At 46.5% G+C, this 70,928-nt stretch overlaps 4 protein-coding genes across 5 annotated transcripts; 3 read left to right on the top strand and 1 right to left on the bottom strand.

Moving 5' to 3' along the window:
- Positions 1–1,945: 1,945 nt before the first annotated feature.
- Positions 1,946–5,713, top strand: rcan1b (regulator of calcineurin 1b). The gene is made up of 5 exons (XM_080519958.1): positions 1,946–2,189; positions 2,715–2,847; positions 4,514–4,687; positions 4,765–4,924; positions 5,477–5,713. Exons 2-5 carry the CDS (start codon positions 2,725–2,727, stop codon positions 5,659–5,661), a joined length of 642 nt encoding a protein of 213 aa, XP_080376084.1. The 5' UTR covers positions 1,946–2,189; positions 2,715–2,724; the 3' UTR covers positions 5,662–5,713.
- A 1,649-nt stretch (positions 5,714–7,362) lies between these two features.
- On the top strand, positions 7,363–27,774 carry sonb (SON DNA and RNA binding protein b). Its single transcript, XM_080519951.1, has 20 exons — positions 7,363–7,471; positions 7,611–7,829; positions 8,779–8,813; positions 9,461–9,636; positions 13,549–13,643; positions 13,724–13,848; positions 13,943–14,801; positions 19,134–19,318; positions 19,545–19,697; positions 19,820–19,992; positions 21,104–21,238; positions 23,407–23,493; positions 23,568–23,723; positions 23,803–23,913; positions 23,997–24,113; positions 24,205–24,352; positions 26,616–26,684; positions 26,956–27,071; positions 27,185–27,286; positions 27,467–27,774. The coding sequence occupies exons 1-20, from the start codon at positions 7,389–7,391 to the stop codon at positions 27,542–27,544; spliced, it is 3,222 nt and encodes a 1,073-aa protein (XP_080376077.1). The 5' UTR covers positions 7,363–7,388; the 3' UTR covers positions 27,545–27,774.
- A 25,295-nt stretch (positions 27,775–53,069) lies between these two features.
- LOC308147549 (protein NLRC3-like) lies at positions 53,070–55,648 on the bottom strand (the record flags this gene model as incomplete). The annotated part of the gene is given in 5 exon segments (XM_080519761.1): positions 53,070–54,054; positions 54,056–54,567; positions 54,570–54,706; positions 55,050–55,257; positions 55,568–55,648. Coding segments are annotated over 5 exon segments (1,845 nt in total). The 5' UTR covers positions 55,571–55,648.
- A 2,192-nt stretch (positions 55,649–57,840) lies between these two features.
- On the top strand, positions 57,841–64,376 carry LOC308147602 (uncharacterized protein). 2 transcript variants are annotated; one of them, XM_080519852.1, is made up of 7 exons: positions 57,841–57,982; positions 58,119–58,235; positions 59,422–59,520; positions 59,601–60,395; positions 60,739–60,887; positions 61,071–61,180; positions 63,644–64,376. In XM_080519852.1, exons 2-7 carry the CDS (start codon positions 58,130–58,132, stop codon positions 63,780–63,782), a joined length of 1,398 nt encoding a protein of 465 aa, XP_080375978.1. In that variant the 5' UTR covers positions 57,841–57,982; positions 58,119–58,129; the 3' UTR covers positions 63,783–64,376. The 2 variants fall into 2 exon arrangements, with proteins under 2 accessions (XP_080375978.1, XP_080375977.1); XM_080519851.1 differs by having other exon boundaries at positions 57,850–57,982; positions 58,116–58,235.
- The last annotated feature ends 6,552 nt before the right edge of the window (positions 64,377–70,928 follow it).

The following is a 70,928-nucleotide window of genomic DNA, read 5'->3' on the forward strand; positions in this document are numbered from 1 at the left end:
CACAGTTTAGAGATTACTGAAGAATTCTCTAAGAATGTCAAGTATTAAAATACATCCACCTGCCTAAAAGTGATCGATTTCAATGTATTAGTAGAAACGTGTCAGACAGAACTTCCTCACTGCTCTACTTTTAGTTTAGATTTTCCATCCTGTTCTTTTGAGGACAGGTTTCCTCCATGTGAGTGTGTTTTGTGTTGGAATATTTACTCATCACCGTGACAACATGAGAAGTTCTGCTTTCCATAAATTCATGTTTAGCTGTGATCTTATCAGAAGCAGGTTTGACATTCAGAGTAAGTTATTTATCCCGGGAAGAGGGTGAACGAGTGCCATTGGAAGGAAAACCCCTGGGTTTATCCTTGAAGTTCTATTGATAAGAAAACCCAGCTTCGAAGTACAGACATGGAGGAGATGAAACAACTTGTCACAAGGCTATGAGCGTGTAGCACCTCCTGGTGGATGGTAGAGGATCTGCAAATACACCTGCCAGTGATGGACAGATAATTATGGCTCAGGGATTGAGGTGAAGAAAATATTGAACAGCTGTATTTGTGAACTGAATCATTAGCATAACCAACACTTATTACATTTTCAGTGTATAAAATCATTTCAATCATATATACATGTCTGCTGTTACTAACAGACCAAATGAGGTGAAAACGTGTTGTACATTCACTGAGTGGTTACTTTAAAAGTCTATAGACCAAGAGCAAAGAACATGGTCCTCGTCTAAGGTGGTAGAGCCACTGTCAGCATTTAGGAGGCATGTGCAGCCGTGCAGAGTCTACTTATATACTTGGAGATGTCAATCATCATCATTATCTTTATTCTAGACATAGGAGTCCGTAAAAGAATAAAATAAATCACAAATACATACAAATAGATAAAACAGAGGATAAAATATGATATAAACATCATAAATTGAACAATCACAGACAAGTAAAACCAGGGAGGAGCTCGGAGTACAGCCGCTGCTCCTCCACATCCAGAGGAGCCAGCTGAGGTGCTCAGGCACCTGTTTTGGACCCCCCCCCCAGACACCTCCCCAGGGAGGTGTTCCGGGCATGTCTCTCCACTAGCAGGCCTCGGGGCAGACCCAGGACACACTGGAGGGACTACGTCTCTCTATGGGAACACCTTGGGGTGCCACTGGAAGAGCTGGAAGAATTGTCTGGGGTGAGGAAGTCTGGGCAAACTTGCTCAGACTGCTGCCTCCACAACTCAGCCCCAGATAAATGGCGGACAATGGATGGATGGATGGTTCCTCGTGAGTATGTATGAATCTACATATATTTATAGGTCTATATTCATATGTCTGTCTCTCCTTACTTGTGAGTCTTTCTATGTACACACACATATACAGTATAAGAAGACACATTGTCTACTTATGTCTGTCTACGTGTACATTATGTGTCTACTGATATGTTTGTGTCTGCTCATATATGTCTGTCTAATTATTTACATCTATTTGTACTGATATATCCAACTTATGTATGTCTATGTCTGCTTATATATGCAGGTCAATGTGTCTACTCATAAACACATTTGTGTATTTGTCTTTTGACTTGTTTATGTCTGTCTGCTTATATTAAAAAAAATAATAATAAATAAATAAATATATATATATATATATATATATATATATATATATATATATATATATATATATATATACATACATATATATATATATATACGTGTGTGTACTCATTTAATGTTTGTCTTCTTATGGGTCTATGAGTCTATTAAATATGTCCATATGTCGATTTATATAGTATAAATGTATCTCCTTATATATGTCTATGTGTCTACTTTTGTCAAATTATGTATCGTATGTACAGGATGCTGACATTGAACTACTGACATATATCTATGGGCTTTGTTCAACCCACCGGAAGTACGTCCGCTCCCGCATCGAACGTCACTTCCGTCCTCCTCTGCGCCATGCTAACGCGATTAGCCGAGTAGAAGCTTGAGAGTTCATTAAAGACCCGTTTTCCACTCGAGTAAAGACACTTTTCCGCAGTTTGTGTGGAGGAGGTTCTCTGGAATCCGTCTGTCGGTGTGACGGAGGACACTCTGGAACTGGAGGCGGTCTGCTGCGGTTTTAGCTCCATGTTAGCGGTTTAGTGGAGCTAATAGGCTTTAAAGCTCCTGTTCATCTTCGGCTGAGAGAAGAACTTCATCTGGTGAGTTCTACTGAACTGGGGTCTGAATCCGCCTGTCTGTCCTGTCTGGGTCTGGGTCTAGAATGTCTCCACTTTGTGGTCTGGTTCTAGAAAGTGTCCACCTCTGACTCTGGTTCTAGAAAGTGTCCACCTCTGACTCTGGTTCTAGAAAGTGTCCACCTCTGACTCTGGTTCTAGAAAGTGTCCACCTCTGACTCTGGTTCTAGAAAGTGTCCACCTCTGACTCTGGTTCTAGAAAGTGTCCACCTCTGACTCTGGTTCTAGAAAGTGTCCACCTCTGACTCTGGTTCTAGAAAGGGTCCACCTCTGACTCTGGTTCTAGAAAGGGTCCACCTCTGACTCTGGTTCTAGAAAGTGTCCACCTCTGACTCTGGTTCTAGAAAGGGTCCACCTCTGACTCTGGTTCTGCAGGTTTCTTCCTACTTGGTCCTATTGACTTGTCCCCCCCCCCCTCCCTGTAAAACGCCTTGAAATGACGGTGTTGTATTTGATGCAACAGAAATAAGACCAGGTTGTGTCCACCAGACTGGGGGCCATGCAGCAGGCGGAGAACAAGGTGGAGGAAGAAGCCACGGTGGACGTCCAGTTCACCGACCTGCCCAACGCTCTGATCGCCTGTAAGGTTCCGGAGGACCTGTTCAGCGAAGGCAGCACCAAGGTGTGTTCACGCTCATTCTACATGTGGAACGTCTCCTGCCCCAGCCAGCACTGGCATTCACAAACAGCATTTTCAAAAAGTTCAGTTTCCATAGCAACGGAGCATTTTTATAAAGTTGATACCCTCCCCGTTCCCATGGAGACTGAGCTTTTTCAATCGGTGGCGTTTCCAGACACCCGTGATGCTCCGAACGGTCCATGTTGTGACTGTTGTCGCGGTCAGACCCGTCTTTTGATCGTGAGCTCACGGCGACGCCACGTACCGCATCATGGCTTTTATTCTCCTCCGATGAGGATGTGAGGTACACAATGTGTATAGGAAAATTAAATCTTGGTAAAATACAGGTGTTGTGGCAGGGCTGATGGTACCAGGTGGTTTTGGATGTGTCTGGTGGTGTTTGGTTGTGTTGCATGTTGTTGTGTGGTGTTTCATAGCAACAAGACAAGTTCTGTCTGTTTGACCTCCACCATGGAAAGTGTGTGTGTGTGTGTGTGTGTCCAGTGAGGCAATGGAAAAAAGATGAAAGAACTGAAGCGAAGGAAACTATGTGAGGCGATTGTGTACACATGGCTGCAGATGATTAGCACACACACACACACACACACACACACACACACACACACACACACACACACACACACACTCTGTGACATGAAGATATTCCCTGATAATCTGCACCGTGTTTATTAATTCCCAAATGTTTTCAAAGATGTGTCACACGTTCTTCTTCCATTCTAATAATAAACTCATCAAGCAAATCTTCAGCCTGTACATTGCGGACCAGCAACTCCTCTTCCTCCTTCCTCCCCCTCCTCTTCCTCCTTCCTCCCCCTCCTCTTCCTCTTCATCCTCCCCCTCCTCTTCCTCTTCTTCCTACTCCTCTTCTTCCTCTTCCTCCTCTCTGCTGTTTGAGGTGATTTTCCATGAGAAGCTGCAGAAAGCTGCTGATGTCAGAATGTCTGCCGTTCTGTCTGCGCTCTGATTGGTTGGAGGAGGCCCCGCCTCCCGCAGCCGATTGGCTGCCGATCTGTGAATGGAGGGGGGGGGGGGGGGTGAAGGGAGGGGAGGGCTGATGCGTCAGACGTGGAGTCTCATTCAAGCAGCTGAGAGAGAGGAAGAGAGAGGGCGAGCGAGGAAGAGAGAGACGGCTGAAGGACGTTTTCCGCTCTGGAACATTCCTGCAGTCTGACGAGCTCCTGGTTCTGGAATGTGGGATTCTGGTCCGGCTCGGAGCTGAAGAGCCCCGCTAGGAGAACTGGTCTGACCTTCCTCCGGTGCTCCTTCAGCCGTCACCCTGGGGAAGGCCAAGGTTCTCCGCCCCCTCCGGTGGAGGAGGAGGCTCCAGCTCCCCTGGTCCTCCTGGTCCTCCTGGTCCCCCGTCAGGTGGGACCACCTGTGCCTGGTCACCTCTCTGACCGGCCAGGACCTGTTCCGTCGTCCCGAGGAGCAGGTGAGAGCTTTGAGCTTGCTGCTCCTCCACATGTGAGTTTCAGGGTCGGGTTGGGGTCAGGGGTCAGGGGTCAGGGGTCGTCTTTTGGTCCCGGGGTGGGTGCTGCTGTCCAGCAGTCCTGACAGATCCTGGACTGTGAAGATGTGCAGGTTCCGTCGCAGACGTTCCGGTGGGTGTGGAGTGTCGTGACCCAGATGTTCCTCCTGTGTGTTCCAGTCCAGCTTCGAGGCTCTGTTCCGTCCCTTCGACCCAGAGGTCCACTTCCAGTACTTCCGGTCGTTCCGTCGGGTCCGGATCAGCTTCAGCGACGCTCTGGCCGCCGCCGAGGCCCGACTGCAGCTGCACAAGACCGATTTCAACGGCAAGGAGATCCGCCTCTACTTCGCCCAGGTGAGCTGGAACCTCGGCCGACCGGAGGAACTCTGAGGGGGTCGAGGGAACCTAACCACTAAATTCTCCCCCTGCAGTCGGTACATATAGGCAGCCCTCGCCTGGAGCCCCCCAAACCGGAGAAGCAGTTCCTGATCTCCCCCCCGGCCTCCCCCCCTGTGGGCTGGGAGCAGTCGCAGGACGCCACCCCGGTCATCAACTACGACTTGCTGTGTGCCATCTCCAAGCTGGGACCAGGTACTGCTGGCGTTCTGCCAGCCACTGACCGTGCGACATGCTTAGCATTAGCTGCAGGTGGCACATTTAGCTGCATGCTACATGTTTCGCTGTATGCTACATGTTTAGCCACATACTTCTCGTTAGCTTTAGCTTCATGCAACATGTTTAGCCGTATGCTACCTATTTAGCCCACAGACTTCATGTTAGCATTCATTGCATGCTACATGTATAGTTTTAGCTACATGCTACATCTTTACCTGTATGTAAAGTTTTTCACTGCATGCGACATATTAAGTGTCAGCGGCTACATATTTAGCGTAAGAAGCTTCATGGTTTAGTGTTAATGGCTACATGTTAACATTAGCTTTATGCTACATGTTTTGTGTTGGCTGCATGCTATATATTAGTGGCTACATGTTTAGCTTTGGCAGCTACATGTTTAGCATTGGTGGCTAACTGTGTAGCCTTGGCGACTACATGCTTAGCGTTAGCAGCGACATCCTTAGCAACCGTATGTCACATGCTACATGGTGGCATGAGCTGAACCTGACTGTCCAATGTGTCTCTCAGGGGACAAGTATGAGCTCCACACGGCCACGCCCACCACGCCCAGCGTGGTGGTCCACGTGTGCGAGGACGAGCGCGGTGACAGCTCTGCCCCCGACGACAGTGGTGACGATGACAAGCCCCGCCCCCAGCGGCCTCGCATCGTGCAGACCCGCCGGCCAGACTTCGTTCCCCGAGAGGAGCCGTGAGCCTGATCCTGGACCCAGTGGAGGATGAAGAACCTCTACAACTTGGACCACAGTGGGGAGGGGGCCTTGAGATTCCCCTGGGGGGAAGGGGGGGGGGGGGGGTGGGGGCTCCAGCCTCACATGTTGCATTCACTTCCTGTGGGAACACAAGGCTCCATCAGAAGCTGCTTTGGGGACCCGCTTGGTCTGTGGTCTCACAGTGGATCTCCACCGTCGTCGTCGTCTTCCCACACGACTTGAATGCAGCGTCGTCTCATCTCGTTCCAAGGAACGCTCCGTCATTCTCCTGCCCGACGGTTCCTGTGTGTGAGTGAGCTCCGCGCTGCAGCCTCCACGTCTCCTCATCTCTGCTGGAAGACGCCCAAAAGACAACCGAGACTCAGAATACCCAAAACATCAGAAAGATCCACAAGATCTAAAGACCCAGAAGGTCAACATAAAAAACAAAAAACACCACACTTAAGAGATCCTCAAAATTCACCAGATCTTAACCCCCCCCCCAAAAAAACCCAAACTAAAAACAACTGAAGATTCACAAGATGCAGCGGCTGGAGGTCTGAACACGTCACTATATGATGTGTGTGTGTGGGTGTGTGTTGAAACGTGTCCCCGTTGGGTGTCTGCTTCTCTGTTCTGCTCACTTTGTGTTCCAGCCAATAAAAAGAGTTCACGAGTCGACGAGATGTTTGTGGAAATGTAAATGTTGGTGTGTAAAGAGTTTCTGAACCCTGTGAAGCCTCTTCACACTGCTACTGTAACCACAGGAGTTTCACAGGGGTCACAGCGAGGGTCCAGGGGTCACCGCCTTTGGGTCTCGATTACACGAGTTTTTCAAGTGAAAACATTTTCCTAGCATTTTGGAGCTCCGTCAAAATGTACTCCTTTGTTTTCAAAATGTTGCCAGGTCAACATGAACCCTTTCTGAAACAAAAAGGAAAAATAGGTGTTTTCACTTGAAATGCTGCTGTAATAGCAGAACCTAGATCCACGTCTGAAGTCCTTCATTCTGTTGTATTAACACAATGTCCCTCAGTCATTAAAGACGTTACAGTTACTCAAACCCTGGCTTGGATCTGGCCGTTGGACCCCATGTTTTACCTCCTGGATTAGACGACTGGTGTTTGTCAGTTTAGCTAGTTTTTTTACTTCATGCTCATTTAATAAAAAGTTAATACTAACATGATTGTATGATGAAATAAATATTTGATCATCTGACAAAATGTGTTTGGATATTTAATGACTTGTATACATGTCTACTGGTACCAACAAACCAAACCAGGTGAAAATATGCTGTGAGCTCTGAGTTGTTGCTATTTTTATTGTGTAAAAATCTCATTCGTATGTAGAAGTGAACGTACTGGATGAGAACGCGGTCCTCATCCAAGATGGCGGTGCCGCTATCATCTTAGTCTGCATGTGCACTCAATCCTCATCAAACCTGGTTGCTGCGCTGATACATCGGCTTAACACGCAACGGCCTTGAATAAAGAATATCTGTTTATTTATCTACTGATCTACATCGATGTGTTAATCTACTTGGTAATGTAATGTTTGTCTACTTCAACGTGAACCACCTTGTATTGAGCCATCTTCAGCTGCATTGATCTACACATCATACTCCTCACTGATTGGCTGAGTCTGCACTGGCCGTGAATCGTGGTGATTGGTGTACGTCGTGACGTAATGACGCCAGCACCCGGAACTCCGATGACACGCGCAGGAAAAACATGGCGGCCGACATAGAGCATATCTTCCAGGACTTTATTCTGAACAAAATCAGGGAGATTGAGGACCAGAAGGAGGATAGAGGGTGCGTTAGAGTCTGTTTTGTTCAAATCTTCTAGTCGTGTTATTGATGTGTGGGTGTGTGGTGGAGGAGTCTGAGGCTCAGTGGCTGCAGGCTGAAGCTAACGTGGCTAACGCGCTCTGTGGACTGTTTCTTCTGACAGTGTGTGTGCAGGAGCTGCAGTGGACGGAGCGGGACAGGATCCGGCTCAGGGACCGGGTCTAGGTCCGGATGTAGGACCGGTACCGGGTCCAGGACCGGATCCAGTTCAGGAGCACGCGCATAAGAAGCACAAGAAGCCGAAGAAACATAAGAGCAAGAAGAAGAAGAACCGAGAGAGAGACAGTGGCTCGGAGTCTGGGACGGACGCAGAGAGAGACAGGTGAAAGAGACATCCTCGCGATGCTTCATCGTCACCGTGTGCCTCCACCCTCCTCTTTCTCCTCTGCTTCATCTCCTTTCCTCCTCCTCTCCTCCATCCTCTCCCCCCTCCTCCTCCTCTTCTCCTCCCACCTCTCACCCCTCATCCTCCTCTTTCTCCGCTTCATCTCCTTTCCTCCTCCTCTCCTCCATCCTCTCCCCCTCCTCCTCCTCCTCTCCCCCCTCATCCTCCTCTTTCTCCGCTTCATCTCCTTTCCTCCTCCTCTCCTCCATCCTCTCCCTCCTCATCCTCCTCCTCTTCTCCTCCCTCCTCTCACCCCTCATCCTCCTCCTCTTCTCCTCCCCCTCATCCTCCTCTTTCTCCGCTTCATCTCCTTTCCTCCTCCTCTCCTCCATCCTCTCCCCCTCCTCCTCCTCTTCTCCTCCCTCCTCTCACCCCTCATCCTCCTCCTCTTCTCCTCCCCCCTCATCCTCCTCTTTCTCCTCTACTTCATCTCCTTTCCTCCTCCTCCTCCCTCCTCTCCCCCCTCCTCCTCCTCTTCTCCTCCCTCCTCTCACCCCTCATCCTCCTCCTCTTCTCTCCCCTCATCCTCCTCTTTCTCCGCTTCATCTCCTTTCCACCTCTCCCCCCTCATCCTCCTCTTTCTCCTCTGCTTCCTCTTTCTCTGCTCCATCTCCTTTCCTCCTCCTCTTCTCCTTCCTCCTCTCCCTCCTTCTCTGCTTCATCTCCTTTCCTCCTCCTCTTCTCCTTCCTCCTCTCCCCCCTATCATCCTCCTCTTCTCCTTCCTCCTCCCCCCCATCACCCTCCTCTTCTCCTTCCTCCTCTCCCCCCTCATCCTCCTCTTCCTCCTGGCGATGAGCACAGATGAAGGTCAGGAGGAAGATGATGTCGATGTGTGAGTCTCGAAGCTTCCTGTTTCTTTACTGTCTTTCTGTTTCTGTGTCCTAGAAGAGGAACATCTCCACAGACCTCCAAGGATCCAGGTGAGTGTGTAACAGATTGTCACAAACTGCTGTATTTCACTAAAATAACTTGTTAGTGTTGTTTCCTGCTCATGTGTGCTGTTCTCGTGCCTGTCCCTTTAAGTTTGTTTTTTTCATGTGTGTTATCACGGCAAGGTGCTCCGCGCATGCGCACTCCGGTCAGAGCTGTAAGCGGCACTGTCGGAGGTGTGTGGGAGTTTGAGCGCGCTCCTCTTTGTTAAAGTTTATAGGCTAAAATTCATGTCTTCAAAGTTGTGTTGAGTGTTGTGGGTGATTGTGTCCAGTGTGAAAGTTATGTTCCTAGAGTTTAGTCAGGTTCTGTGCATTAAAAACGTACTCATACGGCAGTGGGAGGTGAAAAGCTAACTGCTATGTTAGCTTAGCAGGCTTCCTCCATCAGTTCAGACGCGTGTTGTTTGCTTGCAGAGGAAGAGGAGAGTTGCTGCCGAGGTACACCAGCTCATGTAATGTTTTTCATTGGAACAGAATGAAAGTGATCCAGAAGACAGGCCTTGTTCTGAGATCTCTTCATTCAACAAAAAAATCACACCGCAGAGAAGGAAAACCACACCAGTTACATGTGGAAGCTCCTCATGTGACCTCTGACCTCTGAAGATACCGCCCCTAACAGCCTGGTTCTTCTCCAGGTGACGATGGAGACAGCAGAAGTCGCAGCCATCACTCCACGGGGAAGAAGAAGAAGAAGAAGAAGAAGAAGAGGAGGAGGAGGAAAGGTGAAGACTCCTCGGACTCCGACGGGAAGCAGGAGGAGAGTTCATCACTGAGAAGACAGGAGGACCTGCCAGATATCATCCCCAAACAGGTGACAGTTCTCCAATTGCAAAAAATAGACCCTCCAGAACCAAAACACGAAGAGAGCAATGCCTCACCTATAAAACCTAAAAATGTACGTGCACCCAAAAGCTGAAAATGGCATGCCTCCCAAAATATTTGGATTTTTATAAATCGCTATAAATCCTTTTTTAGATTTTATAAAAAGACTCAGTGGACTTTGGCACCCACTGCTTCGAATTCCAGAGTGAGTGGATGAAACACAGAGCCTCCACAGTGCAGCGCTCTATATACATGCTGAATCAGATAGACCAGGGGTCGGCAACCTTTAATGCTCCAAGAGCCGTTTGGTCCCGTTTCCCTCTGAACACAACACCCAGAGAGCCACACATTTTATTTTGACAGTCCCACAGGAAGACCATGCCAGGAGGACACGACACACAAAACCTTCTTCACTGCTGGTTGACGACTTACAACTAATAAACTAAACTACATGAACTAAGCAACAAAAACACAACACAACACAATTATTACCAACACTACAAACCTAACATAACCCCCAATAATTACATTTAAAACACGACAAACATAAACTCCCATAATGCATTGCAGCTCTCAGCTCCTTTATCGCTACACATTATTAAAATGGAAGATAAATGTGGGAGATGTGGATTGTTAGAACCATGAGTGTGATGGTGTGGCTTTAATGTCCTGTAGTTGTGGAATTCACTAGAATGTTCCGTCACTCTCAACAAGTCTGTAATGGACCTCCTGGAACTGTGGGCTTTTACTGTGAAAGGTACAGGAAGCTCCCAGCTTCAGGTACCAGTTGAGCTGCTGTCCAGCAATTCTACGTTCTTCATGCTATTATTGTTGTGTTATTGCTGCAACTACATTTGTAGTGGGACTGCGCTCTGGGTGGCCTTGCCTCCTTACGTCCCTCTCTGGGTGGCCTTGCCTTCTTACGTCCCTCTCTGGGTGGCTTTGCCTCCTTACGTCCCTCTCTGGGTGGCCTTGCCTCCTTACGTCCCTCTCTGGTGGCCTTGCCTCCTTACGTCCCTCTCTGGTGGCCTTGCCTCCTTACGTCCCTCTCTGGTGGCCTTGCCTCCTTACGTCCCTCTCTGGGTGGCCTTGCCTCCTTACGTCCCTCTCTGGGTGGCCTTGCCTTCTTACGTCCCTCTCTGGTGGCCTTGCCTCCTTACGTCCCTCTCTGGTGGCCTTGCCTCCTTACGTCCCTCTCTGGTGGTCTGGGTGGCCTTGCCTCCTTACGTCCCTCTCTGGTGGCCTTGCCTCCTTACGTCCCTCTCTGGTGGCCTTGCCTCCTTACGTCCCTCTCTGGGTGGCCTTGCCTTCTTACGTCCCTCTCTGGGTGGCCTTGCCTTCTTACGTCCCTCTCTGGTGGCTTTGCCTCCTTACGTCCCTCTCTGGTGGCCTTGCCTCCTTACGTCCCTCTCTGGTGGCCTTGCCTCCTTACGTCCCTCTCTGGTGGCCTTGCCTCCTTACGTCCCTCTCTGGTGGCTTTGCCTCCTTACGTCCCTCTCTGGTGGCCTTGCCTCCTTACGTCCCTCTCTGGTGGCCTTGCCTCCTTACGTCCCTCTCTGGTGGCCTTGCCTCCTTACGTCCCTCTCTGGTGGCCTTGCCTCCTTACGTCCCTCTCTGGTGGCCTTGCCTACTTACGTCCCTCTCTGGTGGCCTTGCCTCCTTACGTCCCTCTCTGGGTGGCCTTGCCTCCTTACGTCCCTCTCTGGGTGGCCTTGCCTTCTTACGTCCCTCTATGGTGGCCTTGCCTTCTTACGTCCCTCTCTGGTGGCCTTGCCTCCTTACGTCCCTCTCTGGTGGCCTTGCCTCCTTACGTCCCTCTCTGGTGGTCTGGGTGGCCTTGCCTCCTTACGTCCCTCTCTGGGTGGCCTTGCCTCCTTACGTCCCTCTCTGGTGGCTTTGCCTTCTTACGTCCCTCTCTGGGTGGCCTTGCCTCCTTACGTCCCTCTCTGGTGGCCTTGCCTCCTTACGTCCCTCTCTGGTGGCCTTGCCTCCTTACGTCCCTCTCTGGTGGCTTTGCCTCCTTACGTCCCTCTCTGGGTGGCCTTGCCTCCTTACGTCCCTCTCTGGGTGGCCTTGCCTCCTTACGTCCCTCTCTGGGTGGCCTTGCCTTCTTACGTCCCTCTCTGGTGGCCTTGCCTTCTTACGTCCCTCTCTGGGTGGCTTTGCCTCCTTACGTCCCTCTCTGGTGGCCTTGCCTCCTTACGTCCCTCTCTGGCGGCCTTGCCTCCTTACGTCCCTCTCTGGGTGGCTTTACCTCCTTACGTCCCTCTCTGGTGGCCTTGCCTCCTTACGTCCCTCTCTGGTGGCCTTGCCTCCTTACGTCCCTCTCTGGGTGGCCTTGCCTCCTTACGTCCCTCTCTGGGTGGCCTTGCCTTCTTACGTCCCTCTCTGGTGGCCTTGCCTTCTTACGTCCCTCTCTGGGTGGCTTTGCCTCCTTACGTCCCTCTCTGGTGGCCTTGCCTCCTTACGTCCCTCTCTGGTGGCCTTGCCTCCTTACGTCCCTCTCTGGTGGCCTTGCCTCCTTACGTCCCTCTCTGGTGGCCTTGCCTCCTTACGTCCCTCTCTGGTGGCCTTGCCTCCTTACGTCCCTGCAGGATGAACTGCAGTGGGACGGAGGCTCAAGGAGCCTCAGTGGAGGGACCAAGGAGCCGCGGGGTGCCGACCCCCTGAGATAGACTGATTGGTACGCACCTTGTCACAGTCGATAATCATTTAAAGAACCTTGAGAACACAAGAACACGTTTATGATCACGTGGATCAATAAGTCTGATTTGTGAAGACATTAAATGTATAAGATGCGTCTGGCTTCATTTCTCCACCATCTGCGCCACCAGTTTCCCCCGTGTCTAAAATATGTGTTTGCTCAGGCTGCTCGATTAATCGAGTTTTAATCGCCATTATGATTTTGGCTCCAGACGATCTCAGCATTCATGTAATGGAGGAAAAACGTTTTCCTTGTGAGACGCGTATTTGGCTGCAGGACCGCCATTCTCAGTCATTTCCAATGCAGCCTCCACTGTCAGGCTCCCTCCACTGTCAGGCTCCCTCCACTGTCAGGCTCCCTCCACTGTCAGACAGGAAATGACGACACATTTAACCAGAACGTGCAGGCGCTAGCTACTTAGCAGTAAGTTACTACTTTAAAATTTCCTGATAAAGTTGTGAATGTATGGTTTCCTGCGTGTGCTCACCGTTGTTATACCTGCTGTAAACTAACATATTGATGATGATAATAACACCAGTGGTTTAGGTTCCATGTCTTTTTAAAGCTAAGTCATGCTAACGGTGGCTACTAGCATGACTTAGCTTTAAGTACTGAGCCTCACAGGCCAAAGTATCAACATATCATGTAAAGCAACATGATTCGTTACTGTAGCTTATATTAGTATCTACAGTTATTTATTTATTCTTTTAAAAAGACTGAACGCAGTACAACAGTTTATTTTTTACTACTACATTACAGGACATGTTTATATATTCAACAGTTTTTTTAAACATGTTCAATAAATGATGTTCCAAAATCACAAACATAATCGTGATTTCAATATTGCCCAAAGTAATCGTGTATATGATTTTTTTCATAATCGGGCAGCCCCAGTGTGTGTGAGGTTTAAAGTTGGCGCATGTTTAGATTACAACGTTTGCATGGGAAGTGGCGGACAAATCGTTCAGGATCCGTTTTGTGCTCAAGCAACCTTTATAGATGAGGCCCCAGAACCGTTTCCGTGGAAACAGTAAAACGCTGTGACTCTGTACCCATGGATACAGGGGGAAATGTATCTTTTTAAAAACACGCTCTTGTGAAGCAGTCCACCAACATCCAATCAGAACGGACACATGTGTTTCCTGTTGGCGTGTCGCTCAGTAACAGACATGACTGTGGTTTGCTGCTCGTGAACAGGACAACTCCGCTAAAGGCCGAGGGGACGAGGACAGACGCTCTCCGTCACCTTCCACACAGAGAAGCTCTCCGACCCCCCAGAGCGCCACCTCCGGGTAAGAGAGAGGTCTGTGGCGAAAGGTGCTGAGGACTCCGGTGTGATCTGATGAGTCATGCTCTGACCTGTCTCTGCCAGTCCCTGTGAAACCAGGCCGGCTCTGGAGGAACCCCCACAGTCCACCCAGAATGAGTCGGGGGGTCTGGAGACGACTACGGTGGCCCTGGAGGTCGTGCAGAAGAACGAGGAGCCAGAAGAACAAGGTACCGCTTGATTTCTACTTTGAGAAAGAGCAATGGCTCCACAACAACACGATGACCCTGAAGCTTGTTTTCTCTGCCCTGCCTCCTCGTCCAGACGCTGCTGCCTTAGTGCCCACATCTTCTGAACCTGGAAACACCTCCACCCAGCAGGAGGCCCCCCCGAGCACCCCGCCAGTGAAGAGGAGCAAGAAACCCTCCCGGTCTCCTCTACGGAGCAAGGACGCCAAGTCCTCCAAGAAGAGAAGGCGATCCAAGTCTCCCCCCAGGAGATACAGGAGAGGGTCTCGCTCCAAAAGCCCCTCCCACAAGAAGAGGTCCAGGTCCAAAAGCCCCTCCCACAAGAAGAGGTCTCGCTCCAAAAGCCCCTCCCACAAGAAGAGGTCTCGCTCCAAGAGCCCCTCCCACAAGAAGAGGTCCAGGTCCAAAAGCCCCTCCCACAGGAAGAGGCCTTGCTCCAAAAGCCCCTCCCACAAGAAGAAGTCCAGGTCCAAAAGCCCCTCCCACAAGAAGAAGTCCAGGTCCAAAAGCCCCTCCCACAAGAAGAGGTCCAGGTCCAAAAGCCCCTCCCACAAGAAGAAGTCCAGGTCCAAAAGCCCCTCCCACAGGAAGAGGCCTTGCTCCAAAAGCCCCTCCCACAAGAAGAAGTCCAGGTCCAAAAGCCCCTCCCACAAGAAGAAGTCCAGGTCCAAAAGCCCCTCCCACAAGAAGAGGTCTCGCTCCAAGAGCCCCTCCCACAAGAAGAGGTCTCGCTCCAAGAGCCCCTCCCACAGGAAGAGGTCCAGGTCCAAAAGCCCCTCCCACAAGAAGAGGTCTCGGTCCAAAAGCCCCTCCCACAAGAAGAGGTCTCGCTCCAAGAGCCCCTCCCACAGGAAGAGGTCCAGGTCCAAAAGCCCCTCCCATAAGAAGAGGTCTCGCTCCAAAAGCCCCTCCCACAGGAAGAGGTCCAGGTCCAGGTAGAGACAGATTACTGTTGGTTTGGTTGAATGAATGAAAAGTGTCAGTGAATCCTCCTTGAAGTACTTTGAGTGGGACTGTCAGGACAGGGTCTGTAGGACAGGGTCTGTAGGACGCTAGACATGAGACCAGGAGCCATTGATCTGTATTGACGGTCTTTATTGACTGTATTGACGGGTCTTTATTGACGGTATTGACGGGTCTTTATTGACGGTATTGACGGGTCTTTATTGACGGTATTGACGGGTCTTTATTGACGGTATTGACTGGTCTTTATTGACTGTATTGACTGGTCTTTATTGACTGTATTGACGGGTCTTTATTGACGGTATTGACTGGTCTTTATTGACTGTATTGACGGGTCTTTATTGACGGTATTGACTGGTCTTTATTGACGGTATTGACGGGTCTTTATTGACGGTATTGACTGGTCTTTATTGACTGTATTGACAGGTCTTTATTGACGGTATTGACGGGTCTTTATTGACGGTATTGACTGGTCTTTATTGACTGTATTGACGGGTCTTTATTGACTGTATTGACGGGTCTTTATTGACGGTATTGACTGGTCTTTATTGACTGTATTGACGGTATTGACTGGTCTTTATTGACGGTATTGACGGGTCTTTATTGACGGTATTGACTGGTCTTTATTGACTGTATTGACGGGTCTTTATTGACGGTATTGACTGGTCTTTATTGACGGTATTGACTGGTCTTTATTGACGGTATTGATGGGTCTTTGTTGACGGTATTGACGGGTCTTTATTGACGGTATTGACGGGTCTTTATTGACGGGTCTTTATTGACGGTATTGACGGGTCTTTATTGACTGTATTGACGGGTCTTTATTGACGGGTCTTTATTGACGGTATTGACGGGTCTTTATTGACTGTATTGACTGGTCTTTATTGACTGTATTGACGGGTCTTTATTGACGGGTCTTTATTGACGGGTCTTTATTGACGGGTCTTTATTGACGGTATTGACGGGTCTTTATTGACTGTATTGACTGGTCTTTATTGACGGTATTGACGGGTCTTTATTGACTGTATTGACTGGTCTTTATTGACTGTATTGACGGGTCTTTATTGACGGTATTGACTGGTCTTTATTGACTGTATTGACGGGTCTTTATTGACGGTATTGACTGGTCTTTATTGACGGTATTGACGGGTCTTTATTGACGGTATTGACTGGTCTTTATTGACTGTATTGACAGGTCTTTATTGACGGTATTGACGGGTCTTTATTGACGGTATTGACTGGTCTTTATTGACTGTATTGACGGGTCTTTATTGACTGTATTGACGGGTCTTTATTGACGGTATTGACTGGTCTTTATTGACTGTATTGACGGTATTGACTGGTCTTTATTGACGGTATTGACGGGTCTTTATTGACGGTATTGACTGGTCTTTATTGACTGTATTGACGGGTCTTTATTGACGGTATTGACTGGTCTTTATTGACGGTATTGACTGGTCTTTATTGACGGTATTGATGGGTCTTTGTTGACGGTATTGACGGGTCTTTATTGACGGTATTGACGGGTCTTTATTGACGGGTCTTTATTGACGGTATTGACGGGTCTTTATTGACTGTATTGACGGGTCTTTATTGACGGGTCTTTATTGACGGTATTGACGGGTCTTTATTGACTGTATTGACTGGTCTTTATTGACTGTATTGACGGGTCTTTATTGACGGGTCTTTATTGACGGGTCTTTATTGACGGTATTGACGGGTCTTTATTGACTGTATTGACTGGTCTTTATTGACGGTATTGACGGGTCTTTATTGACTGTATTGACGGGTCTTTATTGACGGGTCTTCATTGACGGTATTGACTGGTCTTTATTGACTGTATTGACTGGTCTTTATTGACTGTATTGACGGGTCTTTATTGACGGGTCTTTATTGACGGTATTGACGGGTCTTTATTGACGGTATTGACTGGTCTTTATTGACGGTATTGACGGGTCTTTATTGACGGGTCTTTATTGACGGTATTGACGGGTCTTTATTGACGGTATTGACGGGTCTTTATTGACTCTATTGACGGGTCTTTATTGACTGTATTGACGGGTCTTTATTGACGGGTCTTTATTGACGGTATTGACGGGTCTTTATTGACTGTGTTGACGGGTCTTTATTGACTGTATTGACGGGTCTTTATTGACGGTATTGACGTTATTGACGGTATTGACAGGTCTTTATTGACGGTATTGACTGGTCTTTATTGACGGGTCTTTATTGACGGTATTGACGGGTCTTTATTGACGGTATTGACGGGTCTTTATTGACGGTATTGACGTTATTGACGTTATTGACAGGTCTTTATTGACGTATTGACGGGTCGTTATTGACGGTATTGACGGGTCTTTATTGACGGTATTGACGTTATTGACGTTATTGACAGGTCTTTATTGACGTATTGACGGGTCGTTATTGACGGTATTGACGGGTCGTTATTGACTCTATTGACGGGTCTTTATTGACGGTATTGACGGGTCTTTATTGACGGTATTGACGGGTCTTTATTGACGGGTCTTTATTGACTGTATTGACGGTATTGACGGGTATTTGTTGACGGTATTGACGGGTCTTTATTGACTGTATTGACGGTATTGACGGGTCTTTGTTGACGGTATTGACGGTATTTATTGACGGTATTGATGGGTCTTTATTGACGGGTCTTTGTTGACAGTATTGACGGGTCTTTGTTGACGGTATTGACGGGTCTTTATTGACGGTATTGACGGGTCTTTATTGACGGTATTGACGGGTCTTTATTGACGGTATTGACGTTATTGACGTTATTGACAGGTCTTTATTGACGTATTGACGGGTCGTTATTGACGGTATTGACGGGTCTTTATTGACGGTATTGACGTTATTGACGTTATTGACAGGTCTTTATTGACGTATTGACGGGTCGTTATTGACGGTATTGACGGGTCGTTATTGACTCTATTGACGGGTCTTTATTGACGGTATTGACGGGTCTTTATTGACGGTATTGACGGGTCTTTATTGACGGGTCTTTATTGACTGTATTGACGGTATTGACGGGTATTTGTTGACGGTATTGACGGGTCTTTATTGACTGTATTGACGGTATTGACGGGTCTTTGTTGACGGTATTGACGGTATTTATTGACGGTATTGATGGGTCTTTATTGACGGGTCTTTGTTGACAGTATTGACGGGTCTTTGTTGACGGTATTGACGGGTCTTTATTGACGGTATTGACGGGTCTTTATTGACGGTATTGACGGGTCTTTGTTGACAGTATTGACGGGTCTTTGTTGACGGTATTGACGGGTCTTTGTTGACGGTATTGACGGGTCTTTATTGACGGTATTGACGGGTCTTTGTTGACGGTATTGACGGGTCTTTGTTGACGGTATTGACGGGTCTTTATTGACGGGTCTTTGTTGACGGTATTGACGGGTCTTTGTTGACGGTATTGACGGGTCTTTATTGACGGTATTGACGGGTCTTTATTGACGGTATTGACGGGTCTTTGTTGACAGTATTGACGGGTCTTTGTTGACGGTATTGACGGGTCTTTATTGACGGTATTGACGGGTCTTTATTGACTGTATTGACGGTATTTATTGACGGTATTGACGGGTCTTTATTGACGGTATTGACGGGTATTTATTGACTGTATTGACGGTATTTATTGACGGTATTGACGGGTCTTTATTGACGGTATTGACGGGTCTTTATTGACGGCATTGACGGGTCTTTATTGACGGTATTGACAGGTCTTTATTGACGGGTCTTTATTGACGGGTCTTTATTGACGGTATTGACAGGTCTTTATTGACGGGTCTTTATTGACGGGTCTTTATTGATGGTATTGACGGGTCTTTATTGACGGTATTGACGGGTCTTTATTGACGGCATTGACGGGTCTTTATTGACGGGTCTTTATTGACGGTCTTGACGGGTCTTTATTGACGGTATTGACGGGTCTTTATTGACGGTCTTGACGGGTCTTTATTGACGGTATTGACGGGTCTTTATTGACGGCATTGACGGGTCTTTATTGACGGGTCTTTATTGACGGTATTGACGGGTCTTTATTGACGGGTCTTTATTGACGGGTCTTTATTGACGGTCTTGACGGGTCTTTATTGACGGTATTGACGGGTCTTTATTGACGGGTCTTTATTGACGGTATTGACGGGTCTTTATTGACGGTCTTGACGGGTCTTTATTGACGGTATTGACAGGTCTGTAAGGTCAAACGTTGACGGTCACAATGTGTTACAGTCACTAAATTAGACTACCCGTCCCCCCCTTCGGTGTCTCTACAGGTCCGGAGGACGCAGGTCGTCCCGGAGGTCTCGCTCTCGCTCTGCGTCACGCAGCCGAAAGAGAGTAACGTACAGCCAGAGGGACCGCTGGAAACGGGAGCCCAGCCACTCCCCCGTACTCATCCTCCGAAAAAATAGATCCCCATCTCGGAAGCACTGCAGTCCCCAGCGGATCAGCGACCTGGGTCAGACTGCCACATTGATTCACACCACGTAGACATACGCCACATAGACCACCACGTCTACGTGGCGTATATGTACACCACATATAGCGTCACCTCAGTGTACACTATGGAGATATAGATATACACCACATAGATTCACACTTGGATTGTTCTCAGTTCCTCTGCGTGACGTCCACCTCACTTCCTGTGTGTCCCTCCTCATGCTCGAGATGTCCTGTTTCCTCAGATAAGGAGCAGTTGTTGGAGATTGCGAAAGCGAACGCTGCCGCCATGTGTGCCAAAGCCGGGATGCCGGTCCCTGCCAGCCTGAGGACGTCCATGCTGCCTCTGGCTCTGCCCAGCATGGCCATGAACGCTGCCATGGCCAGCATGACGGCCGGTACGTCTCCAGTCAGCAGCCCGTCTTCAAAGAGAACGCTTTTTTGAAAAGTTGCGTTTTCAAACACTCGTAATGTTTAAAGCCTGAGAATTTGACATGTCTGGCATTTGTGTCCCTCACAGCTACGGTGACCGCAGCCCTGTCCAACATGTCCACCCTGTCCTCTCTGTTGCCGCTGCCCTCCATCTCCAACAAGTCCCCGTCCTCCTCCACCCAGCCCTCAACCACTCTGGAGGAGGTGAGGAGGAGGGTGGAGAAGCAGGCCAACAGCCTTAGCATCAAGGAGTTCACTGACGTAAGAGAGCATGTCCTCCATCAACCTCCAACCTTCTCCTTTCATGTCCTCCATCAACCTCCTCCTTTCATGTCCTCCATCAACCTCCAACCTTCCCCTTTCGTGTCCTCCATCAACCTCCAACCTTCTCTCTCATGTCCTCCATCAACCTCCAACCTTCTCTCTCATGTCCTCCATCAACCTCCAACCTTCTCCTTTCATGTCCTCCATCAACCTCCAACCTTCTCCTTTCATGTCCTCCATCAACCTCCAACCTTCTCTCTCATGTCCTCCATCAACCTCCAACCTTCTCTCTCATGTCCTCCATCAACCTCCAACCTTCTCCCTCATGTCCTCCATCAACCTCCAACCTTCTCTCTCATGTCCTTAATCAACCTCCAACCTTCTCCTTTCATGTCCTCCATCAACCGCCAACCTTCTCCTTTCATGTCCTCCATCAACCTCCAACCTTCTCTCTCATGTCCTCCATCAACCTCCAACCTTCTCTCTCACGTCCTCCATCAACCTCCATCCTTCTCCATTCATGTCCTCTTTCAACCTCCAACCTTCTCCTTTCATGTCCTTCATCAACCTCCAACCTTCTCCTTTCATGTCTTCCATCAACCTCCAACCTTCTCTCTCATGTCCTTCATCAACCTCCAACCTTCTCCCTCATGTCCTCCATCAACCTCCAACCTTCTCTCTCATGTCCTTCATCAACCTCCAACCTTCTCCCTCATGTCCTCCATCAACCTCCAACCTTCTCTCTCATGTCCTTAATCAACCTCCAACCTTCTCCTTTCATGTCCTCCATCAACCGCCAACCTTCTCCTTTCATGTCCTCCATCAACCTCCAACCTTCTCTCTCATGTCCTCCATCAACCTCCAACCTTCTCTCTCACGTCCTCCATCAACCTCCATCCTTCTCCATTCATGTCCTCTTTCAACCTCCAACCTTCTCCTTTCATGTCCTTCATCAACCTCCAACCTTCTCCTTTCATGTCTTCCATCAACCTCCAACCCTCTCCTTTCATGTCCTTCATCAACCTCCAACCTTCTCCTCTCTCATGACCTCCATCAACCTCCAACCTTCTCTCTCATGTCCTCCTCATGGTGTTTCATCTCCTTGTAGAAGTGTCAGATGATCGTGGACAGCTCAGCTGAGCTGCCGGTGGCTCTTCCTCACGTCTCCGATGAAGAGGATGATGGGAAATCCTTTGCAGCATCGACTCTCCGAGAGCAGAAAGTCATCAACTTCAGCATCAACGTAAGAGGCTTTCACTTCCTGTGTGTCTGAGTGTTACGTCCACCTCACTTCCTGTGTGTCTGAGTGGAACGTCCACCTCACTTCCTGTGAGTCTGAGTGGAACGTCCACCTCACTTCCTGTGTGTCTGAGTGGAACGTCCACCTCACTTCCTGTGTGTCTGAGTGGAACGTCCACCTCACTTCCTGTGTGTCTGAGTGAAACGTCCACCTCACTTCCTGTGTGTCTGAGTGGAACGTCCACCTCACTTCCTGTGTGTCTGAATAATGTCCACCTCACTTCCTGTGAGTCTGAATAATGTCCACCTCACTTCCTGTGAGTCTGAGTGGAACGTCCACCTCACTTCCTGTGTGTCTGAGTGGAACGTCCACCTCACTTCCTGTGTGTCTGAGTGGAACGTCCACCTAACTTCCTGTGAGTCTGAATAACGTCCACCTCACTTCCTGTGAGTCTCAATGGAAAGTCCACCTCACTTCCTGTGTGTCTGAGTGGAACATCCACCTCACTTCCTGTGTGTCTGAGTGGAACGTCCACCTCATTTCCTGTGAGTCTGAATAACGTCCACCTCACTTCCTGTGAGTCTGAATGGAACGTCCACCTCACTTCCTGTGAGTCTGAATAACGTCCACCTCACTTCCTGTGAGTCTGAGTGGAACGTCCACCTCACTTCCTGTGTGTCTGAGTGGAACGTCCACCTCACTTCCTGTGAGTCTGAATAACGTCCACCTCACTTCCTGTGAGTCTGAGTGGAACGTCCACCTCACTTCCTGTGAGTCTGAATAACGTCCACCTCACTTCCTGTGAGTCTGAGTGGAACGTCCACCTCACTTCCTGTGTGTCTGAGTGGAACGTCCACCTCACTTCCTGTGAGTCTGAGTGGAACATCCACCTCACTTCCTGTGTGTCTGAGTGGAACATCCACCTCACTTCCTGTGAGTCTGAATAACGTCCACCTCACTTCCTGTGAGTCTGAGTGGAACGTCCACCTCACTTCCTGTGAGTCTGAGTGGAACGTCCACCTCACTTCCTGTGTGTCTGAGTGGAACGTCCACCTCACTTCCTGTGAGTCTGAATGTAACGTCCACCTCACTTCCTGTAAGAACGTCCACCTCACTTCCTGTGTGTCTGAGTGTAACGTCCACCTCACTTCCTGTGAGTCTGAATGTAACGTCCACCTCACTTCCTGTAAGAACGTCCACCTCACTTCCTGTGTGTCTGAGGGGAACGTCCACCTCACTTCCTGTGAGTCTGAGTGGAACGTCCACCTCACTTCCTGTGAGTCTGAGTGGAACGTCCACCTCACTTCCTGTAAGATTGTTCACCTCACTTCCTGTGTGTCTGAGTGTAACGTCCACCTCACTTCCTGTGAGTCTGAATGTAACGTCCACCTCACTTCCTGTAAGAATGTCCACCTCACTTCCTGTGTGTCTGAGTGGAACGTCCACCTCACTTCCTGTGAGTCTGAATGTAACGTCCACCTCACTTCCTGTAAGAACGTCCACCTCACTTCCTGTGTGTCTGAATGTAACGTCCACCTCACTTCCTGTAAGAACGTCCACCTCACTTCCTGTGTGTCTGAATGTAACGTCCACCTCACTTCCTGTGAGTCTGAATGTAACGTCCACCTCACTTCCTGTAAGAACGTCCACCTCACTTCCTGTGTGTCTGAGGGGAACGTCCACCTCACTTCCTGTGAGTCTGAGTGGAACGTCCACCTCACTTCCTGTGTGTCTGAGTGGAACGTCCACCTCACTTCCTGTGAGTCTGAATGTAACGTCCAGCTCACTTCCTGTAAGAACGTCCACCTCACTTCCTGTGTGTCTGAGTGTAACGTCCACCTCATTTCCTGTGAGTCTGAATGTAACGTCCACCTCACTTCCTGTGAGTCTGAATGTAACGTCCACCTCACTTCCTGTAAGAACGTCCACCTCACTTCCTGTGTGTCTGAGTGGAACGTCCACCTCACTTCCTGTGTGTCTGAGTGGAACGTCCACCTCACTTCCTGTGAGTCTGAGTGGAACGTCCACCTCACTTCCTGTGTGTCTGAGTGGAACGTCCACCTCACTTCCTGTGTGTCTGAGTGGAACGTCCACCTCACTTCCTGTGTGTCTGAGGGGAACGTCCACCTCACTTGCTGTGTGAACGTCCACCTCACTTCCTGTGTCTTCAGAACCTGACTGTTCGTCCGGCTGGAAGGAGTGACGCAGACATGGCCAAAGAGTTTCCCGTATCCTCGGGATCTCAGCACCGGAAGAAGGTCTGCAGAACCTCCAGAACCTGTACAAGCCGTAGAACCTGGTCTGTCCCTCATGTCCCTCATGTTGTCCTCAGGAGGGGGAGGGGGCGTACGGAGAGTGGGTTCCTGTGGAGAAATCGTGTGAGAAGACCTCCAGAAAAGCTCCCGCACACACTTCTCCAGGAGCAGAACCTCCAGCGGAGGTCCAGGTCCAGCCCGAGGAGAACGTCTTCCCAGAGCCACTCCTCCAGGTCAGCCCCCCCCGTCACATGACCCAGGTGTTCCTCTCTATGTGTCTCTGTCTCATGTCTGTCTCTCTGTGCCCTGCAGTCGGTGGACATCACCCAGGCGGTGACGGAGAGGATTCGAGCTCAGCGCCGGCTGGCGGAGAACCCCTATGACATCACCGCCATCTGCATGCTGAGCCGGGCCCAGGAGCAGGTCTGGTCCCCGGTTCTCCTTGTCCCGCCGGTTCTACTGCTGATGAAGTCCTGCTGCTAATTCCACATGTTGTCTTCTGGTAGGTGGACGCCTGGGCCCAGTCCAACACGGTTCCGGGTCTGTTCACGGGTTCTACTGGAGCCCAGGTTCTGAGCTCGGAGGAACTGAGCTCCAGTGGCCCACAAGCCTGGCTCAAGAAGGTAGGGACCTGGACCAGGGACCCGGGACCAGGGACCAGGGTGGTCCTGCAGGACCAGCAGGAACCCTTGACTGAACTGTGTGTGTGTGTAGGACCAGTTCCTCCGAGCAGCTCCGGTCTCTGGAGGAGTGGGAGAGTTCCTCATGAGGAAGATGGGCTGGAGAACCGGAGAAGGCCTGGGAAGGAACCGGGAAGGAACCGTGGAACCCATCGTGATCGACTTCAAGGTGGACCGCAAAGGTCTGACTCTCTGTACTCTGTGTACTCTGTATACTCTGTATACTGTACACTGTACTCACTGTATACACTGTATACTGTATACTCTGTATACTGTACACTGTATACTGTATACTGTACACTGTACTCACTGTATACACTGTATACTGTATACTCTGTATACTGTACACTGTACACTGTACTCACGGTATACTGTACTCACTGTATACTCTGTATACTGTATACTCTGTATACTGTACACTGTACTCACGGTATACTGTACTCACTGTATACTCTGTATACACTGTACACTCTGTATACTGTATACTCTATATACTCTGTTCTCTATGTATACTCTGTGTACACTGTATCCTGTACACACTGTACACTCTGTACACTCTGTACTCTGTACTCTGTATACACTGTATACTCTGAACACTCTGTACTCTCTGTACACTCTGTATACACTGTATACTCTATATACTCTGTTCTCTATGTATACTCTGTGTACACTGTATCCTGTACACACTGTACACTCTGTACACTCTGTACTCTCTGTACTCTGTATACACTGTATACACTGTATACTCTATACACTATACACAATGTACACACAGTACACTCTATACACACTGTACACTCTATACACACTGTACACACAGTACACTCTATACGCAGTACACTCTATACACTCTATACACACTGTACACACAGTACACTCTATACACACAGTACACTCTATACACACTGTACACACTGTACACTCTATACACTATACACACTGTACACACAGTACACTCTATACACTATACACTCTATACACTATACACACTGTACACTCTATACGTTCTGTACACACAGTACACTCTATACACTATACACTCTACACTGTATACACTATACACACTGTACACACAGTACACTATATACACTCTATACTGTACACACTGTACACACTGTACACTCTATACACTATATACACTCTATACTGTACACACTATACACACTGTACACTACACTCTATACACACTGTACACACAGTACACTATACACTCTATACACAATGTACACACTGTACACACAGTACACTCTATACACACTGTACACTCTATACACACTGTACACACAGTACACTCTATACACACTGTACACACAATACACTCTATACACTATACACTCTACTCTGTATACACTCTATACACTATACACACTGTACACACTGTACACTCTATACACTCTGTACACACAGTACACACTATACACTCTACACTGTATACACTCTATACACTATACACACTGTACACACAGTACACTCTATACACTCTATACACACTGTACACACAGTGCACTCTATACACTATACACACTGTACACACTGTACACTCTATACACTCTATACACACTGTACACACAGTACACTCTATACACTATACACTCTATACACTCTACTCTGTATACACTCTATACACTATACACACTGTACACACAGTACACTATATACACTCTATACTGTACACACTATACACACTGTACACTCTATACACTCTGTACACACATTACACTCTATACACTATACACTCTACACTGTATACACTCTATACACTATACACACTGTACACACAGTACACTATATACCCTCTATACTGTACACACTATGCACACTGTACACACTGTACACTCTATACACTCTATACACACTGTACACACAGTACACTCTATACACTATATACACTCTATACTGTACACACTATACACACTGGACACAGTACACTCTATACACTCTATACACACTGTACACACAGTACACTCTATACACTCTACACTGTATACACTCTATGCACTATACACACTGTACACTCTATACACTCTATACACTCTATACACACTGTACACACAGTACACTCTATACACTATATACACTCTATACTGTACACACTATACACACTGGACACAGTACACTCTATACACTCTATACACACTGTACACACAGTACACTCTATACACTCTACACTGTATACACTCTATGCACTATACACACTGTACACTCTATACACTCTATACACACTGTATACACTCTATGCACTATACACACTGTACACTCTATACACTCTATACACACTGTATACACTCTATGCACTATACACACTGTACACTCTATACACTCTATACACACTGTATACACTCTATGCACTATACACACTGTACACTCTATACACTGTATACACTGTATACAGTGTATACAGTGTACACAGTGTACACACTCAGTGACGAGGTCTCTGTGTTCCAGGGTTACTAGCTGAAGGAGAAAAACCACAGAAACAAACTGGAGGACTGGTTGTGACCAAGGACCTGATGGGTAACACACACACACACACACACACACACACACACACACACACACACACACACACACACACACACACACACACACACACACACACACACACACACACACACACACACACACACATTCTGCTGTGCTCTCTCAACTGTGTGTGTGTGTGTGTGTGTGTGTGTGTGTGTGTGTGTGTGTGTGTGTGTGTGTGTGTGTGTGTGTGTGTGTGTGTGTGTGTGTGTGTGTGTGTGTGTGTGTGTGTGTGTGTGTGTGTGTGTGTGTGTGTGTGCAGGCAAGCACCCGGTGTCTGCTCTCATTGAGTTGTGTAACAAGAGACGCATCATGCAGCCGGACTTCGTCATGGTCCACCACAGTGGACCGGACCACCGCAAGAACTTCCTCTTCAAGGTGAGTCGCTGCTCCGCCTGCAGGACTCCATGGACCTGCTGGTCCGGGTCTCCCACCAGGACTCCATGGACCTGCTGGTCCAGGTCTTCATGGTCTGTCCTCTGGTCTCCCAGGTGACGGTGAACGGAGTGGACTACCAGCCTCAGACGGCCAGTCCCAACAAGAAGCATGCCAAGGCCATGGCGGCCACTGTGGCCCTGCAGGCTCTGGGAGAGGTGACACACACACACGCACACACACACACGCACGCACACACACACACACACACACACACACACACACACACACACACACACACACACACACACACACACACACACACACACACACACACACACACACACACACACACAGTCTTCAGAGGTTTTCATGGTGTGTCCTCTGCTGGTCTCCAGGTCTCTTCGGACGGTCCCGGACTCTACACCGGCCCCGTGTTCACTGCTGCCTCCACCGGGCCCCTGTTCTCCACATAGACCAGGGGCCCCGTGGTCACTGCTGCCTCCACCGGGCCCCTGTTCTCCACAGAGACCGGACCGAGGGTCTCACACACGTCCACTGTGTGTCCCGGACCAGTGGACTTCATGGTCTTTGTTTTGAAGGTGGTTCAAGGTGACACCATGTACTGCTGTCTGTACACGATGGTCCATGTCTGTATCAAACTGTACATATCAATGTCTGTAGCGTTACTTCTTCTGACTCAACTTGTAACAAACACTTCTTCTACATTTGTTGGAATAAAGATTTATTTATCTTTTATAGTACTGAGTGGTCTCCTGGGAACCAAAGAAATCCACCATTCCTCTCTCTACTGCTTTCTACCAACGTCTACAGTGTTCACCAGTTCACCATCATTGTGTCAATACACACAGCTCTCTCTACTGCTTTCTACCAACGTCTACAGTGTTCACCAGTTCACCATCATTGTGTCAATACACACAGCTCTCTCTACTGCTTTCTACCAACGTCTACAGTGTTCACCAGTTCACCATCATTGTGTCAATACACACAGCTCTCTCTACTGCTTTCTACCAACGTCTACAGTGTTCACCAGTTCACCATCATTGTGTCAATACACACAGCTCTCTCTACTGCTTTCTACCAACGTCTACAGTGTTCACCAGTTCACCATCATTGTGTCAATACACACAGCTCTCTCTACTGCTTTCTACCAACGTCTACAGTGTTCACCAGTTCACCATCATTGTGTCAATACACACAGCTCTCTCTACTGCTTTCTACCAACGTCTACAGTGTTCACCAGTTCACCATCATTGTGTCAATACACACAGCTCTCTCTACTGCTTTCTACCAACGTCTACAGTGTTCACCAGTTCACCATCATTGTGTCAATACACACAGCTCTCTTTACTGCTTTCTACCAACGTCTACAGTGTTCACCAGTTCACCATCATTGTGTCAATACAAGACGATTCTCACCGTCTGGAAGGATCACAAGACCACAGACAGTTGGTTCTTTTCCAAGGAAAGACGTTCAGGTGTCATGACGTGGAGTTGAACTCAGGGGTCTGCCTCAGCCTCACAGTCAGCAGGGGGTCCTGTTGTCACTGCAGTGGGACTTTCTCCCCATGCTCTCAGCCACTCACCCATTGGCTGAGGCTCTCAGCCACTCACCCATTGGCTGAGGCTGTCAGCCACTCACCCATTGGCTGAGGCTCTCAGGGTTTCACACCTTCTAATCCCCCAACCTTCAGCAAAAGCCTGAGGAGAGATTCTTCCTACTCTTCAACGGAGGAGGATATTTCTGGTACTGACTCCTAACCGGTGTGGTACTGACTCCTAACCAGTGTGGTACTGACCCCTAACCGGTGTGGTTCTCACTCCTAACCAGTGTGGTACTGACTCCTAACCAGTGTGGTTCTCACTCCTAACCGGTGTGGTACTGACTCCTAACCAGTGTGGTACTGGCTCCTAACCGGTGTGGTTCTCACTCTTAACCAGTGTGGTTCTCACCCCTAACCGGTGTGGTTCTCACCCCTAACCAGTGTGGTACTGACTCCTTACCAGTGTGGTTCTCACTCCTAACCGGTGTGGTACTCATTCCTAACCGGTGTGGTTCTCACTCCTAACCGGTGTGGTTCTCACTCCTAACCGGTGTGGTTCTCACTCTTAACCGGTGTGGTTCTCACTCTTAACCAGTGTGGTTCTCACCCCTAACCAGTGTGGTTCTCACTCTTAACCAGTGTGGTTCTCACCCCTAACCGGTGTGGTTCTCACCCCTAACCAGTGTGGTACTGACTCCTTACCAGTGTGGTTCTCACTCCTAACCGGTGTGGTTCTCACTCCTAACCGGTGTGGTTCTCACTCTTAACCGGTGTGGTTCTCACTCTTAACCAGTGTGGTTCTCACCCCTAACCAGTGTGGTTCTCACTCTTAACCAGTGTGGTTCTCACCCCTAACCGGTGTGGTTCTCACCCCTAACCAGTGTGGTACTGACTCCTTACCAGTGTGGTTCTCACTCCTAACCGGTGTGGTTCTCACTCCTAACCGGTGTGGTTCTCACTCTTAACCGGTGTGGTTCTCACTCTTAACCAGTGTGGTTCTCACTCTTAACCAGTGTGGTTCTCACCCCTAACCGGTGTGGTTATGTCATGAACACACACTCCAAAGTGCTCTGCAGGTAAACAACAACACTCATGTATGTCATGAACACACACTCCAAAGTGCTCTGCAGGTAAACAACAACACTCATGAATGTCATGAACACACACTCCAAAGTGCTCTTTAGGTAAACAACAACAACACTCATGAATGTCATGAACACACACTCCAAAGTGCTCTGCAGGTAAACAACAACACTCATGAATGTCATGAACACACACTCCAAAGTGCTCTGCAGGTAAACAACAACACTCATGAACGTCATGAACACACTCCAAAGTGCTCTGCAGGTAAACAACAACAACACTCATGAACGTCATGAACACACACTCCAAAGTGCTCTGCAGGTAAACAACAACACTCATGAACGTCATGAACACACACTCCAAAGTGCTCTGCAGGTAAACAACAACACTCATGTATGTCATGAACACACACTCCAAAGTGCTCTGCAGGTAAACAACAACACTCATGAATGTCATGAACACACACTCCAAAGTGCTCTGCAGGTAAACAACAACAACACTCATGAATGTCATGAACACACACTCCAAAGTACTCTGCAGGTAAACAACAACAACACTCATGAACGTCATGAACACACTCCAAAGTGCTCTGCAGGTAAACAACAACACTCATGAACGTCATGAACACACACTCCAAAGTGCTCTGCAGGTAAACAACAACACTCATGAACGTCATGAACACACACTCCAAAGTGCTCTGCAGGTAAACAACAACACTCATGTATGTCATGAACACACACTCCAAAGTGCTCTGCAGGTAAACAACAACACTCATGAATGTCATGAACACACACTCCAAAGTGCTCTGCAGGTAAACAACAACAACACTCATGAATGTCATGAACACACACTCCAAAGTACTCTGCAGGTAAACAACAACAACACTCATGAACGTCATGAACACACTCCAAAGTGCTCTGCAGGTAAACAACAACACTCATGAACGTCATGAACACACACTCCAAAGTGCTCTGCAGGTAAACAACAACACTCATGAACGTCATGAACACACACTCCAAAGTGCTCTGCAGGTAAACAACAACACTCATGAATGTCATGAACACACACTCCAAAGTGCTCTGCAGGTAAACAACAACAACACTCATGAATGTCATGAACACACACTCCAAAGTGCTCTGCAGGTAAACAACAACACTCATGAATGTCATGAACACACACTCCAAAGTGCTCTGCAGGTAAACAACAACAACACTCATGAATGTCATGAACACACACTCCAAAGTACTCTGCAGGTAAACAACAACAACACTCATGAACGTCATGAACACACACTCCAAAGTGCTCTGCAGGTAAACAACAACAACACTCATGAATGTCATGAACACACACTCCAAAGTGCTCTGCAGGTAAACAACAACACTCATGAATGTCATGAACACACACTCCAAAGTGCTCTGCAGGTAAACAACAACAACACTCATGAACGTCATGAACACACACTCCAAAGTGCTCTGCAGGTAAACAACAACAACACTCATGAACGTCATGAACACACTCCAAAGTGCTCTGCAGGTAAACAACAACAACAGTTTTGTTTGGCACAAACCCAAAGTGTCCAACTGTGCCAGTCTTCAATTATTTAATAAACCTTTTTATTTGTCAGCTGTTGTAACTCAGTTATTTGGTGGAGAATCAGAATGGAGTCACTGGTGGAGGCAGGAGTAAACATGAGATGAGTGACGTGATTGTTTCTGCTGCATGTGTCTGACGGGGTGGCAACAGGAAGTAAGTTGTGAAAGGAAGTCTGCAAGAAGAGGGCGGAGTCTATAAAAAGGAGTGGTTGGCTCACCTGAGCTTCTTCCTGCACTGAGACACACCTGAGTGAGATCAGCTGAGGCAGCATTTGTTTGGTGTCTTAATTGGTGAGTTCAATTGCAAAACATCTTAAAATGGTTCAAAGTCTGATTTTATAATGTATGATCTGAAGTGGTTCAGCTTAGTTTTTGATTTGATAAATATTTAAAATGTATAATTTGTTGGACTTTTCACATTCCAAACACCTGCATGTCTCCAAGTGAGGGAGAGACGGTTCTAGTCTGGCAAGGTAGATTTTTGCCAGGTGAGTGTTTCTACTGGATATATATTTCATCTGTAAGTAATTTGACCTTAAACCTTTTCTGTTCTCCAGGTGACGTCAGCCGAGTGGCCAGTGATTTGGAGTCGGGTGAGTGGTTCTAAAAGTGTATTTCAATGGTCACAGCATGTTTTACATCTTTCACTTCTGTTAGGCTTTGGAGTTGGAGTGTGGAGCCGTGTTGGACTGGAAAATCACTGCATGTACGGCGCCCAACGCAAGGAGGTAGATTTCCATGTAGCATCACACAATACATGTCCAAATAAAAATCATTTGCACTTGTATTTTGAAGGATAATTGTTCATCCAATGCATTGGTTGCTGTAGCAAGTCGCAGAGCTTTTCGATGCAGAACTTTTGCCTCCGGTTACCATGGAGACATGCAGCACTATGATTGGTGTCCCCATTGACTCTGGTGTGTCTGCCGCTGACTGTGGTGATATTGTGGGAATAAACACTGAAAAAACTAATGATTCAACTGACTGCTGAGGGGTTTGTGACTAAATGTGAAGGGCTGACAACTGTCAAACCCCAACCTAGCAGCCAGCATAGGGGATGGCATCCAAGGTTTCATGTCAAACAACAAATTGTTAAAAAAAATGGTGACGGAGCTGGTTCGGTTGTGCAATGATGCCACATGCGCATGTGAAAGTTTGTTGGGTTTCATTTCCCCTGATTAAAAAGGGAGAACCTGAAAGTTGTTTGAAAGCAACGGTGTTCAACAAATATTTCTGAGGTGCAACTGGGTTTCAATGGAGGTGATGCACATAATTATGGTGTTTCAGGTGGTGTTGACCAATCAATGGGTAAAAGTGTTAAATGAAGGACCTCTTCAGTTGCATTAAGAGCAGATGCAGAAAAGGCTGCAGGCATTGCTCGTGCTGCATTTATAAAATAAATAAATAAAGTCATGCTTTGGAGGAGCAGGAAGAATAACTAAGGCGGAAGAGCTGCTTGACCTGGAAGCAAACATTACTGCAAAATGATGCGTCAAATGCCAGAGACACTGGATGTTCCCAAGCCTCTTAAAAAGTCATGAGCTATAACTTGAAGAAGTAAAATGACATCTGTCAGAGCCTTCAATCCAGCAACTCAACCTTGGAAATTCCTGGACCTGGAGGACTCAACTATCACAAACCGGAGGATGTGAGAATGAAGGAGAATGTCCAATGGAGTCAATCTCATGACCACATGGAGGAAAAGGGAAGCAGACCAACAATGTTCACCCCAGGCATGTGGACATAAAGGAGTTAGAGGACTGGTGTATCCCATCCATTCTTCCATGAGCGAAAACAACTTGGCAGTGTCATGATGGGAACTTTTGCCTTCTCAGACCCAGGAAGTTCATCTACCTTCTCAGTCATCAGTTCAGTATCTCCTTGATGTGTATTTTGATGGTGACTGTAGGAGCCGTATACTGCAATGTTTTTTTATTGCTGATGTCATGTGGGTTGATTGGAAGGTTTCTATTGTCCTGTGTGGCAGAGGGTGACTTGGGATTGCATTTTTGTTGAATGTATCGTATATCATATAGTATCATTGGATATTCAAATGTCCATATTGTCATTTAAACTCCAGTGAGAAAGATGTTCCTTCTCTGCTTGACAATCCAAATAAACCTGTACACTAAAGAACACAAGTGGGGTGTTCTGTGGAACGAGTCAGTGGTGCAGAATTCCAACTTCAGCCTCTGACTTTTGTTGGTTAGAAGTCGCTACGGTGACGATGTTCTATAAACTGTTTCTCAAGTCTTTTCTTCAGGTGTCGTCAGCCAATGATTTTGAGCCAGGTGAGTGTTTCTACTGGATATGCATTTCAATGGTGACAATATTGTGACTCCATTTCTTTTCTGTTCTCCAGGTGTCGTCATGCTAATGGCAAACAACTTCGAGTTGGTGTTTAAGACATGGAGCTTAAAGGCTTTGGAGTCAGGTGAGTGTTTCTACTGGATGTTTATTTCAATGATTGACTAAACATTTATTCTGTTCTCTAGGTGACATCAGTCTAATGGCCAATGATTTAGAGCAACATGTTTCTCTTGGACATCAAGGCCAAACGGTTTGGAGCCAGGTGAGTGTCTCTCCTGGAGGTGGAGGCCAAATGCTTCAGAGCCAGGTGAGTGTTTCTACTGGAGGTGGAGGCTAAATGCTTCAGAGCCAGGTGAGTGTCTCTACTGGAGGTGGAGGCTAAATGCTTCAGAGCCAGGTGAGTGTTTCTACTGGAGGTGGAGGCTAAATGCTTCAGAGCCAGGTGAGTGTTTCTACTGGAGGTGGAGGCTAAATGCTTCAGAGCCAGGTGAGTGTTTCTACTGGAGGTGGAGGCTAAATGCTTCAGAGCCAGGTGAGTGTTTCTACTGGAGGTGGAGGCTAAATACTTCAGAGCCAGGTGAGTGTTTCTACTGGAGGTGGAGGCCAAATACTTCAGAGCCAGGTGAGTGTCTCTCCTGGAGGTGGAGGCCAAATGCTTCAGAGCCAGGTGAGTGTCTCTACTGGAGGTGGAGGCTAAATGCTTCAGAGCCAGGTGAGTGTTTCTACTGGAGGTGGAGGCCAAATGCTTCAGAGCCAGGTGAGTGTTTCTACTGGAGGTGGAGGCTAAATGCTTCAGAGCCAGGTGAGTGTTTCTACTGGAGGTGGAGGCTAAATGCTTCAGAGCCAGGTGAGTGTCTCTACTGGAGGTGGAGGCTAAATGCTTCAGAGCCAGGTGAGTGTTTCTACTGGAGGTGGAGGCTAAATGCTTCAGAGCCAGGTGAGTGTTTCTACTGGAGGTGGAGGCTAAATGCTTCAGAGCCAGGTGAGTGTTTCTACTGGAGGTGGAGGCTAAATGCTTCAGAGCCAGGTGAGTGTTTCTACTGGAGGTGGAGGCTAAATGCTTCAGAGCCAGGTGAGTGTTTCTACTGGAGGTGGAGGCTAAATGCTTCAGAGCCAGGTGAGTGTTTCTACTGGAGGTGGAGGCTAAATGCTTTAGAGCCAGGTGAGTGTTTCTACTGGAGGTGGAGGCTAAATGCTTCAGAGCCAGGTGAGTGTCTCTACTGGAGGTGGAGGCTAAATGCTTCAGAGCCAGGTGAGTGTCTCTACTGGAGGTGGAGGCTAAATGCTTCAGAGCCAGGTGAGTGTCTCTACTGGAGGTGGAGGCTAAATGCTTCAGAGCCAGGTGAGTGTTTCTACTGGAGGTGGAGGCCAAATGCTTCAGAGCCAGGTGAGTGTTTCTACTGGAGGTGGAGGCTAAATACTTCAGAGCCAGGTGAGTGTTTCTACTGGAGGTGGAGGCTAAATGCTTCAGAGCCAGGTGAGTGTTTCTACTGGAGGTGGAGGCTAAATGCTTCAGAGCCAGGTGAGTGTTTCTACTGGAGGTGGAGGCTAAATACTTCAGAGCCAGGTGAGTGTTTCTACTGGAGGTGGAGGCTAAATGCTTCAGAGCCAGGTGAGTGTTTCTACTGGAGGTGGAGGCCAAATGCTTCAGAGCCAGGTGAGTGTTTCTACTGGAGGTGGAGGCTAAATGCTTCAGAGCCAGGTGAGTGTCTCTACTGGAGGTGGAGGCTAAATGCTTCAGAGCCAGGTGAGTGTCTCTACTGGAGGTGGAGGCTAAATGCTTCAGAGCCAGGTGAGTGTCTCTACTGGAGGTGGAGGCTAAATGCTTCAGAGCCAGGTGAGTGTTTCTACTGGATATACATTTAAATGGTAAATAATTTGACTAAATTCTTTTTTTGTTCTTCAGGTGACATCAGTCTAGTGGCCAATGATTTGGAGTCAGGTGAATGGTTCTACTGGAGGTGGAGGCTAAATACTTCAGAGACAGGTGAGTGTTTCTACTGGGGGTGGAGGCCAAATGCTTCAGAGCCAGGTGAGTGTTTCTACTGGAGGTGGAGGCTAAATGCTTCAGAGCCAGGTGAGTGTTTCTACTGGAGGTGGAGGCTAAATGCTTCAGAGCCAGGTGAGTGTTTCTACTGGAGGTGGAGGCTAAATACTTCAGAGCCAGGTGAGTGTTTCTACTGGAGGTGGAGGCTAAATGCTTCAGAGCCAGGTGAGTGTCTCTACTGGAGGTGGAGGCTAAATGCTTCAGAGCCAGGTGAGTGTTTCTACTGGAGGTGGAGGCTAAATGCTTCAGAGCCAGGTGAGTGTTTCTACTGGAGGTGGAGGCTAAATGCTTCAGAGCCAGGTGAGTGTTTCTACTGGAGGTGGAGGCTAAATGCTTCAGAGCCAGGTGAGTGTTTCTACTGGAGGTGGAGGCTAAATACTTCAGAGCCAGGTGAGTGTTTCTACTGGAGGTGGAGGCTAAATGCTTCAGAGCCAGGTGAGTGTTTCTACTGGAGGTGGAGGCTAAATGCTTCAGAGCCAGGTGAGTGTCTCTACTGGAGGTGGAGGCTAAATGCTTCAGAGCCAGGTGAGTGTTTCTACTGGAGGTGGAGGCTAAATGCTTCAGAGCCAGGTGAATGGTTCTACTGGAGGTGGAGGCTAAATGCTTCAGAGCCAGGTGAGTGTCTCTACTGGAGGTGGAGGCTAAATGCTTCAGAGCCAGGTGAGTGTTTCTACTGGAGGTGGAGGCTAAATGCTTCAGAGCCAGGTGAGTGTTTCTACTGGATATACATTTAAATGGTAAATAATTTGACTAAATTCTTTTTTTGTTCTTCAGGTGACATCAGTCTAGTGGCCAATGATTTGGAGTCAGGTGAGTGTTTCTACTGGAGGTGGAGGCTAAATGCTTCAGAGCCAGGTGAGTGTTTCTACTGGAGGTGGAGGCTAAATGCTTCAGAGCCAGGTGAGTGTTTCTACTGGAGGTGGAGGCTAAATGCTTCAGAGCCAGGTGAGTGTCTCTACTGGAGGTGGAGGCTAAATGCTTCAGAGCCAGGTGAGTGTTTCTACTGGAGGTGGAGGCTAAATGCTTCAGAGCCAGGTGAGTGTCTCTACTGGAGGTGGAGGCTAAATGCTTCAGAGCCAGGTGAGTGTCTCTACTGGAGGTGGAGGCCAAATGCTTCAGAGCCAGGTGAGTGTTTCTACTGGAGGTGGAGGCTACATGCTTCAGAGCCAGGTGAGTGTCTCTACTGGAGGTGGAGGCTAAATGCTTCAGAGCCAGGTGAGTGTCTCTACTGGAGGTGGAGGCTAAATGCTTCAGAGCCAGGTGAGTGTCTCTACTGGAGGTGGAGGCTAAATGCTTCAGAGCCAGGTGAGTGTTTCTACTGGAGGTGGAGGCTAAATGCTTCAGAGCCAGGTGAGTGTTTCTACTGGAGGTGGAGGCTAAATGCTTCAGAGCCAGGTGAGTGTTTCTACTGGATATACATTTAAATGGTAAATAATTTGACTAAATTCTTTTTTTGTTCTTCAGGTGACATCAGTCTAGTGGCCAATGATTTGGAGTCAGGTGAATGGTTCTACTGGAGGTGGAGGCTAAATGCTTCAGAGCCAGGTGAATGGTTCTACTGGAGGTGGAGGCTAAATACTTCAGAGCCAGGTGAGTGTTTCTACTGGAGGTGGAGGCTAAATGCTTCAGAGCCAGGTGAGTGTCTCTACTGGAGGTGGAGGCTAAATGCTTCAGAGCCAGGTGAGTGTTTCTACTGGAGGTGGAGGCTAAATGCTTCAGAGCCAGGTGAGTGTTTCTACTGGAGGTGGAGGCTAAATGCTTCAGAGCCAGGTGAGTGTTTCTACTGGAGGTGGAGGCTAAATGCTTCAGAGCCAGGTGAGTGTTTCTACTGGAGGTGGAGGCTAAATGCTTCAGAGCCAGGTGAGTGTTTCTACTGGAGGTGGAGGCTAAATGCTTCAGAGCCAGGTGAGTGTTTCTACTGGAGGTGGAGGCTAAATGCTTCAGAGCCAGGTGAGTGTTTCTACTGGAGGTGGAGGCTAAATGCTTCAGAGCCAGGTGAGTGTCTCTACTGGAGGTGGAGGCCAAATGCTTCAGAGCCAGGTGAGTGTTTCTACTGGAGGTGGAGGCTAAATGCTTCAGAGCCAGGTGAGTGTTTCTACTGGAGGTGGAGGCTAAATGCTTCAGAGCCAGGTGAGTGTTTCTACTGGAGGTGGAGGCTAAATACTTCAGAGCCAGGTGAGTGTTTCTACTGGAGGTGGAGGCTAAATGCTTCAGAGCCAGGTGAGTGTCTCTACTGGAGGTGGAGGCTAAATGCTTCAGAGCCAGGTGAGTGTCTCTACTGGAGGTGGAGGCCAAATGCTTCAGAGCCAGGTGAGTGTTTCTACTGGAGGTGGAGGCTAAATACTTCAGAGCCAGGTGAGTGTTTCTACTGGAGGTGGAGGCTAAATGCTTCAGAGCCAGGTGAGTGTCTCTACTGGAGGTGGAGGCTAAATGCTTCAGAGCCAGGTGAGTGTCTCTACTGGAGGTGGAGGCTAAATACTTCAGAGCCAGGTGAGTGTTTCTACTGGAGGTGGAGGCTAAATGCTTCAGAGCCAGGTGAGTGTTTCTACTGGAGGTGGAGGCTAAATGCTTCAGAGCCAGGTGAGTGTTTCTACTGGAGGTGGAGGCTAAATGCTTCAGAGCCAGGTGAGTGTTTCTACTGGAGGTGGAGGCTAAATGCTTCAGAGCCAGGTGAGTGTTTCTACTGGAGGTGGAGGCTAAATGCTTCAGAGCCAGGTGAGTGTTTCTACTGGAGGTGGAGGCTAAATACTTCAGAGCCAGGTGAGTGTTTCTACTGGAGGTGGAGGCTAAATGCTTCAGAGCCAGGTGAGTGTTTCTACTGGAGGTGGAGGCTAAATGCTTCAAAGCCAGGTGAGTGTCTCTACTGGAGGTGGAGGCTAAATGCTTCAGAGCCAGGTGAGTGTTTCTACTGGAGGTGGAGGCTAAATGCTTCAGAGCCAGGTGAGTGTTTCTACTGGAGGTGGAGGCTAAATGCTTCAGAGCCAGGTGAGTGTTTCTACTGGATATACATTTAAATGGTAAATAATTTGACTAAATTCTTTTTTTGTTCTTCAGGTGACATCAGTCTAGTGGCCAATGATTTGGAGTCAGGTGAATGGTTCTACTGGAGGTGGAGGCTAAATGCTTCAGAGCCAGGTGAGTGTTTCTACTGGAGGTGGAGGCTAAATGCTTCAGAGCCAGGTGAGTGTTTCTACTGGAGGTGGAGGCTAAATGCTTCAGAGCCAGGTGAGTGTCTCTACTGGAGGTGGAGGCTAAATGCTTCAGAGCCAGGTGAGTGTTTCTACTGGAGGTGGAGGCTAAATGCTTCAGAGCCAGGTGAGTGTTTCTACTGGAGGTGGAGGCTAAATGCTTCAGAGCCAGGTGAGTGTTTCTACTGGAGGTGGAGGCTAAATGCTTCAGAGCCAGGTGAGTGTCTCTACTGGAGGTGGAGGCTAAATGCTTCAGAGCCAGGTGAGTGTTTCTACTGGAGGTGGAGGCTAAATGCTTCAGAGCCAGGTGAGTGTCTCTACTGGAGGTGGAGGCCAAATGCTTCAGAGCCAGGTGAGTGTTTCTACTGGAGGTGGAGGCTAAATGCTTCAGAGCCAGGTGAGTGTTTCTACTGGAGGTGGAGGCTAAATGCTTCAAAGCCAGGTGAGTGTCTCTACTGGAGGTGGAGGCTAAATGCTTCAGAGCCAGGTGAGTGTTTCTACTGGAGGTGGAGGCTAAATGCTTCAGAGCCAGGTGAGTGTTTCTACTGGATATACATTTAAATGGTAAATAATTTGACTAAATTCTTTTTTTGTTCTTCAGGTGACATCAGTCTAGTGGCCAATGATTTGGAGTCAGGTGAATGGTTCTACTGGAGGTGGAGGCTAAATGCTTCAGAGCCAGGTGAGTGTTTCTACTGGAGGTGGAGGCTAAATGCTTCAGAGCCAGGTGAGTGTTTCTACTGGAGGTGGAGGCTAAATGCTTCAGAGCCAGGTGAGTGTTTCTACTGGAGGTGGAGGCTAAATGCTTCAGAGCCAGGTGAGTGTTTCTACTGGAGGTGGAGGCTAAATGCTTCAGAGCCAGGTGAGTGTTTCTACTGGAGGTGGAGGCTAAATACTTCAGAGCCAGGTGAGTGTTTCTACTGGAGGTGGAGGCTAAATGCTTCAGAGCCAGGTGAGTGTTTCTACTGGAGGTGGAGGCTAAATGCTTCAGAGCCAGGTGAGTGTCTCTACTGGAGGTGGAGGCTAAATGCTTCAGAGCCAGGTGAGTGTTTCTACTGGAGGTGGAGGCTAAATGCTTCAGAGCCAGGTGAGTGTTTCTACTGGATATACATTTAAATGGTAAATAATTTGACTAAATTCTTTTTTTGTTCTTCAGGTGACATCAGTCTAGTGGCCAATGATTTGGAGTCAGGTGAGTGTTTCTACTGGAGGTGGAGGCTAAATGCTTCAGAGCCAGGTGAGTGTTTCTACTGGAGGTGGAGGCTAAATGCTTCAGAGCCAGGTGAGTGTCTCTACTGGAGGTGGAGGCTAAATGCTTCAGAGCCAGGTGAGTGTTTCTACTGGAGGTGGAGGCTAAATGCTTCAGAGCCAGGTGAGTGTCTCTACTGGAGGTGGAGGCTAAATGCTTCAGAGCCAGGTGAGTGTCTCTACTGGAGGTGGAGGCCAAATGCTTCAGAGCCAGGTGAGTGTTTCTACTGGAGGTGGAGGCTAAATGCTTCAGAGCCAGGTGAGTGTCTCTACTGGAGGTGGAGGCTACATGCTTCAGAGCCAGGTGAGTGTTTCTACTGGAGGTGGAGGCTAAATGCTTCAGAGCCAGGTGAGTGTCTCTACTGGAGGTGGAGGCTAAATGCTTCAGAGCCAGGTGAGTGTTTCTACTGGAGGTGGAGGCTAAATGCTTCAGAGCCAGGTGAGTGTTTCTACTGGAGGTGGAGGCTAAATGCTTCAGAGCCAGGTGAGTGTCTCTACTGGAGGTGGAGGCTAAATGCTTCAGAGCCAGGTGAGTGTTTCTACTGGAGGTGGAGGCTAAATGCTTCAGAGCCAGGTGAGTGTTTCTACTGGAGGTGGAGGCTAAATGCTTCAGAGCCAGGTGAGTGTTTCTACTGGAGGTGGAGGCTAAATGCTTCAGAGCCAGGTGAGTGTTTCTACTGGATATACATTTAAATGGTAAATAATTTGACTAAATTCTTTTTTTGTTCTTCAGGTGACATCAGTCTAGTGGCCAATGATTTGGAGTCAGGTGAATGGTTCTACTGGAGGTGGAGGCTAAATGCTTCAGAGCCAGGTGAATGGTTCTACTGGAGGTGGAGGCTAAATACTTCAGAGCCAGGTGAGTGTTTCTACTGGAGGTGGAGGCTAAATGCTTCAGAGCCAGGTGAGTGTCTCTACTGGAGGTGGAGGCTAAATGCTTCAGAGCCAGGTGAGTGTTTCTACTGGAGGTGGAGGCTAAATGCTTCAGAGCCAGGTGAGTGTTTCTACTGGAGGTGGAGGCTAAATGCTTCAGAGCCAGGTGAGTGTTTCTACTGGAGGTGGAGGCTAAATGCTTCAGAGCCAGGTGAGTGTTTCTACTGGAGGTGGAGGCTAAATGCTTCAGAGCCAGGTGAGTGTTTCTACTGGAGGTGGAGGCTAAATGCTTCAGAGCCAGGTGAATGGTTCTACTGGAGGTGGAGGCTAAATGCTTCAGAGCCAGGTGAATGGTTCTACTGGAGGTGGAGGCTAAATGCTTCAGAGTAAGGTGAATGGTTCTACTGGAGGTGGAGGCTAAATGCTTCAGAGCCAGGTGAGTGTTTCTACTGGAGGTGGAGGCTAAATGCTTCAGAGCCAGGTCAGTGTTTCTACTGGAGGTGGAGGCCAAATGCTTTGGATCCAGATGAGTGTTTTTACTGGAGGTGGAGGCGAAATACTTCAGAGCCAGGTGAGTCGATCTGCTATATCTGTATTTCAATGATCACAGCATTTTGATTTACATCTTTCACTTCTCCTCCTATGCTGGGCTTTGCAGTTGGAGTGTGGAGTCATGTTGGAGTAGTGTTGGACTGGAAAATCAATGCATGCATGGCGTCCAACGCAAGGAGGTATAATTGTGAGTAGCATCACATAATATAAATAAAAATCATATGCACTTGTATTTTGAAGGATAGTTGTTAATCCAATGCATTGGTTGCTGTAGCAAGTTACAAATGGACCTTTTCGACTGACTTGACACTGAACTTTTACTTGTTCGTTATCATGGAGGCATGCAGCGCTATGTCTAATGTCCCTATTGACTCTGGTGTGTCCATCATTAATGGTGTGGGAATAAACACTGAAAAAACAGTCAACTGACTGCTGAGAGGTCTGTGGTTAAATGTGAAAGGCTCAGCTGAACCTTGCAGCCAGCATAGGGGATGGCATCCAAGGTTTCACGTCAAACAACAAATTGTTAAAAAGAAAATGGTGACGGAGCTGGTTTGTTTGTGCAATGATGCTGCATGCGTATGTGGAAGTTTGTTGGGTTTCATTTACCCCCCGATTTATAAAAAAAAAAAAAAAAAAAACCTAAAAATTGTTTGAAAGCAAAAGTGTTGAACGAGGAATGCGTTTGAGGTGCAACTGGGTTTCAAACAATGAAGGTGATGCACATTATGGTGTTTCAAATGTTGACAACCAATGGGCAAAAGTGTAAAATGCAGCACTGCTGCATGCATTTCTCATCCTGCATTTTTAAATAAAGGTCTGCTTTGGAGGAGCAGGAAGAATAACTAAGATGGAAGAGCTGCTTGACTTGGAAGCAAACATTACTGCAACAACTGCAAAATGATCCGTCAAATGCAAGATACTGGATGTTCCCAAGCTGCTTAAAAAGTAATGAGCTATAATTTGAAGAAGTAAAATGACATGTCAGCCTTTAAATCCAGCAACTCAACCTTGGAAATTCCTGGACCTGGAGGACTCAAACTATCACACAAAAGGGAGGATGTGAGAATGAAGGACAATGTCCAATGGAGTGAATATCATGGCCACATGGCGGAAAAGGAAAGCAGGCCAACAATTTTCACCCAAGGCATGTGGACATAAAGGAGTTAGAGGACTGGTGTATCCCATCCATTCTTCCATGAGTGAAAACAACTTGGAAGTGTCATGATGGGAACTTTTGCCTTCTCTGACTCGGGAAGCTTGTCCACATTTTGCTCTGGTCATCTAATGCAGAAGGTGAACATCACTGGAGTGAAATCTTCCTTTTAACCATGGGGTGGGAGACAGTCATTCCAGGCTGCTCAACTGGTTTGGAGATGGCTGGTTTGGGCAGCAAGAACTTCTGTCCTGTTCAAGAGGTTCTGAAACGGGAGCATATGCAGGTTATCATTGAAAGCATAATGACACCAGATGGGCTGGCAAAATGGCCAAATATATCCAAGATTCAAATCCCATGTATCAAGGCAGGTGTTGTCCTGCTGAGTGGTGCAGAGATGCCGAAGGCATTGGAACCTGAGGTCATCAGGTGCGAGTGAATCTCCTGGATGTGTATTTTGATGACTGTAGGAACTCTATCCTGCAATGCCTTTTTGCTAATGTCACTTGTGGCTTGACTGGAAGGTTTTATTTTATCCTATGTGGTAGAGGAGAAAGGAGGTGAATTGGGGTTGCATATTTTTGTTGAACGTATTGTATCATATATTCATATCCATATCGTCATAACTTGAACTTCAGTGGGACATTTTTTTTTGTTAAGTCACTACAGTGACAATATGTTTTAAAAAATGTTTCTCCTAAGTCTGTAGGTCATCAACCTAATGGCCATGTGGGTGTTTCTCTTAGAAATCAAGGTCAAGCGGTCTGGAGCCAGGTGAGTGTTTCTACTGGATGTTTGTTTCAATGATGATCTATTGACTAAACCTTTATTCTGTTCTCTAGGTGACATCAGCCTCACGACCAATGATTTAGAGCCACATGGATGTTTCTCATGGACATCAAGGCCAAACAGTTTGGAGCCAGGTGAGTGTTTCTACTAGATCAGTATTTCAATGGTGACAGCATGTTGGCTTACATATTTTACTTCTCATCCTATGCGGGGCTTTGTAGTTGGTGTGGAGCTGTTGGAGTGTTCTTGGAGCCGCGTTGGACTTGAAAATCACTGCATGCATGGCGCCCAACGCAAGGAGGTAGATTTCCATGTAGCGTCACACAATACATATTCAAATAAAAATCATATGCACTTGTATTTCGAAGAATAGTTGTTAATCCAATGCATTGGTTGCTATAGCAAGTTGCAGGACTTTTTGACACTGAACTTTTACTTACTGGTTACCATGGAGACATGCAGCGCTATGCTTGATGTCCCCATTGACTCTGGTGTCTGCTGCTGATGGCAGTGATGGTGTGGGAATAAACACTGAAAAAACTAATGATTCAACTGACTGCTGAAGGTTCGTGGGTAAATGTGAAGGGCTGACAACTGTCAAACCCTAACCTAGCAGCCAGCATAGGGGATGGCATCCAAGGTTTCATGTCAAACAACAAATTGTTAAAAAGAAAATGGTGACGGAGCTGGTTTGGTTGTACAATGTCACATGCGTATAAAGTTTCTTAGGTTTAATTTTCCCTGATTTAAAAAGGGAACCTGAAACTTGTTTGAAAGCAATGGTGTTCAACATGAAATGTATTTCTGAGGCAACTGGGTTGTAAACAATGAAGGTGATGCACATCATTATGGTGGTGGATCAAATGTTGACAAATCAATGGATAAACGTGTAAAATCCAGCCCCTCTTCAACTGCAGTAAGAGCAGATGCTGAAAAGGCTGCATGCATTGCTTGTGCTGCATTTGTAAAGGAAAGATATGCTTTGGAGGAGCAGAAAGAATAACGGAGGAAGAGCTGCTTGACCTGGAAGCAAACCTTGCTGCAACAACTGCAAAACGATCAGTCAAATGCGAGATACTGGATGTTCCCAAGCCTCTTAAAAAGCAATGCGCTCTTATTTTGAAAAGTACAATGACGTTTGTCAGAACCTTAAATCCAGCAAGTCAACCTTGGAAATGCCTGGACATGGAGGACTCAAACCATCGCACAACAAACGGGAGGATGTGAGACTGAAGGAAAATATCCAATGGAGTGAATCTTTCTCAACCAACCAGTCATGACCACAAGGAGGAAAAGGAAAGCAGGCAAACTGTTTTCATCCCAGGATCATAAATGCAAAGCTGGACCTACAGCCACCATAAGATCACATCCAAAGTTTCATGCCGAACAACAAATCAGTGGTACAAAATGGTTTGACAGACCTGGTTCAGGTGTGCAATGATGCCAAATGCATACATGAAAGTTTGTTGGGTTTCATGTCAGCTGATTAAACAAAGGGCTGCAACTTGTTTCAAGGTAAAAATGGTGTTCAAAAAGAAATGCATTTCTGAGATGCAACTTGGTTGAAACTTGAGTTTCAAACAATGTTGATGCACTTGATACAAATGATGGTGGCGTTTCCAATGTTGTTGTACAAATCAATGGGAAAACGGGTTAAATCCAGCACCTTTTATCTTGTAAAGAAAGAAAACATTGGATCAAATGGTATCTGGATTCAATGGAAACCCTGGATTTAGTGGATTCTCTTAACAGTTATTTCATATTGGTTGACATTTACAATTGAAAGCTGCAATACAATTTGTTTTAATAGTCTTGTTCCTGTATGCTGTCCTGTCTGGGTTTGTCTTGTGTGCAAAGTATGTCTTGTCCCTACTTGAGGCCGGCACCTTGTCATGAGTGGGCTACAAACTCGAAGGCTAAGCTTGACCTAGCAGCAGGTGTAAGGGATCGCATCCAAGGTTTCATGGCAAACAACCAATGAAGGGTACAAAATGGGCTGATTTGGATGTGCAATGACACCAAATGTGTACATGAAAGTTTGTTGGGTTTCATGTCAGCTGATAAAGAGAAACCTGAAGCTTGGTTCAAAGCAGAAATTGTGTTCAGTTGAAATGCATTTGTGAAACCAATGATGGGTCAGTTGGGATCAACGAATGATGTTGAAGCACATGATGAACATTATGGTGGCGTTTTCAATGTTGTGAGGAAATGAGTATTAAATCCAATGCCTCTTCTGTTGTGGTTTTAAAAAAACGGTCTCAGGAAAAGCCTGCCTGTCTGATTCTCCTGATTAAGGAATGTCATGTTTGTTATAAAGTTGATTCTACTTTGTTTTTTACAAACTAGAAAAATCCCCAAGAAACAAATACAAAAGTTGTTAGAATCATTTTTTGTAGTCTTATGTTCTGTCTGAGTTTGTCATGTGCATAAAGTGTCTTGTCTCCAGTTGAGGCCTGCACCTTATTGTGGTGAGCTGCTTTCAACGAAGATGGGACACTTGTGTTCAAATGTTTTGGGAAATCTGTGGTACCATTGATGTGCTGAAACCCCAGGAGGGGGGGGCAGTTGCTACAACAGCTCGATCTCTATGCAGATACATTCACTGGCTTGGTTTTGTCTAAAGCACTTCTTGGTTTGCTGCCTCTGTACCGTTGCAGTTATGATGCAAAAACTAAAATAACTACAGTCTGTGGTTTAAAGACTTATTTGTCCTCACAATTCCAACAATTCATATGGAACTGGGCATAAAAGCCTTCATGTGTTCTCCATATTCATGGAATACTATACAGAATGACTTAAAACTCAGGGCTGGTCTCACAGGGAGAGTTTGGGGCCCTTTACACCAGTTGGAAACAAGTCACTGTTTTACCCAACTTATTTTAAAGTTTGTTTTTTGACCCTTATCTTTCATGTACTCTGTCGCTGTACTTATTTCATGTAATTGTCTTGCTATTTTGAACATTTTAGTATTACTGACACTGTAAATCTATTGTATGCACTTCTACCAGGACACCCTTGAACAAGTTGTCATGAATAATTAAAGCTTCAAAAAATGAAATACTATACATCCAAATCCCACATATCAAGGGAGCTGTGGATCTGAGTGATGTAGAGACGCCTAAGGAATGTGAACCTTGGGAAGTCATCAGTTGTGGTGAGTATCTCCTGGATATATAATTCAATGGTGAAAACCTGTTTTAAAAATGTTCCTCTTTTCCAGGTGTCATCAGACTTTTGGCCAACAGTTTGCAGCCAGGTCAGTGTTTCTACTGGATCTATATTTCAATGCTGAAAAATGTTTACACTTTTTCCACCTCTGTTCTCTAGATGTCATCAGCCCAACAGTTTGGAGCCAGATGACTGATTCTACTCTGTGGAGGCCAAACTGTTTACAGTCAGGTGAGTCTTTCTACTTGGTGTGTATTTCAATGTTGTTTTAACTTTTTGTTGGAATAATTGTACATAAGTTATTACATTTATGCTTAATCCACATTCATGCCAAATCAGTTGAAGCGTTTCAGTCGCCGTGCAGTAAGCACGGCTCCCTTGCTGTTTAATCTTGTATTTTGAATACTTGCAAGAACACGCTGACCGAGACTGATGGACAGGAGACCAACGTCCTGTCCAAACTGCCACACATCAATGTCTCATGCATTCTGAATGTTCCGACTTGTGCTTGTCTAGTGATTTTCCACTACGGCGCTTTTCTTTCACCTTTCTTCCACTCCCCACCTTCGAACCCCTAGTAGAAAGAGAGGATGTGGATGAGAGTCTCCAGAATGGGTTGGGGGTTGTGGCTGAAGCCCTCCCTATCCATTCTCCTCGCGAGTCAAAAGAAACTTACCCTTGTTGTCTTGTTCTTTCTTGCAGATTGGATAAATGTCTATAGCCTGACCCTGACACTTTTACTTCTCACATGACACAGGACTGGTTTGTGGAGCCATGTTGAAGCAGTATTGGACCGTTCTTGGAGTGCGGTTGGACCTGAGAATCACTGCATGCACAGCATCCAATGCAAGGAGGTAGGATTGCGTGTCGCGTCACACAATAGATGACCAAATAAAAATCATGTGCACATGCATTTTGAAGTATAGTTGGTGATCCAATGCATTGGTTGCTGGAGTGAGTCACAAATGAACCATTTTGACTGACTGTGCTGACTTTGACACTGAACTTTACTGGTTACCATGGAGACGCGCTGCACTATGTCTGACTCTGGTGCATCCGCTGCCGACTGCGATGGGTTGGGAATAAACACTGAAAAAACAATTCAACTGACTGCTGAGGGGTTTGTAGCTCAATGTGAAAGGGTGAGAACTGTCAAACTAAGCTGAACCTCAGAGCCAGTATCCAAGGTTTCATGTCAAACAACAAATTAATTGTAAAAAAATGGTGTGAGCTGGGTTGGCTGTGCAATGATGAATGCCTACATGAAAGTTTGCTGGGTTTCATGTTGCCTGATAAAGAATAAACCTGAAAGTTGTTTAAAAAAATGGTCAATAAATGTATTTGAGGTGCAACTGAGTTTCAAACGATGGTGATGCACCTGACAATTATGGTGTTTGAAATGTTTTTGGACAATGATTAATGGGTAAAAGTGTAAAATCCACAATCTTTTGTTGCATTAAGAGCCAAAGCAGAAAAGGCTGGATGCATTGCTTGTCTTGGAGTTTTAAAGGAAAAGCATGCTTTGGAGGATCTGGAAGAGTGATTGAGGAAGGGCCTCTTGACTTGGAAGCAAAATGTCCTGAAAGTGCAAAATCCGTGAAATGCCACAGATGCTGGACATTCTTCCCAATCCTCTTCAAAATCAATGAGCTCTTATTTGGGGAAAAGTAAAACGGTATCTGTTCGAACCTCAAAAGCAACTCCACTGTGGAAATACATGGACATCGAGGTGTGCAATGATGCCAAATGCATGCATGAAAGTTGGTTGGGTTTCATGTCACCTGGTAAAAAAGAAACCTGAAACTTGTTTCAATGCAACAATGATGGTCAACAAGAAATTCATTTCTGAGGTGCAACCATGGGTTTCAAACATTGAAGGTGATGCACATAATGATTTTTCCAATGCTGGCAAATAAATGGGGAAATGTGTAAAATCCAGCACCTCAACTTAATGAAAACAAAGCCCTGGATCTCATGGAAAAGCCTTGACTCAATGGAAACATCTGGCTCTCAGGAAATATCTGGATCTATTGGAAAATTCTGAATGTGGCGGATTCTCCTAATTAAGGCATTTCATATGTTAATTGTCCCATTGTTATATATAACATAAAGCCACAAAAATGGTTGTCTGACTGGTTTTGTGGTCTCCATGTATGTTGTTGGTTAAAAAGTTAATGATTGATCCATTTTTTTTAAAAACTATGAAAATGACAAATATAAAGTTGTTTGAATTGGGATTGCTTTGTAGTCTTGATGGGTTGTCCTCTGAGTTTGTCTTGTGCGCCAAATGTCTTGTCTCGTGTCCCCACTTGAGGCCTACACCTTGTGGTGGTGAGTGGGCTTTAAACTAAGATGGGCCATCTTTGGTACAATTGAGGATGATGCACTGTCACTTTTCACTGTCAATTTAATGACTAAGTGTACTTGAGCTGAATAAACACTGTTTTAGAAAATTCCAAGAAGTTTTAAGATCTTTTGTTCCATGCATCTGTTTGCAGGCTGTTGGGTTTAGACAATCTCAGACTCCATCCCCTAATGTTGACTCGTTGGTTGACATGGGGAGCAAATGTCAAATGCATGGTGGTTGAACTGTTTCTTGTCGTGTTAATGTATGTTCCATCTGTGTTGTGTGCCAAGTAGGACTTGTGTCCCACTTGAAGCCTGCAATTTATGCTGCCTGGGCTTTCAACTACGATCGGTCACCTATGTTTAGTTAAATCTGTGGTACAACTCTGTGCAAATATGTTGTGGGAAATGTACAGACAGTAATGGGTAAAAACCTTTGCAGAACGATAAACATAACTTGAGGATATTGCAAAGTGTTTTTTTGTCTGTACATTTCATGCTGTTGGGTTTGGACAATCTCAGACTCCATCCCCTAATGTTGACTCGTTGGTTGACATGGGGAACAAATGTCCAATGCATGGTGGTTGAACCTTAAAGATTTCCTCCAAATGATTCAGTTTCCTATTATGTAAATGTATATTTCTGTGGTTTCTTTCTTGTGGGGGTGTGGAAGACATTCTTCCCAATCAATGAGCTCTTATTTGGGAAAAGTAAAACCGTATCTGTTCGAACCTCAAAAGCAGCAACTCCGCTGTGGAAATACATGGACAGCGAGGTGTGCACTGATGGCAAATGCATACATGAAAGTTGGTTGGGTTTCATCTCACATGATAAAAAAGAAACCTGAAACTTGTTTCAATGATCAACAAGAAGTGCATTTCTGAGGTGCAACCATGGGTTTCAAACAATGAAGGTGATGCACATGATGGAGGTGTTTCCAATGTTGGCAAATAAATGGGGAAATGTGTCAAATCCAGCATCCCTCAATTTAATTAAAACAAAGCCCTGGATCTCATGGAAAAGTCTTGATTCAATGGAAACATCTGGCTCTCAGTGGAAATATCTGGATCTATTGGACAATTCTGAACGTGGCGGATTCTCCTAATTGTCCCATTGTTCTACAAACAATAAAGCCACAAACATAGTGGCTTCACTGGTTTTGTGGTCTCATGTATGTTTTTACAAACCATGAAAATGACTAATGCAAAAAAGTTGTTTGAATTGTGATTGCTTTGTAGTCTTGATGCATGTTGTCCTGTCTGAGTTTGTCTTGTGCGCCAAATGTCTTGTCTTGTGTCCCCACTCGAGGCCTGCACCTTGTCGTGGTGAGTGGGCTTTAAACTAAGCTGGGCCACCCATGTTTAAATGTTGGTTACATCTGTGGTACAATTGAGGATGACGGTCACTTTTCACTGTCAGTTTAATGACTTCAAATATACTTGAGCTGAATAAAGTGTTTTAGAAAATTCCAAGTTGTAAGATCTTTTGTTCCATGCATCTGTTTGCATACTGTTGGGTTTAGACAATCTCAGACTCTATCCCCTAATGTTGACTCGTTGGTTGACATGGGGAACAAATGTCAAATGCATGGTGGTTGAATTGTTTCTTGTAGTGTTAATGTATGTTCCATCTGTGTTGTGTGCCCAGTAGGTCTTGTGTCCCACTTGAAGCCTGCAATTTATGCTGCCTGGGCTTTCAACTATGATCGGCCGCCCATGTTTAGTCCAATCTGTGGTACAACTCTGTGCAAATGGGGGAAATGTAGAGTCAGTAAAGGGTAAACACTTTTGGCAGAACAATAAACATGAGGGTATTGCAAAGTGTTTTGTCTGTACATTTTATACCGTTTGGATTAGACAATCGCTGGGGGGGTGTTGTCCTGTCTGAGTTTGTCTTGTCTCCACTCGAGGCCTACACCCTGTCATGGTGAGTGGGCTTTAAACTAAGATGGGCCACCCGTGTTTAAATGTTGGTTACATCTGTGGTACAATTGAGGATGACTGTCACTGTCAGTTTAATGACTTCAAATGTACTTGAGCTGAATAAACTGTTTTTGAAAATTCCAAGAAGTTGTAAGATCTTTTGTTCCATGCATCTGTTGGGATCTCACAGGACCACAGAAAGTTGGTTCATTTCTAGGAAAAGACAATTGTCATATGTCATGACATATGAATTCTGACCCAGGAATGTGATTGTCTTTCACACCTAATTTTGGGGGGGGGCTTTCGCAGGACCTTCCTCCCCCCCTTTCTGCTCACAAGACTCTTCCCCCATGGCACTCAGCCAGTCACTGATTGGTTGAAGCTCCCAGGTTTTGACACCTCCGAATCCACACGTGGAACAAAAGTCATTCAGCCAGCCTCTATTCTCTCTCTTGCAAGACTGGACTCTGAGTAGGTGAGTTGCTGGAGAGCAGCTCATCCAGTGTTAGCATACAGCTAACACCAGAGGCCTGCAAGCAGGGGCCTCCACTCCTCTCTTGCAACGAAGACTCTGAGGAAACCTTCCCAGGACCAGCGCCCAGAGTCTGCTCTCCCATCAACCAGGAAAACCAACCAGTTCCTCCAGGACGGACTAGGGAAACCAAGCAGTTCCTCCAGGACGGACCAGGGAAACCAAGCAGTTCCTCCAGGACGGACCAGGGAAACGACGCCTCACAGAACTTCTTTGTGTTTTCCTCAACCAGCAGGAAAACCATCACAGACCTGAGCGACCAGCTCCTCAGTCTGGACAAAAGGAACAACCAGGAGCTGCAAAGAAGGACTCCTGAAACATCAACTTCATCTTCTTCTCCTCAGCCTGCAGAACCAGCAACCACAGTTAGCAGGAGGTGCTAACTACAGGAGAAGACACCAGCTTCCCTCCAGCAGGACAACAACTGAACTCCTTCAAGGAAGTGGGAACAACAACTGGGCTTTACCTGAGATTAGTTAAACCTGATGCTATGATAGAACTGTTTAACTTTATGAAGATGTGTTGGTTCTGTTACAGTGATTGAGTTCTATAGATAATGATCTTAGGAGCAGTGATCAACCTGTAAACCAACGTTAGCTCTGCCACAGACACAGGGTCTGCATGCTAATCTTTGCTTTACTAACTAGTTAACTCACAATCCTACACATATCACATCAAAGACAACATCACACAGTAACTGAACACCATCTGATGACTCCTGACGTTTTACAAAACAAGTCTCATTCACATCAAGTCATTCTAGAAATGGTCCTTTAGCAGAGACACACAGGAAGCAGACGCTAAAGACTAGCTTCCATGTTCCATTGTTCTCCAGCACATGGTGGAGACCCAGGACAGACTTCCTGCTCTCTGATAACAAACATTGGAATGGAGTTTCTTGTGATCCGCCATCTTGTTTTGGAGTTCCATCACACGTCTCACACACACACTCCCTCCACCTCTCTTTTTCTCTCTCCACACCTACACACACCCAGCTGTATATAGGTAGTTAGAATCTGTGTTTTATTTGTTTTCCTTGTAAATAAATGTTTGGAATCATACTTGCTGTTTTATTAATGTGCACAAAGGTGACTGAAATGTCGACTCTTCTGTGTCAAGAACTCCAAAATCCTTCAAGCTTTACTGTTAATTCTGGTAATTGTAATTAATTCAACTATTAATTCAAATTCCTGGTGAACTGTTTAGTATATCTTATGAGACTGATAGAACTGAATTGGCTATCATTTCCTGTTAAGACAGGTGGAGGTCCAAGGTTCTGATATACATCAGATTACCTTTCAATAACATTATTAATAACGATCTTTGATCATTAGTAATCATTATCGATAGCCAACCACAACATAAATAGTGATCCATATGAGGTAATAAATCCCTACACATCTGTTTGCAGGCTGTTGGGTTTAGACAATCTCAGACTCCATCCCCTAATGTTGACTCGTTGGTTGATACGGGGAACAAATGTCAAATGCATGGTGGTTGAATTGTTTCTTGTAGTGTTAATGTATGTTCCATCTGTATGTTGTGTGCCAAGTAGGTCTTGTGTCCCACTTGAACCCTGCAATTTATGCTGCCTGGGAGCTGAGGACTGAGGACAGAGCTCCACAGCTTCTCAACCTGAAGAAGAACCAACAATGAAAACCAGTTCAATGTTCTTCATGGACTCAGTTCTACATCTTTGTTCCTGAACCACGTACACATACATGCTTCTCTCTGCAGACACACTCTCACTCAGCTTCTTCTTGATGTACTGGACTGTTTCCTGATTGGTCTGTGAGCTACTTCCTGTCTGTGTCAGCAGACCTCGGAGGAGACTTTGATTGGTCTGCAGTGAAAGACCCAGGAGGAAGCGGAGGAACAAGTCCAGGTGTCCATTTGGACTCTTCAAGGCCTCGTCCACTGCTCTCTGATGGAGATGCTGGAGATTAACTTCCTCCTCCAACACTTTTGACCACCGGGAGGTTTGTTGTTTCTTCACCAGGAGGTTGATTCCAGACTTGATGAAGGTCTGATGGACATGAAGAGCAGCCACAAACTCCTGAAGGCTCAGATGGATGAAGCAGAAGACCTTGTCCTGGCACAGGCCTTGCTCCTCCCTAAAGACCTGCGTGAACATTCCTGAGTACACTGAGGCTGCTCTGAGATCGATGCCACACTCTGTAAGGTCGGATTCATAGAAGATCAGGTTTCCTTTCTGCAGCTCCTCAAAAGCCAGTTTTCCCAGAGACTCCGTCATCTCCCTGCTCTCTGGACTCCAGTGTGGATCTGTGGCAGCTCCTCCATCATACTTGACCTTCTTGACTTTGGCCTGGACCACCAGGTGGTGGATGTACATCTGGGTCATGGTCTTGGGCAGCTCTCCTCCCTCTCTGCTCTTCAACACCTCCTCCAGAACTGTAGCAGTGATCCAGTAGAAGACTGGGATGTGGCACATGATGTGGAGGCTTCGTGAGGTCTTGATGTGGGAGATGATCCTGCTGGCCTGCTGCTCCTCTCTGAACCTCCTCCTGAAGTACTCCTCCTTCTGTGGCTCAGTGAACCCTCGGACCTCCGTCACCATGCCGACACAGTCAGGAGGGATGTGATTGGCTGCTGCAGAGGCGAGCAGAGGGAAGCAGTTTCCCCCTGATGAGGTTTGTCAGCAGCACATCCACTGAGGTGGACTCTGTCACATCAGTCAGGATCTCAGTGTGCTGGAAGTCCAGAGGGAGGCGACACTCATCCAGACCGTCAAAGATGAAGACCACCTGGAGGTCTTCAAAGCTGCAGAGTCCTGCTTCTTTGGTTTGAGTGAAGAAGTGATGGACAAGTCCCACCAAGCTGAACTTCCTGTCCTTCAACACATTCAGCTCTCTGAAGGTGAATGGGAATGTGAAGTGGACGTCCTGGTTGCTTTGGTCTTCAGCCCAGTCCACAGTGAACTTGTGTGTCAGGACTGTTTTCCCAATGCCAGCCACTCCCTTTGTCAGCACTGTTCTGATTGGTGGACATCTTCCAGGTGAGGCTTTAAAGAGGTCTCCTGGTCTGATGCTGGTTTCTGCTCTGTCTGCTCTCCTGGATGCTGCTTCAATCTGTCTGACCTCATGTTCCTCATTGACCTCATTGACCCCCCCTCTGTGATGTGGAGCTCTGTGTAGATCTGCTTCAGGAGGGTGGACTCTCCTGCTTTAGAGACCCCCTCAAACACAACCTGGAACCTCTTCTTCAGGGCACATTTCACCTTCTGTTGGCAGACTCCAGTAGCAGTTCCTGAAAAGAAGAAACCATGAATGAGTTGAGTGTGTTTGACATTGAATGTGAAGATGACAGTGTGTTAGTGGAGATGTTTCTCCTCCATCAGCTCCTCAGTGGAGACCAAACAGCCTCTGGCCTGATGCACATGTTTGCATCACATGAACAGCAGAGTTCAGGAACTCTCTTTGTGTCTCCTCGTCTCTGCTTTTGGACTTCCTGCCTGTTTCACACTTTCTGTGTCTGACCTGGAAATGACCTCTGTTCTCTGGACGGACTCTGTTTCTGACTGCTTTCTGCTCCAGCTGAGAACATTTCAGGTTTCATCTCCATCCTGTGAAATGAGATCAAATCCTCTTACTGCTCCACAGACGCTGAGCCAGCTCCTCCTGCTTCATCCTCCTCAGGAAGTCCAGTGTGATCCTCAGAAATGACTCTCTGCTGCTCCTCTGCTCTTCATCCTCATCCTCCCTCTCACTCCCTGAGCATGCTGGGTCATCTGGACTCAGGAGCTTCTGCATCTTCTTCAGCTCCTTCTTCATGAAAGTCACCATGTTGTCCTCCAGCAGCTGGAACAGAGAAACATGTGGAGTTGACTTTGAGCTGAAACTGAAGCCAGATTGAGATGTGAGTGTAAATCCAGTGCAGAGAGCAGGATGGACAACATGTGAAGCCAAATCACACTTCATGTGGGATCCAGCAGAAACAGCTTCAAGCATCAGTGAAGACTGGAAGCTGGATGAAGGTTGGACTGTTTCACTTTGGACCTGAATGGATCTAATTAGCTGAGTGTCTGTTTCATGTTTCAGCTGGAAGTCACAACAGCTTCTTCTGTCTCATGATGTGGCAGTAAAGTGTTGAATGGACACTTGTTCTCACCATAAATATGGAGTCCAGATGTGTTTGCTGCTGAGGGGCGGAGCCACCACGGAGAACCTGGGAGCTCTGCTGGCTCACGCTGCAGAAACATGTTGACATGTTAGTTAAAGCTGCTGTGTGGTGTGATGATGAATCCTGACACAAACACTGATTCTCAGCCCTCATCAGCACTTCCTGCTGCACATTTAAAGTTCCTCTACCTGTGTCCTGAAGGACTGGACGGTGGACACCGGTCTGTAACGCCACCCAGTGGACTGTGTCCTGGAGGACTGGACAGTGGACACCGGTCTGTAACGCCACCCAGTGGACTGTGTCCTGGAGGACTGGACGGTGGACACTGGTCTGTAACGCCACCCAGTGGACTGTGTCCTGGAGGACTGGACGGTGGACACGGGTCTGTAACGCCACCCAGTGGACTGTGTCCTGAAGGACTGGACGGTGGACACGGGTCTGTAACGCCACCCAGTGGACTGTGTCCTGGAGGACTGGACGGTGGACACGGGTCTGTAACGCCACCCAGTGGACTGTGTCCTGGAGGACTGGACGGTGGACACGGGTCTGTAACGCCACCCAGTGGACTGTGTCCTTAAGGACTGGACGGTGGACACCGGTCTGTAACGCCACCCAGTGGACTGTGTCCTGGAGGACTGGACGGTGGACACCGGTCTGTAACGCCACCCAGTGGACTGTGTCCTGGAGGACTGGACGGTGGACACCGGTCTGTAACGCCACCCAGTGGACTGTGTCCTGGAGGACTGGACGGTGGACACCGGTCTGTAACGCCACCCAGTGGACTGTGTCCTGGAGGACTGGACGGTGGACACCGGTCTGTAACACCACCCAGTGGACTGGGTCCTGGAGGACTGGACGGTGGACACCGGTCTGTAACGCCACCCAGTGGACTGTGTCCTGGAGGACTGGACGGTGGACACCGGTCTGTAAAGCCACCCAGTGGACTGTGTCCTGGAGGACTGGACGGTGGACACGGGTCTGTAACGCCACCCAGTGGACTGTGTCCTGGAGGACTGGACGGTGGACACCGGTCTGTAACACCACCCAGTGGACTGGGTCCTGGAGGACTGGACGGTGGACACCGGTCTGTAACACCACCCAGTGGACTGTGTCCTTAAGGACTGGATGGTGGACACCGGTCTGTAACGCCACCCAGTGGACTGTGTCCTGGAGGACACCGTCAGGGACCTGAGCTTTTGTTCATGGGCCATGTCCAGGCAGGCTGCCAGGCTTCAATCAATACATCCACCTGTCCATACAGCCATCCATCCATCCATCCATCCACCCATCCATTAGTCATCCATCCATCATCCATCCATCCATCCACCCATCCATACATCCACCCACCCACCCACCCATACATCCATCCATACATCCACCCATCCATACATCATCCATCCATCCATCCATCCATCCATCCATACATACATCATCCACCCATCCATCATCCATCTTGAGGAATCTAGAGCTGTACATTTCCTTCAGAACCATGAAAACAACCTTTCATTGAGATGATTTGTGTTGAAGACGTGCTAAAAGTGCTGACACTGCATTGAGGAACTGACTCAGACATTTTTTCACAGCTTTTATATGAAAACTGTGTTTTCAGCATTTGGGGTTTGTGAAATCTGCTCTTCCTCATATGGACGGACGTGAAGGTGTTGAGTAAACTGCCCTGAGAGCAAAGTGCCTGGAACCCTCAGAGGCCTGTTTCTTCCTCACCACTAGCTTGATTACAACCAGAGTCCTGCCCTACACCTGGTTCCACTGGGTCCTGCCCTACACCTGGTTCCACTGGGTCCTGCCCTACACCTGGTTCCACTGGGTCTGGCCCTTCACCTGGTTCCACTGGGTCTGGCCCTTCACCTGGTTCCACTGGGTCCGGCCCTTCACCTGGTTCCACTGGGTCTGGCCCTTCACCTGGTTCCACTGGGTCCTGCCCTACACCTGGTTCCACTGGGTCTGGCCCTTCACCTGGTTCCACAGGATCCTGCCCTTCACCTGGTTCCACAGCGGCCCTGGTTCCACAGCGGCCCTGGTTCACAGGATCCGGCCCTTCACCTGGTTACACAGCGGCCCTGGTTCACAGGATCCTGCCCTTCACCTGGTTCCACAGCGGCCCTGGTTCACAGGATCCGGCCCTTCACCTGGTTCCACAGCGGCCCTGGTTTCACAGGATCCGGCCCTTCACCTGGTTCCACAGCGGCCCTGGTTCACAGGATCCGGCCCTTCACCTGGTTCCACAGCGGCCCTGGTTCACAGGATCCGGCCCTTCACCTGGTTCCAGCTCTTGCTCCTCCCACTGACCAGCCCTCCTGGTCCGCCCCAAACGGCCTCTGGTGAAGGAGAGACTTTAACTGCGTCAATCATTTCTTCTCTTTGGGATCGGCTCTTCAACAAGAGGTTTGCTTTCTTTCATCAACATATCTGGTATCTTCAGCGAAGACATCAAAGAACTCTATGTGATGATGAGCATGAAGTATTAATTCAAGCCAGCCTCTATGTGATACATGTTGTATTTGCCTGGTCTGCTCAGCAGACGATCCAACCATGGCCGTGGTGTACCGCGCCTCCACCGACAACAACATGGCTGCTGACGACAGTAAAATCGCCTACAAACAGTTTTTCGGGGACGGACAACACCTCAACTTTTCAGGTAAGAGTAGAAATAAACTTGAAATGTCAAATAATGCTGATTGTGTTTGTTGAATCCTCAAAGAGGAACTGGACGTTTGTTTTTTTCACTTCCTCCTTAATGTTAAAACTATGGATTTAATTGAAAAGTTAGACATGCTGCAGAATCGTAGCAGTGAACTATTGTTTAAACACACAGTAATCTAGAGAACTACTGAGTTTCCTTTTCATTTTGCACTGAACATTTCAGCAAACGCAACAAGATCCTCTTATCTCATATCTATACTGCAGGATTAACTCTGGTTTATCCAGGTAACTTCAGGATTAACTCTGATTTTCTCTAATCCAGGTAACTTCAGGATTAACTCTGGTTTATCCAGGTAACTCCAGGATTAACTGTGGTTTTCTCTTAAAGGTAACTTCAGGATTAACTGTGGTTTTCTCTTAACGGGTAACTTCAGGATTAACTCTGGTTTTCTCTTATGGAGGCAACTTCTGGATTAACTCTGGTTTTCTCTTAAAGGTAAATTCAGGATTAACTCAGGTTTTCTCTTAACTGGTAACTTCAGGATTAACTGTGGCTTTCTCTTATCCTGGTAACTTCAGGATTAACTGTGGTTTTCTCTTATCCTGGTAACTTCAGGATTAACTCTGGTTTTCTCTAATCCAGGTAACTTCAGGATTAACTCTGGTTTTCTCTTAAAGGTAAATTCAGGATTAACTCAGGTTTTCTCTTAACTGGTAACTTCAGGATTAACTGTGGTTTTCTCTAATCCAGGTAACTCCAGGATTAACTCTGGTTTTGGTGAAAGTGACTCCGTTTCCATTGTCCTCTGAATTAATATACTCTAATTTCACCAAGTCAGCATTAACAAGTCATGAATGTTCAGCAGCAGTGTTCGTTCAGACAGACGCCATCATCCCCCCCCCCCCGATGGAATCACAGTCCTGGAGCCATTCACACAGGGACGACACATTCCAGGTCCATTTGAGAACTTGTGACTATATAACTTATGAACTTATTCATAAACATTTCTGTGGATATACATAGCTTGAACATAGCAGGGCCTCTGAATTCCACATGAACTCCATGTGCATGGCCAGAGTTACAGCCACTTTGCGCCGTGATGCGACACGAACCTCAAAAACCACAACTTCCTTACATGACTTCTTCAATTCTCAGCTTGTGTTTCTGCTTTTTCATTCAGTGAAGGGATTGAGAAACAAGCCGTTAAAGGTCACCGCAGTTTGCCTGGGGCTGCTCTGTCTTGTCCTGCTGGCCGTGGTGATCGGGCAAAGCCTCCTCAGTGAGTCCGTCTTCTTGGTTTCACCCTCAGATGGTCACAGAAAATGTAAAGTCCATAGCAGGGTTGTTTCTCATTGACAGATCAGAACCAGATTCGAGGGCACGAGAAGACAGTGAGAGCCATGGCTGAGGACAAAGAGACCGTGCAGCAGAACCTGAGAACCGCTCTTGTTGCCAAAAAGGCTACCGAGACCCAACGCAACGACTTACAGCGACTGTACGATTACACGGTGAAACTCAAGAACCAGATGCACACCAACAACGTTATACTAAGTGAGGAAACGGCAACCCTGAAAGCTGCTCAAAACCAGTTAGAGACGAGCAACGCAGCCATAACCAAAGAGTTGAAAGAAACTAAGAAGCTTAAAGATGAGTTGGAGTCAAACAGCAACGCCCTGAACACGGCCAAGCAACTGTTACAAAACCAATACGACGCCACAGCCAAGCACAGGAACGACTTACAGCAAAACTACAACTCTGTGGTCAAAGATAGGGACAACTTGCAGAACAAATTCAACAACGTGACCAGATCCAGGGAGCAGCTGCAGCTGAAGTACAATGACTTTGTAGCCAGGCTTGAAGAACTGCAGGACAGCTACAACGTGACCAGCAGCGAGAAGGAGCAGCTGGAGAGCAGCCACCAGAACCTCACCGTCCACAAGGACCTGCTGGAGGCCAGCTGCGCCCTGCTGAAGAAAGCCGAAGATGAGCTTCGGGCTTCCTATCAAGCACTGCTCAAGGACAAACAGGAAGTAGAAAACAGACTCAGTGGTGTAACGGCAGAGAGAGACATGCTGAGGGGGAAAGGAGACAACCTGACGGTCCAGGTGGAACAGCTGCAGGACCAGCTTTACAAACTCAATGCCACCGTTCAAGGTAGGAGGGGAAAAGAGATGCACCCTTACCACTTCTTTAAAGGACCAGGGATCAATGTGGGTGCATCTCAAGCTTGTACGTCTCTGAGTGTTTCTTTGACTTCACTCTTTAAAGACCAGGGCAGTTGCAGGAAAGGACAACAAAATCAAAGACAAAAATGTGTAGTACAAGAATATCTACCGTATTTCCCAGACTACATCCGTACATTTCTTCTTCAGTTTATAGTCTGGAAAGTATATGATTGATATGCTTGAGGCTAAGAAAGGCTTGGTTCACAAGGGTTCAAAACAACTTGCTCATTCCAGTGTCAGTGACTGCTTTTTGACCAATTCATGCTCTACAGCCACACAGAAGCAATGCCCATCAGGCTGGCAGAAGTTTCAAAACAACTGCTACTACAAGTCTCCAAGCAAGAAGTCGTGGGAGAGTGGGCGGCAGTACTGCCAAAGCAGACAGAGTGATCTGGTGATCATCAACAGCCGAGAGGAAATGGTAGGTTTCTCCATGTGGACTGGTCCTCGTCTGCAGTCAGTGTGGATTCATTTGGAGAAATGCACTAATCTGAAGCATTAATTAACTTTCTCTGGATTTAGATCAATTGACGTGAACTAAATGTTATCATGTTTCACCATGAATGTGTGTGCACTTTGTGTTTGTGTGTCTCTTTTGTGGCAGGCATTCGTCAATAAAATGTCCGGCGGAAGCACTGAAGTCTGGATCGGACTGAGTGACAGTGGAGCGGAGGGGGAGTGGAAATGGGTGGACGGGACCGACCTCGGCTTATCGTAGGGATTCAGCACCTTCATTCTAGAGTGCTGCACATGATATCTATCTAGCTAACCCTAGATGGATGGATTTTATTGTGTGCCCCACCAGTCACAGAAAATTGTCTTTGACAAGGCCCCAGCGATAAAATATATTTTAACAAATTCTAAAAATGTATTGTTATTATTAATATTATTATTATTAATGATGCCAGTAATGGGTTAATCTCATATGACCACTTTTTTCATTAACAAGTAATTAACATGTTTATTTCCTAACCAGTAATCAGATTAAAGTTACTTGTGCAAATAATGTTGTTGTAGTATTACTATTGTAGCATTACTATAACAGTTACTATTGTAGCATTACCACTGTAGCATTACTATTGTAGCATTACTACTGTAGCAATACCACTGTAGCATTACTATTGTAGCATTACTATAACATTTACATTGTAGCGTTACTATTGTGGTGTTACTACTGTAGCGTTACTACAGTAGCGTTGCTTTTGTAAAGAACTTCAGAATGACGCCTTGTACAGTTTCAGTGGTCGTATGAGTTTCTTATCTGCAACAAATGTTTGTTGTAGCATCTGGTTTAACTGCACCATGAGCTGAATGTAAACACTCAGGCCTCAACACACAACTAAATCATCATCAACAACAACAACAACACCAACAACAATAATAATAATATAAATTTAATGATTCATCTCCTTGTACTTTGGTTGCAGCTTTGTTCTCCATGTTCTTTCAGTGTACTACTTGTCAGAAGTGACTGATGAAGAGTTAATGATTTGATCTGATGAAGAGTTATTGATTTGACCTGATGAAGAGTTAATGATTTGATCTGATGAAGATTTAATGGTTTGACCTGATGAAGAGTTAATGATTTGACCTGATGAAGAGTCAATGATTTGATCTGATGAAGGGTTAATGATTTGACCTGATGAAGTGTTAATGATTTGACCTGATGAAGAGTTAATGATTTGATCTGATGAAGAGTTAATGGTTTGACCTCATGAAGGGTTAATGATTTGACCTCATGAAGAGTTAATGATTTGACCTGATTAAGGGTTAATGATTTGATCTGATGAAGAGTCAATGATTTGATCTGACGAAGAGTTAATGATTTGATCTGATGAAGTGTTAATGATTTGACCTGATGAAGGGTTAATGATTTGATCTGATGAAGAGTCAATGATTTGATCTGACGAAGAGTTAATGATTTGATCTGATGAAGAGTTAATGATTTGACTTGATGAAGAGTTAATGATTTGATCTGATGAAGAGTTAATGATTTGACCTGATGAAGAGTTATTGATTTGACCTGATGAAGAGTTAATGGTTTGACCTGATGAAGAGTTAATGACTTGATCTGATGAAGAGTTAATGACTTGATCTGATGAAGGTTTAATGGTTTGACCTGATGAAGAGTCAATGGTTTGATCTGATGAAGAGTTAATGATTTGACCTGATGAAGTGTTAATGATTTGACCTGATGAAGGTTTAATGGTTTGACCTGATGAGGAGTTAATGGTTTGACCTGATGAAGAGTTAAGGATTTGACCTGGTGAAGAGTTATTGATTTGATCTGATGATGTGTTAATGTTTGACCTGATGAAGACTTCATGGTTTGATCTGATGAAGGGTTAATGATTTGATCTGATGAAGAGTTAATGGTTTGACCTGATGAGGAGTTAATGGTTTGATCTGATGAAGAGTTAAGGATTTGACCTGGTGAAGAGTTATTGATTTGATCTGATGAAGGGTTAATGTTTGACCTGATGAAGACTTCATGGTTTGATCTGATGAAGGGTTAATGATTTGATCTGATGAAGAGTTAATGGTTTGATCTGATGAAGAGTTAATGGTTTGATCTGATGAAGAGTTATTGATTTGACCTGATGAAGAGTTATTGATTTGACCTGATGAAGAGTTAATGATTTGACCTGATGAAGGGTTAATGATTTGATCTGATGAAGAGTTAATGGTTTGATCTGATGAAGGGTTAATGATTTGATCTGATGAAGAGTTAATGGTTTGACCTGATGAGGAGTTAATGGTTTGATCTGATGAAGAGTTAAGGATTTGACCTGGTGAAGAGTTATTGATTTGATCTGATGAAGGGTTAATGTTTGACCTGATGAAGACTTCATGGTTTGATCTGATGAAGGGTTAATGATTTGATCTGATGAAGAGTTAATGGTTTAATCTGATGAAGGGTTAATGATTTGATCTGATGAAGGGTTAATGTTTGACCTGATGAAGAGTTAACGACTTTATACCGTCAGTGCTGCACTGATGGTATGAAGTCGACAACCATCATGACTGGACTGCAGTCAGTCTGGACTGTTCTAGTTGTGGGTACCTTGAATGGCCAGAGTACTTCATCAGTACACGTTCAGATATGATGTACCCATTTGGATGCATGTACCATCATTTGAAGGTCTACAGACTGTTCACGTCTCTTCATATCTTTAGGTTCTGGAGCTCAGGCCAACCCAACAGCCACAACGGCAGGAACCAGGACTGTGTGGAGATCTGGCACAAGTCCAAAGGGATCGGCGAGTGGAACGACGAGAGCTGCACCACCCAGCAATACTTCGTCTGTGAGATGTAGCCTTTCTGCAAACAAGCCCAGCGACTCATCACTCCACACAAACTACTGCTCATGAACAAGGACATGTAGAATGGAAGCGACCAGCCTACAAGCAATGGTGTGTCTCATGAGTCTCCATGACGCTGAAATCCAGCCTGATTGAGTCTGATGAGTGACGGTGAGCTTGACTTTAGCAGCTGATGCTCAAGGCTGCTTGAGATACGACACTTTTCAGTCCTATTTCTGAAGTCTTTTGGTATTAGACAATTGGCACGTTTGTTCTACCTGTGTGTATCAGATCTATCCATGTATTCCCGTTTCCACCTTGTGTCTAATGCGTTGGCTCTCTTGCTGCACATAATGCTAAAGCTACATGGCAAACGTCTACTTTCTCTACAATAACGTACATTACTATGAAATATTGCAACACACTGTTTGATAAGTCGTGCTTGTATTCAAGACTTTTGCTTGCTTTCATCCCTCAGGATTTGTATAAAATACTACATTATACCTTCGTTTCCAGATATACCAATCTGTTATCGTGAGTGACTGATTCAATGGATATACCATGCTTGTTGGGTTCAATAAAACTGATTTTCTGTATTTCAATAACTAGTTTGGGTTGTGCAGTGTGGTGGTCAATAGGCTTCATGTGTCAAACACCTAGTGTGGCGATTGTGGCTTTACTACAAATAAGATCTCAGGCAGCATGTAGCACATCTCAAACATCAACTCGGGGGTTTTGTTTAGGGATGGTCCGATATCAGGTCCCATCCAGGCCGAAATGACTGGATCGGGTATCAGATCATTTTATTAGAACCTGTCCGATTCATAAGCCCAAACGATCTCATACATTCTCAACTTCACTTTGTGCGACATGTCGTGACACAGACAAGCTGTCACCATGGTTACCATGCGCCTGTGTTTCTGACAGGTGAGCAGAAGCCTGCAGAGCTGTAGTCACGTCTGCTGTGTGGAATTATTCTACGCTAAAGGAGGAGAAAAGTTATACAGCTGAGTGCAACGTTGGTAAAACCAGTGTCTCAAGGGGAGGCAACAAAACCTGACGTGTTCAACGTTGAGCTGCTGCAGCAGAGAGAAGAGAAGTGAATTTAGAGCATCTTTTATATAATAAAATAAATCCTCGTCACTGAGGCTTTCAAGTATTCTTTTTTTTTTTACACTTGCTCCAAGCCTGTTTTTCTCCACGAGGGTTGGTCTGTGATGACGAGGTTAATGATCTCACCTGACAGGACTGCAGAAACATGAATTTATGAAACCAGAACTACTCGTGCCATCGTGGTGATGTATTAATATTCCAACACAAAAATCTCACACAAGAGAAACTCAGGCTCAAAACAACTGGATGGAAAATGTCACTTACAGAAGAGCAGTGAGGAAGTTCATCCCGACATCTTTCTGCTGGAATAAAGTGAAAGTGAGTGATGGCAGTGCCGTCTGTTTACATCACTGATGAATTAATATCATATAATCTCACCAAGTCAGGAGTGGTCTGGCTTAGCGATAACGTAATTTGTAGTGATCAGGATCACATCTGGATAAATCAACCCAAGAAGCAAACAAATCCTGGATATGTTTATCACACTTCAGGGTACAGGCCAGAGTTTTGTGTTTTGATTGTGTGCCTTAATCCACATAATCATAAAGAGGGTCAGTGGTATAGATGTGTTTCTGCAGTGGAAAGTTTCTGCTGAATCAGCAGAACCATGTTCACACGTAAGTCATAGTTTCATCTTGAAATGATACAGGGCAGTGGATAGAACTGATTATCAATGATCCAGTGGACAGAACTGATTATCAATGATCCAGTGGACAGAACTGATTATCAATGATCCAGTGGACAGAACTGATTGATTATCAATGATCCAGTGGACAGAACTGATTATCAATGATCCAGTGGACAGAACTGATTGATTATCAATGATCCAGTGGACAGAACTGATTATCAATGATCCAGTGGACAGAACTGATTGATTTTCAATGATCCAGTGGATAGAACTGATTGATTATCAATGATCCAGTGAATAGAACTGATTATCAATGATCCAGTGGACAGAACTGATTGATTATCAATGATCCAGTGGATAGAACTGATTATCAATGATCCAGTGGACAGAACTGATTGATTATCAATGATCCAGTGGATAGAACTGATTATCAATGATCCAGTGGACAGAACTGATTGATTATCAATGATCCAGTGGATAGAACTGATTGATTATCAATGATCCAGTGGATAGAACTGATTATCAATGATCCAGTGGACAGAACTGATTGATTATTGATTGTGACAAAGTGTGTAACAATCAGGGTAATGTCGTATGTACATAAATAGCGCAGTAACAGTCGTGAGTAAAGCTGAAGTGTGGATGTGCCGGTACGGTCATGCGCTCTGGACGCTCTGGTACGGAGTGGAGACAGACGACCTCATCATCACCAACTCCCTCCACCTCTTATGGCGGAGGTTAAAACACAAAATCCACTGAGCCTTTGCACCGTCTCTGTTCATAGATTTAATTCATACATTTAATAAACAGATAAAAGTAAACTTTATCAGTCTGCTGGGTCTCCTTCCTCTGACACTCTGACTCACGCTGGAGTCACAACCATGATGTCACTCTCTCCTGGCCTCCATGATGTCAATCTCCTCTATGATGCCACTCCCTCCTGGCCTCCATCATGTCTCTCTCCCCTGACCTCCATGATGTCTCTCTCCCCTGACCTCCATGATGTCACTCTCCCCTGACCTCCATGATGTCACTCTCCTTCATGATGTCACTCTCCCCTGACCTCCATGATGTCACTCTCCTTCATGATGTCACTCTCCCCTGACCTCAATGATGTCACTCTCCTCCATGATGTCACTCTCTCCTGGCCTCCATGATGTCTCTCTCCTCCATGATGTCACTAATCCCTCTGAACTCCATGATGTCACTAATCCCTCTGGCCTCCATGATGTCACTAATCCCTCTGAACTCCATAATGTCACTAATCCCTCTGGCCTCCATGATGTTTCTAATCCCGCTGAACTCCATGATGTCACTAATCCCTCTGGCCTCCATGATGTCACTCTCCTCCATGATGCCACTAATCTCTCTGACCTCCATGATGTCACTAATCCCTCTGAACTCCATGATGTCACTATCCTCTGACCTCCAACTTCAAATCAGACTCTTGTCCTCCACCTCTACAGTCACTGATCTCCTTGTGACACACTATTTCCAGCGGTGACGATGAGCTCCTGATCACTTGTTTTTCTTTTATAGATGACTCCACTACTGTAACACCAAATAATATCATTTTCTGACGTCCACCTCCTCCATGACTATTTCTCTCTTTGTAAAATCTGTCTTTTCTTCCAGGATTTTGTGTCAAATGCTGGCGATCAACGGCTTGATTGACATGCAAAAATATTGACGAAGCACTTTGCATTGACTATTTATGATAGAAAGTGGGCGTGTTTAGGGCGGGGCCTGAACTGTCAACATTCCAGGGGATCTATAAAAGAAAAGTGCGTACAGATGTGATGTGCATGTGGATTTTTTTGGCGCACGCCATTTTCAGATTTGGGGCACAAGTCCATTTTTAGTAGGAACCATACGCAATGTTTTATAAATGAGATTCCAGGATTGTGTGTACACGCACACACACACACACACACACACACACACACACACACACACACACACACACACACACACACACACACACACACACACTGAAGTTCAAGTTTGTGTTTGATATTTAAATCTTAAGTTTCACAATTGTTAAATTTGGTTTAATTTTTAATTCTATTTCTTTAAACTACATTCATAGACACCAACACCCAACATTCACATTGATAAAATTCCTCAAGACATGAAATACTAAAAGTATGACCTCCTTTAAAGTTCTTTTCATAGTTGTGTTTTGTCTCTTGGAACTTTAAAACATTGTCATTCATTAAAATATTGAAACAGAATCTTTCACTGTTTGTAATGAGTCATATGAAATTCATTCTTTAGCCCTTAAAGTTCATTTCAATGTTATTTGAGACGGTTACAGGCTATTAAATGACTTTCTAAAGCAAAGAAAAGACGAGAACGTGAGTTTATCCTCACAGTTTAATGTCACACACGCTGGAAGTGTGTCTGTCCTGCAGGAGGGAAAACGAAGGGTTAAACAGAGAGTCATAGGCCCACAGTGGGCAGTGGTCAGTCTGGTTAATAAACAAGAGGCAGCTGGCACCGCCTGGTGGTGGTAAGAAGGCTTCTCTGGTTCCGAAAGTTCAAAGGTCAGGACGTTGAAGGTTGATGTTGGTTGGAGGTTGGATGAGGTGGGAAGTTGGAGATTGGAGAAGGTTAGAGGTTGGAGGAGGTTGATGAGGTGGGAGGTTGGAGAAGATTGGAGGTTGCAGGTTGGCGGTTGAATGTTGGAGGAGGTTGAAGGTTGGAGGTTGAAGGAGGTTGGATCAAGTCACAGGTTGAAGGACGTTTGAGGTTGGAGGTTGTTGGAGAAGGTTGGAGGTTGGAGGATTCTGGAGGTTGGAGAAGGTTTGAGGTTAGAGGAGGTTGAAGGTTGAATGAAGGAGGAGGTTGAAGGAGGTTGGAGGAGGTTGGAGTTGGAGAAGGTTGGAAGTTAGAGGAGGTTGAAGGTTGAATGAAGGAGGAGGTTGAAGGTTGGAGGTTGAAGGAGGTTGGAGGAGGTTTGGGGTTGGAAAAGGTTGAAGGATTCTGGAGGTTGGAGGAGATTGGAGAAGGTTGGAGGATTTTGGAAGTTGGAGGAAGTCGAGGTTGGAGGAATTTGGAGGTCAGAGGATGTTGGAGGAAGTTGGAGGTTGGGTGAGGTTGGAGGTTAGAGGACGTTGGACGAAGTTGGAAGTTGGAGGAAGTTGCCAGTTGCAGGAAGTTGGACGAAGTTGAAGATCGGAGAAGGTTGGAGGTTGAAGGAGGTTGGAGGTTGAAAGAGGTTGGAGGTTGGAGGAGGTTTGAGGGAGTTGGAGGTTGGAGGAGGTTTGAGGGAGTTGGAGGTTGGAGGGAGTTGGAGGTTGAAAGAGGTTGGAGGTTGGAGGAGGTTGGAGGTTGGAGGAGGTTGGAGGTTGAAAGAGATTGGAGGTTGGAGGAGGTTGAAAGAGGTTGGAGGAGGTTGGAGGTTGGAGGAGGTTGGAGGTTGGAGGAGGTTGGAGGTTGAATGAGATTGGAGGTTGGAGGAGGTTGAAAGAGGTTGGAGGAGGTTGGAGGTTGGAGGAGGTTGGAGGTTGGAGGAGGTTGGAGGAGGTTGGAGGTTGGAGGAGGTTGGAGGTTGGAGGTTGGAGGTTGGAGGAAGTTGGACAGTTTGCGATAGGGGATGTTTGGTTGTCTTGACGATGGCCATCAGTTCTGAGAGCAGTACTTCCAGAAACACACTGTGGAAGAAGATAAACAAATGTCAAGTTTGAAAAAATACAGAAAAATTATGATGACATTTACTATGAAGGACTCAAAATCTACTAAATGGACTTTCTGGTCTTTAAACATGATAAAAGTTCTATTTGGGGTTCATAAACATCCCCAAAGTGTTTTTTCATTGATTCCCTCCAGCTTGAGTTCACAGTGATCTTTCTCTGTTCTACCTGGTGGGGGAGCTCAACACCTTGATTCTATTTGATGACGTCACAGAGCTGGAGAAGCCCCGCCTCCAGGAAGATTGACATGAGGAGAAACCAAAACAAGACACGCCCACCAATGTGCCAAGGAGCCTCTTCTCTGCTCTCTGTCTCTGCTGCTTCACATTGAACTGCTGTTTTTGTTGTTCCACATCTGTTTTCACCTTCATGTCCACTGGAGAAAATGTGTTTTCACCTTCATGTCCACTGGAGAAAATGTGTTTTCACCTTCATGTCCACTGGAGAAAATGTGTTTTCACCTTCATGTCCACTGGAGAAAATGTGTTTTCACCTTCATGTCCGCTGGAGAAAATGTGTTTTCACCTTCATGTCCATTGGAGAAAATGTGTTTTCACCTTCATGTCCTCTGCTCAGCCCCGCCCCTCTCCCTCTGCTCAGCCCCACCCCCTCCCTCTGCTCAGCCCCGCCCCTCTCGCTCCATCTCATAGTTATGACATCATAAGGCGCCGTTGTATCAGCAGAGCTGAACCACGGATGTTTGTTGATTCTCCAGCAGGAGCGTCGTCCTGCCGTCACAAATTCAAGGTGTTGCAGCAGCTTGGCTGCTTTGTTTCACATCAAGGGGAAGAAATAGACGGAGACATGGATTACTTCAGTTTCTGTATTTGGACTTCAGAAATATTTCCTCATTCACCATGTGAAGGCGGAGGAGCTTCCTTGTTTGCTCTGGTCCCTGTTTTCAAAACACCATATTAGAAGACTTTAGAGCTCGACAGTGTAATAATAATGTTATAAACACCGTCTCTACCAAACAAAGACACACGGAAGCTCCATACGGCGGACGGCAGCGCTACTGCTGCTCTTACTAGTATAAAACACAACAGGTTTATAGAACTTTAGAAGTGTATATATATGTGAAATGCAAGTCCTTCGGTGCCATGTCGTCCTACCCCTCGGTTTAAAGTGTGCATCTGAAAACGCTCCGTTTAGAGGGGTGAATAGCCCTTTGCCTCACCCCTCCGCCTCTCCACAGTAGTGACATGGGACACCCCTCAGACTCTCGTGAACGCAAATTTCAAAGGGGGAGGGGTAAGATGAAGGGCTCAAGGGGAGAATTGAGACGCAGCCTAAACCATACAACAGAATCAAGGATCTGTGAACAGAAAAGCCTTTTATTTTCTATGTCAGACGAGACGGAACTTGTTTTCCCACCAAATCTGTTCATTGTTGGTTTACCATCATTAGAGAATGCTTTCACTTTCTTGATCAAACCTGAACGCGTAGTTTGAGACTGTCAAATGATTGGCTCATGAGCTGATTGGTGGAGATCAGGTGAATGGAGTCAGTCGGTACTTTATGAAGCACAGCCACTGAGAGACTCCCAACCATGCCTTTGACCAGAAACACGAAACAGGTTGGACACCTCACCTCTCTTATTGGTCTTCTTGGTTTGCGGGGTGAGGGACTTCCTGAAGCTCCGGGCCGTCAGGTTCAGGACGTGGACGTCGGTGCTGGTTCTGGTTCTGGATGTGGTGCTGTGACTTCCCAGTGGTACGTCAGTG

The sequence above is a fragment of the Blennius ocellaris genome (genome assembly GCF_963422515.1).
Source record: "Blennius ocellaris genome assembly, chromosome: 24".
Classification (NCBI taxonomy): Eukaryota; Metazoa; Chordata; class Actinopteri; order Blenniiformes; family Blenniidae; genus Blennius; species Blennius ocellaris.

What these genes read in the sequence shown, in the direction of transcription:
- LOC308147602 (XM_080519852.1), top strand. Translation starts at nt 58,130, where the DNA reads ATGGCCGTGGTGTACCGCGCCTCCACCGACAACAACATGGCTGCTGAC. An exon ending in ACTCAATGCCACCGTTCAAG is followed by an intron (nt 60,396 to 60,738) that starts GTAGGAGGGGAA and finishes CATGCTCTACAG; the next exon opens with CCACACAGAAGCAATGCCCA. An exon ending in GGGACCGACCTCGGCTTATC is followed by an intron (nt 61,181 to 63,643) that starts GTAGGGATTCAG and finishes TCATATCTTTAG; the next exon opens with GTTCTGGAGCTCAGGCCAAC.
- sonb (XM_080519951.1), top strand. Translation starts at nt 7,389, where the DNA reads ATGGCGGCCGACATAGAGCATATCTTCCAGGACTTTATTCTGAACAAA. An exon ending in GCATCAAGGAGTTCACTGAC is followed by an intron (nt 19,993 to 21,103) that starts GTAAGAGAGCAT and finishes ATCTCCTTGTAG; the next exon opens with AAGTGTCAGATGATCGTGGA. An exon ending in TCCCAGAGCCACTCCTCCAG is followed by an intron (nt 23,724 to 23,802) that starts GTCAGCCCCCCC and finishes TGTGCCCTGCAG; the next exon opens with TCGGTGGACATCACCCAGGC.
- rcan1b (XM_080519958.1), top strand. Translation starts at nt 2,725, where the DNA reads ATGCAGCAGGCGGAGAACAAGGTGGAGGAAGAAGCCACGGTGGACGTC. An exon ending in TCAGCGAAGGCAGCACCAAG is followed by an intron (nt 2,848 to 4,513) that starts GTGTGTTCACGC and finishes TGTGTGTTCCAG; the next exon opens with TCCAGCTTCGAGGCTCTGTT. An exon ending in CATCTCCAAGCTGGGACCAG is followed by an intron (nt 4,925 to 5,476) that starts GTACTGCTGGCG and finishes TGTGTCTCTCAG; the next exon opens with GGGACAAGTATGAGCTCCAC.